Source organism: Ovis aries, chromosome 16, assembly GCF_016772045.2.
Source record: "Ovis aries strain OAR_USU_Benz2616 breed Rambouillet chromosome 16, ARS-UI_Ramb_v3.0, whole genome shotgun sequence".
In the NCBI taxonomy this organism is placed as follows: Eukaryota; Metazoa; Chordata; class Mammalia; order Artiodactyla; family Bovidae; genus Ovis; species Ovis aries.
In genome coordinates this window covers 71100590-71168847 of record NC_056069.1, presented here as the reverse complement: position 1 = coordinate 71168847, position 68258 = coordinate 71100590, and the positions used below count along the sequence as shown (strand labels likewise).

Genomic DNA, 68258 nt, shown 5'->3' with positions numbered 1-68258 from the left:
ACTGACCTTGTAGGTGAAGGCCTTCCAGGGCAGGTGGGCCACTGACTTCATCTGGGGACAAGGAGACGGGGCGCGTCAGGGCGTGGCGGCCCAGGGGCGTGGGGCCCATGGGCGAGGGTGCGCCTCTTACCTTGTAGTTCACAAAGAGCTGGGGCAGCATGAACAGGAAGCCGAACGCGTAGACCCCTGGGGAGACACGGGCATGGAGGAGGCACGGGGCGGGATGCTGCCCGCCCCCACCCCAGGCATCGGGGCTGCCGACTCTGGACGCCCGCCCGGGAGCTCTGCCCGCTGTCACCCACCGCCTCCCGCCCGGGACCGAGACAGGCCCCTCCCACACCCAGCAAACGCGCTGAGCCGGGGCCGGCGGCCTGCGAGCGGCAGCTCAGGGTCTGGACAAGCCGAGCGGGCCGTGCTGCCCCAGGACACGGGGCCGGGGGCTGCGGTGCCCACGGCAGCAGCGTTTGCTGCCTGCACCAACTACCCTATAAGAACATGACGCCCACAGCCAATCCCACAGGCCAGTGAGGGGCACGGGGCACGGCAGGCAGGGCTGGACGGCACGTCTCGCTGCGCCAGGCTAGGTGGCAGCCGCGCGACGCGGCCCGCCACAGATGCCGCCACGGAGATGGGATTCTCACCATTGACGAAGCTGTTGATCAGCCAAGAATACCAGCTGGAAAGCAAGGGCAGGTGTCAGGGGTGCCACTCGGCCTCTGTCGTGACCGAGCCCCCCCGGCCCCTCCGGTGCTGGGGCTGCGGCAGGGGCTGCTCTCGGCGGGCTAGCCCGGGCCACCTGCATGGACGGCGGGCTCCCTGGAGCCCCGACCGAGGAGATGGCGGAGACCGGGCACTGACATGCTGCCTGCGACAACCTCCAGTGGGACGGAACCACGGAGCCCGCGGGCGGCCCTGAGCCCGGCCTGAGCGCCGGTGCCGTCAGGGGTCGCCCGTGCTGGGAGGGTGAGGCCAGGACAGTGCAGGGGCCCCGGCCTCTCTGGACACGGGCTGTGTGGCCAGCAACGAGTCTGCTCCCACGAGCGCTCCCCAGCCCGCCAGGACCAGATGGCCGCGCGGGGCCAGCAACGGGCAGCCAGGACCCCGGCCAAGGGCAAAGCTGCGCTGGACCCACGGCTGTCAGCGGGGTGCCCTCACCTCTTGTATTTGATGTTGAGCAGCGAGTAGACGGCGCCCCCGATGCAGAGCGGGTAGAGCACATAAGACAAGTACTTCATGGCCTGGGGGACAGAAGGCGCCCGGTCAGGGCCCGTCCTCCCAGCCGCCTAGACCCACAGACCAGAGGGCACAGCGGCGGGACGTCTAGGGCAGCGAAGCCGGGCTGCGTGGAGTATACACGCTGGTGAACATCTACCCACAGGACATTCACAAGCGTGTGGCGGATCCACACCGGCCCCTGACAGCCACTCACAGCCTAACCGGGGGCAGATAGGGCACCAGACGTCCAGCAAAGGACTCTGAAGAAAGGCTCCAGGCTCCCTGTTGGGGCCACCTGCCCATTAAGGCAATCCGGGCTTTACCAAAACCCGACGAAGACTGGGATGCGGCCGACGCCCGTGGAACCAGAACACAAAATCCCTGCAGAAGGGACGTGTGAACCAACCCGAAAACCGTGCGGGAGGGGGAACCCCGCGTAGGAACAGGCCTGGCTCACAGCCCCACGGGTACCCACAGGGAGGAAGACGCCTCCCAACAGGACAGGACGTGGCGCAGGCGCCCACAGGACTGGGACCCGGGAGCCCCCAGTGCCCCTCCCGGGTCAGAAGCAGGCAGCTTCCCGGGGTCGCGGCTAAGGCGGGCAGGTCCCACACCCAGGACGGGCCTCCTCCCGGGCGGCCACAGCCAGGCCCGTGCCTGCAGGCGAGCACCCCGCACCGCCGCGCACCTGGGCGTCGTACTCCTCTGTCCTCCGCTCAGACTCGCTGCAAGCGCCAAACTGCAAAGGAGTCCACACAAGCACATCACGCCAGGGGCCAGGCTGGTGCCTGGGCTCAGCCTGGCTGTGCCCAAGAGGGGACCAGGCTGCAGGCTGAGTGGGAGGAGCCCCCAGCCAGGCATGGCAGCTGTGAACGCACCGCCCGGGACGCGGGGCCACAGCAGGCCCATCGACCTGGACGTCACGCAGCACGGCCGCTTCCTGCCCGTCCTGCTAGGCTCTCAGCAAACGCCCTGTTCCACCTCAGCCAGGGCAGACGCACCGGGGTGACGTGGACCACAACAGGCTGCACCCCACCACCGTGTGACCCGCCCTGGACTGCACACCTGGACCCTCACTGTCCCTGGGTCTTCACGTGAGGCCCACCACACAAAGCAGAGCAGCCACCTGGCCGTAATCTCCCACTGCCGCCCCAGGAAGCTTGACACTGGAGAGCCCCTCAAGGTGTGGTCAGGGCGGGACCCCACCCCTGAGGGAGGCTCCACTTGAGATGGGCTAACCGGCATCCTGACTGGTCGTGGGGTAGGGGGTTGCTGCTTCTACAGCTGGGGATGGGGGACCCCAGGGGAGTCAGAGGCCAGGGGGCTTGAGGGCAGAGCTGCCCCGCCCACACCAAGACACCCCTGCGTCTCCCCGAGGGCCTACAACTGACCACAGACAGTTACCTGCCCTCAGGACTGTATGCTGCGGGGACGCAGCCAAGGGATGAGCAGCGGTCAGCCTGCACCAAGGGCGGGCTGCAGCGGGATGGTGATGGGTCCCTGAGAAGACATGGCGGGGGGGGGGGGTCCCCCTACCTGAAACGTGGGCCGTAGGCCTCTCCAGGTGATGGTCATCTTCAAGGCCTTTTTCACTTTCCACAGCTGAGAAGGGAAAACCCACACCTGAGGTTCCAGGACCCAGAAGGAGCCACAGCCTGCTCCTGGGACGGTGACCGATCAGGACACGGGCCGCTCATGCCCCGCTGCACCCCAGCTCAGCCTGACAACTTGGTGGGCCCCTGACCAATGCCCGTCTCCAGTGCAGACCCAGCCTATCCACCCTTGGGGACCAAGTCCCCACCTAATCCACCTGTGCCTGGCCAGCCCCATCCCCTCCAGACTCGCCCCGGCACCTTCTTCCAGCCCCGCAGGCAGCCCAGAGTCTCGTGTCCTGCCACGGCTGGGTGTCTCCCGGTGGCTGCCCCCGAGGTGGGGTCAGCACAACAGTGAAGTCAGTCTCCACAAGACTTGTAGCTGCGGGGGGGCCCGGCCAGCACTTCCCGAGGGGTGCCCACAGGCAAAGGCCTGGACAAAGCCACGCTGAGGGTCCTGGTGAGGGTGGTGCCAGAGGCCCAAGGGGCCCTGGACTCCAGAGAGGGGGTGTCCTGACCCATCACCCCCACACCGCCCATTACACATCCTGCTCCACACGGCCTCAGTTCAGCGACAGCCACAGGGTCCACCCACCGCGTTACCACGTCCCGAAGGCGGAGAGAACGAGGGGTGGAGACACACGGGGCTGTGGGAGCTCCGCTGGAGGAGCCAGGCAGCGGCGCCCTCACCCTAGCCAGGCCAGCCAGTCCCCAGGCAGATGCCGGTCCCGACCCGCGCGGAGCACCTGGGCCCCAGGGGCTTCAAGGCAGCACGCAGACCAGCGCCCAGGCGGGCCACTCACCTCGATGGCGGCTCCGATGCCCGCGGGCACCAGCACCAGGAGGCTCGTCTGCTCGTCCAGCAGGAACAGGAAGATGACCACGGTGCTGAAGCAGCGCCAGAGCACTGGGGGCGGGCGGGCGCGGCTGAGCGGGGGTGGCGCCAGCCGGCGGCGTGCACGCGCGCACACACAGGCGCCCACGCACGCCCACGGGTGCCCACGCACACACACGGGCGCACACGCACACACATGCACACACGCACACACAGGCACACGCGCGTGCACACACCTAACAGGCACACACGCGCACACGCACGCACACGCGTGCACACACCTAACAGGCACACACGCGCACACAGGCACTCGGCCCCAACACCAGCACTTCAAGGGCGTCTCCCCTCTGTCCACGGAAAGGGAGCCGTGGAGAGTGCACACCGTGCGACGACCGTGCAGGGCTGGGACCCAACAGAAAGCCTCAGCCAGGACGTGTGTGAGCCACACTCACTGGCACGACGCACGGACGGGACGCGGGGAACACAGCTCCCGACGGGGACCCTGCGCCGGAGCCGTGCCTGTCTTCCCAGCGGAGGCTCAGGAGCCACAACGGCTGTGGGGATGCCCCCTGCAGGGCACTGCCCGCCGACAACGCAGGCCCCGGGCCCCACAGACCCTGCTCACGCCACCGTGGCAAAGGCCAGTGGAAGGCCGGGGGCTCAGTGCGGCCCTCCCCCCAAGGAAGCCAGAGGTGAGGACAGGAGACCCCTCCCCTCAAGGAAGCCAGAGATGGAGGACAGAAGACCCCGAGACGCGGGACCTGGACGCGGGGCCACCCGAGCACCCCAGGCCCCTCCCTCAGAGTGACTCCACGGGAGCTGAAGAGCCACCTCCTGCTGGGAGGCCAGCCTGGTGGCCCGCAGGACCATGAGCCCATGCAAACAAGCGTCGAGAACCGGCCCCCTTGCCCCCTGCCCCAGGCGCACGGGGTGCTCACCACGGCCAGGAGGCTGCCCTCACCCTCCCAGGCTGCTCCCTCGGGGACCCAAAAGCCCGTCCCAAGCAAGCGCTGCGGGGGTCCCGGGCAAAGACCCCTGAGGGCGTCAGAGTAAGCCTGTGGCCCGCCCGCGGGGCCCTGAGGGGCAGCCCGGAGGACGCGTGCAAGCCCCGACCCGCTACCTGCTTTCGTGGACATGCCGATCATGCTCTTCTTCTTCTTCCAGAAGCTGATGTCGTTTTTAAACGCCAGGAAATCAAAAAGCAGCTGGAAGACGACAGGACAGCGATGAGCCCCCACGCCGTGGGGTGAGCACGGGCTTGATCAGAGACACTGTCCGCTCAGGGAGACCTCAGCCACAGCGCAGCCCTGACAAGCTCCAGCTTCCCTGGCGGCCGGTCCCCCGGCCTGGGGACCCGCTGTCACAGCCAGGAGCCGGGCCTCTCCCCAGCCCTCTGCCCCGAGCACAGCCCCAGGTGGGCTTTCCCGGCAGTCGCCAGCTGCTGCGTCTACCAGGGACCCTCCCCGCAGGACCCTACTGTAACTCTTGGAATCGCCAGACCTCAAACAAGGAAACACCTATTTTGCTAACCTCATTGATTTGTTTCCAAAACGGCTCCAGACAGATGAAACCTAGCCCTACAGCTGGTCGAGCCTGAGTGTAGACCCCTCTCCTGGGGGGTAGGGAGAGAGGAGGCTGCACTGGAAAACCAGGAGCACTCACGTGAAACGCAGCCACAAAGAAGGTCAGCGCCAAGAAATACAAGTTGGTGTCGACAAAGATCCCCTTCACTTCGTCAGCGTCTTTCTCTGAGAACCCTGCAGGGGACCAAGGCCCTGAGTGAGGGGCGACGTGGACCTGCGCTACAGGGCCCCGAGGGGTCACCTCGTCTGCAGAGGAACTCCTCGGACCCCACGGGGCCCAAGGGGGACGGGCCTCACAGGCGGACAGGCACCGAGTTCTGGGCTCCCCGACTCCCTGCTCCCGGGGCGCGCCCGGCGGCCTCACCGAACTGCTGCAGCGAGTAGACGGCGTCCTGCATGTGGATCCAGAACCGCAGCCGCCCCAGCGAGATCTTGTCGTAGGACACGGTGAGTGGCAGCTCGGTGCTGGAGCGGTTGATGACCTGGGCGGGGGGAGCGGCGGTGGTCTGGCCCTGCGCCAGACTGGCCCCGTGGGCCCGGCACCACACCCTCCTCGGGAGACCTGCGGGAGCCTCCTGCAGGAAGCCCTCACTGCCCGGGCTCCTGTCCATCACTCGAACCCTGCGCTCTCTCCTGACTACAGCCCCGGCGCCTTCCGGGCAGGCGCGGGGACCCACGTGGCCAGCTGAGTCGAGCAGAGGCCCATGGAGCCTGCGCCTGCCCAGGGACCAGATGCCAAGGCTGCCCTGAGGAGAACACGGGGTGGGGGGGGCGGCCACACTCATGGGGGCAGCAGGGGCTGCAGGGAGGCATGGCCCCTCAATGCGGCCCTCGAGGACACTTGGAATTGACGTGTGACTGTGTGTGGAGGGGAGGTGTCCCGTAACCCCTGACTCCGCACAGCTGAGCTCTGCCCAGCAGACACCAAGCAGCAGGCCTCCGCAGACAGGTCACCTCCCTGACCCACCGGAGTCCCTGCAGGTTGGAGACACGACTGTTCGGGTGCTGCGAGGCATCCAGCACGGTGCCCGCAGCGGTTAGCAGCCCCAGGTGTCAGCTGTTAGTGCTGCTGCCAGCCCAGCCCGCCCTGGGGGTGCAGGTGACCGGGTGCCAGCCTGGAGGAGGCAGGCTCTGCTCCAGATACCGCCACACCAGAAACCCGGGCTCCCACGGAACCACAGCCACAGCCACTTGAGGGATAAGCAGCCCTCCCAGGGCTCCGTGCTTGTCACGGGTGGGACCCGCCACCGGCGGTGTGCGCGCTGTGCTGGGGCTGGGGGTGGCAGCCGACTCACCATGAGGTCCTTGACGCGGCTGCTCAGCTGGTCGATGAACAGGATGGGCAGGTACTGCACTGTCTTCCCCAGTTGGATCCTGGGGGCAGAGCCGCCTCCAGGTCACCGGGGGCTCCTGCATCCGGGAGGACCGAAGCCCCAGGACGCTGGGTCTACCTCACAGACCGCTCCCCCAGCCACGACTCCAGCGGCTTCTGGTCGCTGGCAGGCGCAGGACTCGCGTTCCCAAGGGGAGTGGAGGGGCCCGTGCGCCACGCTCCCCCTCAGAGCTGCCACTGGAGAACGCGGTGAGGCTGGGCACCGGGCGCTCAGTGGGACGCCATTCAGGACGCAGAGAAGAATGAGGGGCCGTGCGTGCGCCCACACAGGGGTCCGGGGTGCGGCAAGACGTGAGAGCCACAGGCTTGGGAGGAGGCAGGCAGGGGCCTCATGCCCAGTGGCCCACACACTCTCAACTACGAACGCACCCAGCGTTTAAAAATGAGAACTTTACAAAAGGCGAGGGGTCGTGACCACCCCAGAGGAGCTGCTGAGAGTATGAGGGGCAACGGTTCTCAGCGCGTTTCCGGGAGCCACGTGTCGACCTGGGCCGGACCGGGCGTCAGAGGGCTCCCTGCAGCGCAGAGATGCAGGGTGAGCTAAGCTGGTTTCAACGGTTATCCTTCCGATGGCAAGTGACAGTTAAGAGGATGACCTAACGATCAATATTTAAGCTGAGGGAGTGGAGTGCAAGGTCACGGGATGCAGAGAAGGGAGACCTTCGAGGGTGCAGGGTGACACGGCCGAATCAGGTTCCCCACTGTCCCTCTGAGACAAACACCTGCTGTTCCCTTCTTCCCTCCCGGTCATGGTGGCAGGCCTGATCAGCGAGGCAGGACGGCCGGGGCACTCCAGGCAGCCCCCAGCTCCCCAGGGCAGAGGGCTCAGGGGTGGAGGCGCGGCCCACCTGCTCCTCGACTGTGGCCCGACCAGGGGCTCCCCCACCCACAGGATTCCCCCCTCTGCTGTTGGCTCAGGGGGTGCACGAGCGATGCTCAAGCTGAGCGCAGGACCCACAGTGGGCTGTGCACGTCAGGCTGGGCGCGGGACCCAAAGCGGGCTGCGCGAGACTCCCTGGGCATGGGACCTGCAGTGGGCTGCCCACGACTCCCTGGGCACGGGACCCGCAGCAGGCTGTGCACGTCAGGCTGGGCACAGGACCCACACCGGGCTGCGCGCGACTCCCTGGGCGCGGGACCCACAGCGGGCCTGCCCCGGGGCCTCAGTGGCACCTACATTTTCATATAGCGCTGCACGTCTGCAGGCAGGGAGGCTCCGTCAAAGACAAAGTCGTCCACCATCACGTTCAGGGTCAGTCTGGGCCTCCAGTGAGAAACGGGCTCATCCAGGGCACTCGGCCTCTTCTCGGCCTCGATCTGCTGCTGAACATGAGCGATGACTCAGCAGGGAAAGGCCAGGAGGGGTGGGCCCAGCGGGTCTGGGGGGCGGGGTGCGTAACCCTCACCTGGGAGCCTGTGAGCAGAGAGTGCAGCCCCGAGCAGGCCCGAGGGGGACCCCGGCGGCCCTCGCCCAGACCCTCACTCCCCACAGCCTGCTCACAGCAGAAGCCGAAGGCCTGCTGTTCCAGAGCACGTGATCCTGGGTCTCACGGACTTCTATCCCGGGCCCGCAGCCCGAGTGGGGGTCCCAGGAAGGCCGAGCCCTGAACAGTCACAGGAGGCGCGGGCAGTCTGGAGATGAGAGCCCTGCAGCCTGCAAGGAGACTGAACCGAGACGCTTCTAAAGCAGCTCTGCCCAGCCTTCTGGAAGGGGGCGTGTCCGCGCCTGGGCAACAAGCCTAAACCCACTAAATTCAGAACAAACCCTTCCCCGTGGGGAGACCTTAACGGCAGACCTGAGCAGCCCCGTGAACAGTGACGCTCTGTTTATCTCTGTTCTCCAGCTCCAGTTCAGCTCTAGTGGTGACACCAGAACCGTCTTCCCAGAAGCAGCAAGAGCTGATGCTGACTCAGCACCCGCCCGATCCGGAGCCGCCCTCCGCCCTCCACAGGCCTCCTAGGAAGGCCCTGAGGCAGCGCTGTGCAGTCTGCACCGGAAGGGAACCGGGGGCCTTTCCAGGGACACAGAGAAGACGGTGCGGACACCTCCCGGCGAGCTGCCACCCCTGGCCGTGAAGGACTCTCCTTCCAGGGCACATGGCCCCGAACACCAGGCTACCTCTGTTCCGTCCCCGCCACGGTCACGGCCAAGTGCGTGCCCACCAGCCTTCCCTGCGCGTGTGGTTTTTTAGGTGTACGAGACACACTCTGTACTCCTGCCTTTCTCCTAACTTAGGTCACATCCTTAGAATCAACACCCCGGCGCTGCCCTTCCTGCCCCAGCACAGCGTTGCCAGCTCCAAGGCTGACCGTAGCCGAGGCGGGCCACCCTGCACCGACCCTCCGCCCCACACTGACTCTCTGCCCTGCACACACGCTCCCAGGGCTCAGAGGCCCCGTGACCCGAGCAGGAGTCCAGGTAAAGAAAGTCACCGAAAACGCAGACTGCACGCCACTAACTCAACACGTGACCGCACTGCAGACACGTGTGGCCTCTGCCGCCGGCGCCGCTCACCTGTGCCGCGGGCCCCCCGGTGAGCAGGTTGACCTCCTCTGGCTTGGGGACCATGTAGGTGGTTAGCGGGCTCACCACGTGCACCTGCTTCCCATCGTTCCAGGGCAGGATGCCGGCGTGGTGGAGGAAGACGTAGGCATACAGCGTGCCGTTGTTCCTCGTCTTCTTGGGAACGGAGACGTTGACTGTCCTGAAACGACACAGACGAAGACAGTGACACCGTGCGCGTTTTGTTCTGTGGAAGCAGAGGCCACGCACGTGCGTCTATAGAAAATGCCGTTTTGAACCCAAACCGATTACTGTCGGCTGAGAAGTACTAAGAGTAAAACCCACCCGCCTAGATGTTACTGAAGTCCTAAACGTACGTTTACGCAACGTACCCTGAAAGCATGGGCGGCCGCTGCAAAGCCTGCATTCCCGCGGCTGAGGTTGCGGGCCGACCCCAGGCACGCGCGACCCACCCCGTACCCACAGCAGCTCTCCCACGGGACTCGGGCCCTGCACGACGTCACGCACCCCAGTACTCGTCTTGCCGCCTCCCAGACAACAAAGAGGGGAGAGGAGGACTCGCGACGAGCACGTCGCTCTTAAAATCAAGTTTCTTGAAACTTAAAAAACCAGAACCATCGGTAACGTGCAGCTTTAAGAGTTACACTGCATACTTCCATGTCTACACTGCTTGCTCTTTTCTATAAAGATACACTTCACTTAATTTTGATTTTCTGCTAAATTCTTCCATCCATCCTTGTCTTTTCCCTTCTAGATAACAGAACTGAACCACTTCTGTTGGGAAAACACAAGGTTTGCTGTCGGAAGTGTGTAAGCTCTGTTCTCCACGCCGTCTGCACCCATCCCCACCCCTCCGGAAACTCCCCAGGGCCAAGCTGCAACCCACAGCTGTTAGAAGTCGGGTAAGCTACTTCCGAAGCGACACACTGCTCAGCTGTCAGTTTCAAGTGAAACGAAGTTTGCTGCCTGCGCTTCACAGATGTTTGCAGCTGAAACGCTCTGCCGTGCACGAGAGGGTCGGTAACGCCACTTCTCGGAGGCACACTTCTCTCACACTCACTCACTCTCACACACACTGACTCTTCAACAATCTCAGTGTTCACGGGGCTTGCCTGTCACCTTGCCCACATCCGTACCTTTCAAATTTGGACTCCACGTCAAAGTCCTCCACGTTCAAGACCAGATCCACGTTGTTCTCAGCGCCCAGGTTAGAGCGCGTGGTGGTATACACACTGAGCTGGAAAAAGGACCGTCAAGAAAATCAAGCCTGCGAGGGCCCTGGCAGAAAGCGCAGGGCGCCGACAGAGGAAGACCTGAGCGGCCGCTGCAGGGAAGGTGCCTGCCGTTCCTCAGGGGACAGAACTCGGCGGTGACACGATGGCTGAGAGGGGCGGGCCTGCCGCGGAGGGACGCCTGCTGAGGACTGAGGCTGGCCGCCGGGCGGGGCGGGGTACAGGGGCCAGCTGCGGGCCGAGGGTCATCGGGGCTCGCGGCGGGGAGTCTGGCGCCCGGCTCGGCCCGCCCGCCCGAGGGCGGAGGTCGGGCTGGGGGCCCGCGCTCACCTGCAGCTTGGGCCTCTGCGCCAGGTAGGGCTGGATGCAGCGGCCGTGGCCGGAGCAAGGGCGGGTGTAGACGATGCCGTACATGACCCAGCAGGTGTGCACCACGTACACCACGAACACGCCCACGACCAGGCTGGTGAAGGAGCTCCGGCCGCTCCACATGGCGCCGCCGCCGGGCCCGGCCGGGCCGCCTCTCAGACGCGGGCACTCCGCCCGTCGGGCGCCCTGCCGGACGCTCCGGCCGCCGCCGCTCACGCGAGAGCCGCCGCGCGCCGCCGCCACCGCCGGGGAACGAACGCGCCGCGCGCCGCGGGCCGCCGGCTGCCCCGCATGCTCGCCGCCGCCGCCGCCGCCGCCGCCCTGGAGCCGCTGGATTCGCCGCCGCGCCGCTTCCGGGCCTCGCACCGGCCGCCGGAAGTGGGCGCGCCGCGTGGCCCCCTGGGAAGCGTAGTCCCGCCGGCCTCGCGCACGCGCCTGCGTCGGGGGCGCGGTGTGACGTCACCCTCCGCGCCGCCGTCCCGGCGCGCCCCGCGGTTCCGGCGGGTCTGGGGGTGTCTCGCGGAGAGGGGAGGCCGCGGGCGCGGGGCGGGCTGTGCGCCGCCTCCTCCCGAGGAGCGGGCGAGACACCGGGCCCAGGGCTGGCGCCGAGCGGCGTGGGGACGCGAGGGAGCGCGCGGCCCCTCAGCCTGAGTCTGGAGTTGGGTCGACGACGTGAGAGGCGGAGGCGCGAAAAAGTAGGCGCGCGAAGGCGGCGACCGTTCGTGCTGCTGCTCGCTGTCTTTCGGCGGGAGCCCGCAGCTGGGCCGCGGGTGAAGAACGCAGCCTTTCTAGAAGAAGCGGGCGCCGCCGTCACAGCCAGCAGCGACCAGTCTATAATCAGGAAGCGGCTCGATTTGAGCCAAGCTGAGAACCGCGCCGGAGCCCCACTTGCCAGGTTTCTCTGAGAAACCGCCCCGGAGGAGCGTGGTTTTCAGCAGTTTTGTATTTTGTCGAAGCAAAGAACGTTAAACAAGTCAAGGGTACATTTCTTTAAGGTTTAAACAAACAAAAACAGACTAGCACGCAGACGGCGTCAACCCGCCTGGCATCTGGGAAGGGAGTCTTATCACAGAAGGTCCCGCGTCCGGGGCCCAGGAGGAGCGGCTTTTAATCTTAACGTTTAACATGGGCGTCCCTTACTTCTGGCCAGTGTGTCCTTCTCTCTCATAATTAAGGCAGGTGTGCAATGTATGTTTCATAGACCATAGATAGGTCATTTTATTTAGTTAGGATCGAATGCAAGTGAATTGATGTATAAGCCAGAGTGACCTCTTTATATCTCAATATGTGAGCATTGAAGAAATTAACATGATTGTCCAGGGAGTCCTGGGAGCCGCCGTCACCAAGGGCTGAACCTGATCCTCAAGAGCTCCCATTAGAACCCACCGCCTGCCGGAGGGACAGTCTAGCTGGGGCTTCAGGGGGGGAGGGAACTTGTCCGGCAGTCCAGGCTTGATGGTGCTTACGTTTCCTGTTGAGAGCTGCCGTGACGGCCTCTGAAGGGCATGTGTTCTTCCTGTTTCCATCCCAGCGCCTATGGAGTCAGGACCCTTGGTTCGCTGGAGCTGCCCACGCCCAGCTCCCTGTGACAGAGAGCGTTCCATCTGCGTTCCTGTTCACATCTACTTCTCTCTCTTTTCCATCTGTCTTAGACAATCAAACATGTTGCTAAGCATTTACAGAAGTGGTTCAGTTCAGTTCAGGCGCTCAGTCGTGTCTTGACTCTTCGCAACCCCATGAATCGCAGCACGCCAGGCCTCCCTGTCCATCACCAACTCCCAGAGTTTACTTAAACTCATGTCCATCGAGTCGGTGATACCATCCAGCCATCTCATCCCCTGTCGTCCCCTTCTCCTCCTGCCCCCAGTCCCTCCCAGCATCAGGGTCTTTTCCAATGAGTCAACTCTTCACACAAGGTGGCCAAAGTATTGGAGTTTCAGCTTTAGCATCAGTCCCTCCAATGAACACCCAGGACTGGTCTCCTTTAGGATGGACTGGTTGGATCTCCTTGCAGTCCAAGGGACTCTCAAGAGTCTTCTCCAATATCACAGTTCAAAAGCATCAATTCTTTGGCACTCAGGTTTCTTCACAGTCCAACTCTCACATCCATACATGACTACTGGAAAGACCATAGCCTTGACTAGACGGACCTTTGTTGGCAAAGTAATATCTCTGCTTTTGAATATGCTATCTAGGTTGGTCATAACTTTTCTTCCAAGGAGTAAGTGTCTTTTAATTTCATGGCTACAGTCACCACCTGCAGTGATTTTGGAGCCCTAAAAAATAAAGTCAGCCACTGTTTCCACTGTTTCCCCATCTATTTGCCATGAATTGATGGGACCGGATGCCATGATCTTCGTTTTCTGAATGTTGAGCTTTAAGCCAACTTTTTCACTCTCCTCTTTTACTTTCATCAAGAGGCTTCTTAGTTCCTCTTCACTTTCTGCCATAAGGGTGGTGCCATCTGCATATCTGAGGTTATTGATATTTCTCCTGGCAATCTTGATTCCAGCTTGCACTTCTTCCAGCCCAGCGTTTCTCATGATGTACTCTGCATATAAGTTAAATAAGCAGGGTGACAATATACAGCCTTGACGTACTCCTTTTCCTATTTGGAACCAGTCTGTTGTTCCATGTCCAGTTCTAACTGTTGCTTCCTGACCTGTATATAGGTTTCTCAAGAGGCAGGTCAGGTGGTCTGGTATTCCATCTCTTTCAGAATTTTCCACAGTTTGTTGTGATCCACACAGTCAAAGGCTTTGGCATAGTCAATAAAGCAGAAATAGATGTTTTTCTGGAACTCTCTTGCTTTTTCGATGATCCAGCGGATGTTGGCAATTTGATCTCTGGTTCCTCTGCCTTTTCTAAAACCAGATTGAACATCTGAAAGTTCACGGTTCATGTATTGCTGAAGCCTGGCTTGGAGAATTTTGAGCATTACTTTACTAGCGTGTGAGTTGAGTGCAATTGTACTGTAGTTTGAGCATTCTTTGGCATTGTCTTTCTTTGGGATTGGAATCACTTCATGGCAAATAGATGGGGAAACAATGGAAACAGTGATAGACTTTGTTTTCCTGGGCTCCAAAATCACTGCAGATGTTGACTGCAGCCATGAAATTAAAAGATGCTTGCTTCTTAGAAGAAAAGCTATGACCAACCTAGACAGCATATTAAAAAGCAGAGACATTACTTGGTCGACAAAGTTTCATCTAATCAAAGTGTTTTTTTCCAGTAGTCATGTATGGATATGAGAGTTGGACCATAAAGAAAGCTGAGTGGTGAAGAATTGATGCTTTTGAACTGTGGTATTGGAGAAGACTCTTGATAGTCCACTGGACTGCAAGGAGATCAAACCAGTCAATCCTAAGCAATCAGTCCAATGAGGGATATTCACTGGAAGGATTGGTGCTGAAGCTCCAATCCTGATGCGAAGAACTGACTCACTGGAAAAGACCTTGATGCTGGGAAAGACTGAGGGCAGGAGGAGAATGAGACGACAGAGGATGAGACGGTTGGATGGCATCACCGACTTGATGGACATGAGTCTGAGTGAACTCTGGAAGTTGGTGATGGGCAGGGAGGCCTGGCCTGCTGCAGTCCATGGGGTCGCAAAGAGTCAGACATGACTGAGCAATTGAGCTGAACTGAAAGCTATGTGTTTAAGCTTCTTGATAAGCTTCTGAAGTTTCCAAACCGCTGTTAAGGTTATGTTGTGAATTTTCATTTTAGGTGTAATATTTTTCATCTCTAGAGGTCCCACTGAGTTTTTTAAAACTTCATTTTAAATTGAAAGATAGTTGCGTCACAGTGCTGTGTTGGTTTCTGCCATAGATCGACACGAACCAACCAGAGGGACACACACGTCCTCTCCCTCTTGAATCCCCCTCCCCATCCCACGCCAGCGAGTTCACTTTTCCTGCATCTGGAGAAGATGCCCTGCAGCGGATAGTGATAGCCCTTCTATCTCTTCACGGCCACACAGGTCTCCGTTCTGTGGTTTTGAATTCACCACAGTTTACCCAACGGTCTCCACATGTTGATAGACAGTTGGGCTGTCTCCAGCCCTCAGTTATTGAAACAAGGGCTGTAACGTGTACCCTTGAGCACACATTTTCTTATGTTTCCTGACTGTGTCTGAGGCGGGTTGTAGGAGCTGGTGGCGTGGACGTGCCACGGTGTGCTAAATGCTCGGTGTTCTCACCAGGCGCAGCCTTGTCCCCTCCTGGCAGCTCCCTGCCCAGACCCGCAGCACCTGGGTGAGCCTGCCTGCTCTTCTGGAGCGCCGCCTTCAGGGTCCAGTGTCCCCGTGGGATGGGCGAGGTGTGGTCGTGCGATGGGAGTTTTTGTGGCTGTTTCTCTGAAGGGGAGGGATGACGGGCTCGCTGGAGCAGAGCTGTGGCTGTTTTGAGCCCCGTTCTATGCTGACCTTCGGTGTTTCCTGAGCTCAGGGAATGCCCTGCCCTGTACCCACTCAGCTCGGCGACTCAGAGATGAGTGTGCAAGGCCCCTGCAGGAAAAATGAAGAGAGACTCCCAGAAGCGCGGTTGAGGCACTGCCATGGGCAAACGCGGGAGCAGCAGGCACGGTTCCGGGCGACAGGGCGGCGACGGCCTCTGGGCTCCTCCTGCCCTGGCAGCAGGTCGGCTCCTGTTCCTGGGCGCAGTGGCTCCAGAGGGGTGAGGTTGGCCGTTGTCAGGAGAGAGCAGATTAGCCAAGATGGCGGTGGCCAGGCTCTCTTTCCCTGGGCCCTTTCGCTCTGGCCCCATGTTCTGTAAACACACAGTTATGTAATCGCCCAGATCGCTGGGAGCACTGTGCACGCAGGTCACAAGGTACTCGCTCGGCCATGGGCTACCTTTGTTCCGGGAGCATGTGTAAGCTCCACCTGAAAAAGCCCTTGCGGCTACCTCGTGGCTGCATTGTGGCGTTGAGGCTGTTACAGCTGTGTCCGCTGGGTCAGCCACGAGAGGAGAGAATACGGCGTGTCTGCTGGGCTGACGTGCCGGCCTGGAGAGAATGAACGTGTCTGGTTCCTACAGCTCCTCGCAGTTTCTTCCAGCTTCCCCAAGCGTGCCTTGCCTGCCCGGGTGCAGCGGACAGTGAGCACGGTGAGATACACCGAGACAGCTGGCGCAGTGAGCAGGGTCAGTGGGAAGCCGTGCCAGTCAGTCCTGGAAGCTGGGCATCAGGGGAGATGTGGGACCCCTCCTCGTGGTGCCCTTGGTGGGATCGGGGTCATTTACCTGCCTGGGGAGCTGTCAGGGAGAGCGGGTGTTGGACCACAGTGTGTTGGACGGCTGCCCGGGGAATGGTGGCCGGCCCGGAGAGGGGGTCAGGAGGGCCCTGAGTCCCTGTGGCGGCTCCAACATCAGACGCTTCTGGGCTGAGTCCTGGAGGCTGAGGGCCCCGAGGGCCGTCTCTCACTGTTAGCCCGCCCGCCCGGCCTTTGTCCCTGGCGGTGTCCTGCCCCCCCTCCCCTTATGGTGACAGCCCTCCCTGATGACCTGTTCAGCTTGATCACCTTCTCAAAAACCATCCTGAGTCCTGGGGGCTAGGGCGTCCACTTGGGAGTGTGGAAGGAAGCATTTCATCCTGCACAGCCCTCCTCCAACTCCATTGTGCATCCTCGGCCAAACTCTGCTGCTTTGGGGCTTACAGGAGCCAGCGGCGAGGGGCCTGGGGTCAAGGAAGGGTGTGGACCAGCGGGCCGGCCTCTGTCGCCATCTCTTCCTCTGACTGCTGCCTTGGCCCTGGCCCCGGGGGGCTGTCCCCACCCGCCGGCAGCAGGCAGCGTCCTGGCCAGGCGGGGGGCTGGGGAGGGCAGTGCATGTCCTGAGGGGCTCGGGGGGTGGGCTGGTTGACCCCTCTGCCTCCAGGGAGGTGCTGGCTGGCAGTCCACTCTGGCTGAACCCTCATCGAGGCACCAGCTTCCTAGGAGGAAAATCGATGGGAAGACAGACTTCAGCCTCATGCAGTCAGCTCTGTTATTATCGCACAAAAAGCCAGGTGAGCCCCCCCTGGTGAGCGGCTCACATGCCCCGGGTCAGTACTGGAAACCTATTTTTTAAGCAATAATAGATTCTCTTCCCTGGAACGCGAGGGGAGCCCAGCGGCTTTTGAAGGCTGAGAAGTTTGAGAGGGAAGCTGGAAGAGGCCGCCTGGTGCCCTGCCTGCCGCCCCGAGTTCCGGCGTTCTGCCCGAGCTCCAGGCCTGCGCCTGGTTGCTGTTTGATCACCTCCCGGACCGAGGCCAACATCGCAGCCCCGACCTTCCTTGGGGAAAGTCTGCCAGAGGGTGCAGAGCCCGCCCAGGAGAGGCCAGGGCGGCCCCGCAGCGGGCTGCAGGGGCAGATGATACCAGCCCAGTGCGCGGAGAGCCGGGCTCGAGTGCAGAGAGGCAGGAGCCTGGACGGGCGCAGCCCAGGCTGAAATGGCCTAAGTGTGTCCAGCGACGCTGTCCCCGGGACGTGGGTGTACATAAACGAGCTCAACACCCACAACTGCCCCAGACAGAAGCAATGTGCTGACCAGGAAACGGAAGCCGGAAGTTCCTGGGGTGGCAGGCCGAGTGCCTGCCCACCCTGAGCCGCCCACCCTGAGCCGCCTGGTGTGTGAAGGGCTGGACAGCGGATGCCAGGCAGGCCTGCGAGGAAGGCGAAGGTGGGAGGAGGCATCTGAGGACTTGCTGGGGTGCTGGGCCCCTCAGAGCTGGCAGGTGCAGGCCACGGGCCTGCGGGTCTCCCGTCTGCCCACAGCCCTGCAGGGCACAGGAGGGGCCGCACAAGCCGTGTCCCAGGGGTGGAAACAACAGGTCCCAGGTCCCTGGGCGCAGGAGGCCCTGCACACGGGGCGTCAGTGGAGGGGAGCAGCCCCAGCGAGCACGGTTGGGGCAGCGGCATCCCCACGTGTGAGACCCCCGACGGAGGAGGGGGCTGTGTGGGGTTGGGGGCAGGGGCATGCCAGCAGAGGACGGGGGCGGGCACAGCGAGGCCCACCTGGCAGCTGGGGCAGGGCTCCTGGAGCGGGATGGGTGTGGTCCTGCACATATCCCTCCCTGGCCTCTCCGTTGCCCCAGGCCGGGCCGGCTCATGCTGTGCCCGTTAGAGCCGTGAGCAGGGCTCTCCCCCAGGCCTGTCAGGTCGGGTCCATGTCCACACCTTATTACAGAGAGGATGCAGCCCTCGCTCGATGGACTTTGAGTCTCCAGGGACGTCGGAGTTCACGCGTGTGTGTGCGTGTGAGTGCGCGCGAGCGTGTGTGCACATGTGTGAGTGTGTGCAGGGGACAAGACATAAACATTTCCTTCGACCCTTTCATACAACATTCAGAGCTTGGAGCCGGAGACAGTCTGCTCATGAAATAAAAAATTCTCTCTGAATAAACTGCATCTGTGTGGCACTGTCCCCAGACATGTTGCCCAGTCACACCTCCATCCGAGCTGTTGCTCAACCACACAACCTCAGGTGGGCCCAGGCCTCCAGAAGCACCCTGTTCCGTGTTGGGCCTGCAAACAAAGAGAGACCCGGCGACCTGGGGAGCCTCTCACCGCCTCCTCCAGGCAGCCTTCGTGCTGTCTGCAGCCACGCCCCTCCTGCTGGACTTTCCTCGTGGCCAGATGCTCCCCAGCCCCCGACCCAGGCATCTCTAGTGCCCTCCGCTGGCCACCCGGTCATCTCATTCTGAATGGTTAGCTTTCTCTAAGTCTCTCTTTCCAGGCTGAGTTGAGAGTTGAGGCTTGTGCAGTTCTTCCCTGGCGGCCCCCCGTTTTCACCTCTCTCTTAATCTGACCTCAAGTTTTGCTTCCCTGGAAGCTGACTCAAGGCCCCTCCTTGTGTGGAGCCAAATGTCTCAGATTTTGCTGTCTTTCCTCCAGAAGATCAGAAGCCCCAGGGGCCAGTCCCTCGCCCCCACTTGAATTAACGGAGAATCTGACAGGACTGTGTCCACGCCGCAGTCTCTGTGGGGCAGCGTCTCTTGCTCTAGCATGAAGTGGACACTAAGGCGGTCAGCCGGCGTCCGCGGCACAGCCTGTCTGGCCCCGGTGAGGTCTGGCCCTCTGCCTCTGACTCCAAGGCCTGGAATGTCCCCCTGATGAGAGCAAACCCTGGTGTCCGGGGCTCGGCCTGGGCGCCCAGGCACGTCGTCCCCGTGCAGGACTCCTCCTGGTCTCGGGCCCTGGGTCTGTCTCCCCTGCACTGCGAGTTGTCACAGGCCAGCTTTGCTGAGCTGAGCCCCTGAGCTACTGGACCTGAGCGGTGCTGGAACCCTCATGCCTCAGAGCCAACAGCTGCAGGGCGTCACTGGAACCCCTGTCCCCCAGGTGCCTGGGGCCAGGCCGGCTCCCCCCTCCCCACAGGGAGGGTGTCACATGACCCAGGGGCCGGGCTGGGCAGCTGAGGGCCGGGTTGGTGGCCATCGGAGGCGCCACAGCTCAGGGCTCCGCTGCAGGGATTGGTGTTGAGTGGGAGGGGGTGGCCTCGGGGGTCCCTGGGGAGGCCCTCTCTGTCCCTCGGAGGGGGACATGGCCCTGGCAAGGGTTGTGTCCTCCCGGCTGCTGATGACAGGCGGGTGTTCACCCCTGAAGCAGCAGGAGACGGGTGCTGGCGAGTCCTGGGGCCGGCGGCGCGCCCCAGGGAGGACGACTCGGCCCCGGGAACACAGGGGAGGCGCCGTGCGACGCGGCCGCGTCTGATGGACTTTCCCTGAGCAGGGCCCGCTGCGGGACACCGGCGGTGCTCAGCTCTCCGTCTCCCGGGCCCCCTCCCGGGGGACGGCTCCTCATTCTCGGCACGTCTCGGGGACGCCGAGCCTCTCAGCCCGGGCTCGTCGCTGCCGCCCCGCAGCCACACTGAGGATGCGCCCGTCACGCAGGAACCCGCGGGTGCTGCAGGCCCTTCCTGGGCCTCCCTTCTGCGCTTGCACGGAGGGGGAGGGGGGCGCGGGCTGTTCTCCAGGTGGCTCTGCTTCCCTCGAAGCCCCTCCCTCCCCTCAAAGTCCCTCCCTCCCTTCTAAACACGTCTCCACTGAAGCCCCTCCCTCCCTTGAAGCCCCTTCTTCCCCTCGAAGCCCCCCGTCGAAGCCCGTCCCTCCCTCGAAGCCCCTCCCTCCCCGTGAAGCCTCGCCCCCACTTGAAGCCCCGCCCTCCCCTTGAAGCCCCTCCCCTTGAAGCCCCTCCCCCCGTCGAAGCCCCTCCCCCTTTGTAGCCCATCCCATTGAAGCCCCTCCCTCCCCTTGAAGCCCCTCCCTCCCATCGAAGCCCCTCCCTCCCTTTGTAGCCCATCCCCATTGAAGCCCCTCCCTCCCCGTGAAGCCTCGCCCCCACTTGAAGCCCCTTCCTCCCGTCAAAGCTCCTCCCTCCCCGTTGATTGTCTCGTCAGGCCTGCGCCCATCTCACTTTTCAGTGTCATTTTCCCCCAGGCAATTGCTGTGGTGTTTGCCAAGCGGTTGCTCTGCGTCCCTTGGCCCTTCTCTGTGAGCAACAGTTCTGCCGACGGGATGTGGGCTGGGCTTCTCTCTCTTGTCTGGCATGTTTTCCCAGCCGGTGTCTGTGAGCCCCGCACCCGTGGGGTGAGCCCTGACCCGGACGCGGGTGTGAGTCCTGACCCCGTGGGGTAAGGCTCTGACCCCCGAGGGCTGTAGGGGACACGGGCCTGGGCAGGCCTGCTGGGGCAGCCTGGGATGAGTCAGAGGGTCATCATTCCCACCGTCATTACTGTGGTTCTTCGGTCGTCTGCCCCATGTCTGGCCTTCGCGAGCCCTCTGGGGGGCTCTGTCCCTGCCCCAGCCCGCCTCCCCTTTGCAGCCGCACGAGACACTCCCACCCACTGACGCCTCCTGCATCTGGGCTCCGGGACCAGCAGTCTCTCCAGGGAGCCCTGAGGCCTCTCGCAGGACAGGGACCTTTGGATCTGCGGTCTGAGCTCTGGGAGGGCTCAGGGCCCAACCGGGTGCCAAGCCTTTCACGCCAGAGCTCAGCCATGCTTCCCCCACACACAGGGGCCAGGTCTGTCCCGCCTGCGCGTGTGTGGACATGTGTCTGTGTTACAACCCGGGGCACGTGGGGACCCCAGGCGGGGCAGCAGCCTGTCCCCATGCCTCCCCGTGCTTGACTTGTGGCCCCATCCCCAGACTCTCATTATCCAGGGATTATCCAGGGCCGTGCTCGGAGGGGCCTGTTCACAGCTCTGCTGATAACATCCTGAAATTCTTAACGAGTTTTGAACACGGGCCCCGTGTTCTCATTTTGTACAGAACCTGCAAATTACGCAGCCATTCTGATTGCCCCTGCTCGCCCAGGTCTAGAATAAATGCCGGCAATTTCAGGGTTGCTAACTCATCTCTGTGCAAAACAAACAGCCTAACTAGGGCGCAGTTCTACGTCTTCTGGTTCTTGGTCAAAACACCGTCTTGCAGAGACCCGGGCTGGCCAGGGTCCGGTGTCCATCCACCCACCCACCCTTGTGGGCTGCCCGACATGCCCTCAGCCCAGTGGATGGTCAGCCGGCCCTGTAGGAAGGGGCGCTGGGGGGGGCTCAGGCTGGGGTTGGGGGTGCTGGCCCCCATCTGCTGGGGCGGGAGCAGGTGCTGGGCTCCAGGTGGCCTGCACCCGGTCAGCCAGGCCGTTCAGCTTTAACTGAACTGACCTCACCAAGTGGCAGCGGCTCAGTGGACTGAGGGCAGATGGCAGCGTGGCCCCTCCCACACCGGACGAGCGGCCGGCAGCCTGGTTGGGCTCAGAGGTGACCGCCTGGACGCCCCACTGGGCGGCTCTGCGGAGGCCCCCGCGGCCCGTGTGGCCGTGCACCCGGCCTGGTGCCGTGGACGGGATCTGCGGAAGCTTCGGGTCCTCCCTCCTCGTGGGCAGTCCCTGTGCAGGCTCAGGCCTGGGTGGTCTGCGCCGCGTGCACGCTCCTTGCTGGGGGGGCACGTGGGTGTGCGACTGAACCTGGGGTTCCCCATGGGGCGCAGGGCATGGAGGGGAGCCCCTGGGGGCGGCAGAGAGGGGCGCCGAGAGCACAGTCCGGACGCGGCCTCGTTAGGCGCGGGCGGTCGTAGGACGTCCTGGGTCTGGCCCCCGCAGAGACGGCGTGGGAGTGGAGGACAGCGCTTTGGAGCTGAGACGTGGCCCCCGCACGCGCCCACCCTGCACCCAGGGGCCCCGTGTGCTGAGACCTCAGGGGCCGGCCCTGCTTCCCCCAGAGTTCACGCCCAGTGACTGCTGTGCAGCCTCACGGCCCCTCTCTGGCTGCTGTTCTGGGGCCCACGGGGAGGAGGTCCAGCACCTCCCACAGCTAGTCAGCACCTCAGCGGTGCAGGCACACGCCTTGCACACCGGCACACGCTCACGTGCGCACCCTCACTCACAGGAGAGCACACATCCACATACGTGCACACACACCCTGCACACTGAGGCCAGCCCTGCGCCGTTGCTCAGGAGGAAGATGGCCGTGTGGCCCCAGAGCTCCGGCCCCGCCAGCTGTGGAAGGCTTTGGGACCGTCTTGGGGCCCAGGCGCAGCCTCCGTCCCAGGAAGGACGGATGTGTGCCTGAGGCACGTTGGCCTCGTTCCTGGCAGGGCCAGGGCCCGGCGGCGCCTGCCAGGAAGCAGGTTAGTTCTCAGCCTGGTGCACGCAGGACCCGCGTGTGGGTAACTGGACGAAGTCTCCTGAAACGGCCTTACCTCGTGCACGAGCGCACGTGGCGCTTTCTGATTTACTGAAGAAAGAGTCGCTGCCCTCCTGTTGGTTCCTGCACCCGCTGACGGGCACACCCGCGGGCCGGGGCACTCGGCCCCCCACCCCTGCTTCGCAGCCTGCGCGTTCCCGGCGGGGCTCCCAGGGTGGGCAGGAGGGGCTGTGCCGGCCACACCCGCCCCGCGTTGGTGCCCGCGCGTCCTCCACACCCCGGTGTGCCTCTCAGTTCAGCGGGTCACTCCAGCATCCCGTCCTGGGCCCGCCCACTGTCCATGGACGCCCCTGCCACCCCCCAAGGCCGCCGGCCTCTTTGTACGGCAGCGTGAGTGCGTGCCATGACTGTTGTGCTGAGGGTCTTCCTGCTGAGCCCCTGGGGCCTGGCCAGGCCTGTCCACGGCCCCGTTGTCTCTGCAGCCCCTCCCGGGTGCCCGGCGCCTGGCAGGAGGCCATGTATGTTCTCTAGAGAGAAGGATGAGGGGTGTGGGCGTCCTGTCCCAGTGGCTGCAAGTCCGAGGCCACAGTGTTGGTGCGGCAGCTTCCTTCTGCGGCTGAGGGGGACTCCGGCCTGGCCCCCTCCAGCTTCTCAGCTTGGCCGGCGTTGGCTGGTGCCTGGACTCAGGGAAGCGTCACCCTCTCTGAGCCCCTCCCCATGGCATCTCCCTGTGAGTGTGTCTCCAGCCGTCTGGCTTCACAGGACACCACCCTACTGGACGGGGGCCCAGCCCCTGCAGGGCAGCCTCAGCTTCACCACGTCCAGCCACAGACGCCCTGTTTCCAAACAGCCACACACCTCGGTGCCGGGGGTTCGGTCTTCAAGACGAGTTTAGGGGAACAAGCGCAGCCCCAGCGGGAGGACTAGAGGTGGGGGTGGGGTCTTGGAAATCCCGGGAAGCCAGTGTCCAGGCCCCGCCTCTCCACAAGGCCCCTTGTCTTTCTTCAGCCCCAGCTCCATACACCCCACTGCGCGCTGAGTCCTCAGGCCGGGAGCTCACGAGCTCTCAGGACCCAGCCTGCCCCAGAGCCCATGTGCAGGAAGGATCGCGGGCCCCTCCTCTGGGTCCCTTTAAAGGCACGACCCTCCTGCCCTGGAGTCCTTCCCCTGCTGGACTCGGGCACGCCAGCTGGCCTCTCCAGAGCCTGGGGGCCTCACGCTCCTGCCTGCTTAGCCGCTGGTCTGTGGCTTGCCCGCTGCTGTTCAGGAGGGCTGAGGGCTGGGGCAGGAGAGGGCCTCAAGCGGAGGACTGCTGCGGAAGGATCGTGTCTAAGTCCCTGGCTGCCCTCGGAGCAGGGAGCTCAGGACTCGGTTCGCTGGTTGCTGGCTGCTGGCTGCCCGCCAGCCTGTGACCCTGGGCCAGCTCCATCCTCACCGTGGAGGAGATTCCAGGAAAGTGGGCGTTGTGGCCTCAGTGGTCTGTCCCTTCATTTTTGCTGTGTCTGCCAATGCAGGAGACACGGGTTCGAACCCTGGGTCAGGAAGACCCCCTGGAGGAGGAGATGGCAGCCCACTAAGTCTTCTTGCCTGGAGAATCCCACGGACAGAGGAGCCTGGCGGGCTACAGTCCGTGGGGTCCCAAAAGAGTCAGACACGACTTGGCGACTAAACAAACAACATCCAATTTTATGGGGGCAGTGGGTAGAGGGGTCACCCAAGGGCATGAACTCTGGGAGGTGGGGTGTGGGCATCTTGCAGGGAGCACATCACATCGTGACCTTTGGCCTTCAACCTTGAGCCCGGGGCAGCCCGCTGGTCCCAGTGGGTGGGGGATGTGTCCCCCGTCCTGGGGTCGGGCAGCACCTGGGGGCGGCTGACCCCACGGAGCAGAGGGTGGGCGGGCAGCCCTGCCTCTGGGGGTTGTCTGGGAGAGGCTCCTGAGCGCTGGGTCAGTGTTTGGGTCCCGCCCATGGGCCTTGCGGTCCCCATCACCCGCCCTGCCTGGGACAGCTCTGGCTGGGGCTTCTGTGTGGTGGGAAGTCTCCACAAGCTAGAGCGTCAGAGTCTGTGGATCCCCCTGGGGCGGCGGGACCCCTGGGAACAGAGTAGGCCTGCGGTGTGGGGAGGGCTGGGCCTGGCCCGCCTGGCCTAGGAGGGTGAAGACCTCTGCAGGGCTGGGGTGGGGGCTTGGTGGGGCAGCCTGGGCGGTGGGGGGGTGCGGTGGGAGCCACGCCCTCCTGGGGGGACAGTGAAGAGGCCCCTGGCAGGCCAGGTAGATGCACGTCGGGTCTGGTGACGTGAGGAGGAGCCACGCAGGGACCCCAGGGGCTGGACGGTGGTCGGCAGCTTGGAGACAACCAGGGCCTTTCCGGAGGTGTGGGTTCCCGAGCTCCGGCCCCCCACCCTGTGTGCTCCCGGGCCTGGGTGGGAGGCCTGTGCGGGCTGGGGGTCTTGTCCGAGGCTCCAACGTAAAGCCTGTCTCCAGCCCAGCGCCCCCCTGGGACTCCCTAGTTGCTTGCTCTCACTTGGGTCTCATTTTCTGCAGTTTTAATTTGAAAGCCATCCCCCACCCCACCCCCCGCCCCCCCATAAAAGTCTCTTGTTTTTCTAAAACAAGGGTTTCCTGACTTGAGTTCAGACACAGGGACGTTTTCTTTCATCGGAGGACCAGGAAGTCTCAGGTTTTTCCCAGCTGGAGAGTCTCAGCACAGAGAACGGGTGTTTAAACCCGACTTCAGACCTGGGCCCAGAGGCCTTGCAGGGTGCCTCGGGGCTGGAGACCCGGGCTGGGCTCGCTGCGTCCTGCCCCGGGCATCACCTCTGGGCCTTTCCCAGTGCCGGTCACGGGGTGAGGGGCGGGCTCTTGGAGGCGAGGCGGTGAGTGGTCGATCCGCTGAGTGTCCGCATTCTCAGCGCAGGGCAGTCGGGGCCATGCCTTGGACCCGCGAGCGCCTGGCCTTGCCCACTTCCTCCTCCTCAGTCCTGGAAGCTGCTGGGCATGCTCCACGCACGGGCAGGGCCCTCCTGGCCGAGGCCATGCCCTTGCCCCCAAGGCCCCAGCCCTTGCATCCACGTGGGCACCATGGATGCCGCCAGAGTGCCCAGCGTCCCCACGCGCCCACAGGGAGCGATGCAGCGCTAAGAGAGGGGGGAACCGGCAGATACGGGCTGGATCCATTAGAACTTCTGACATCAGACACAGCCATAACAGCGAACTAATGACTGGATGGAAAACACCTTTCTCTGTGCCCGCCACAGCCAGGGAGCAGCCAGAAAGCATCACCTTGCTGCCGGAAACAACGCTGCCCACCAGCCAGGCTCAGGCCGAGCTTCTCAGCACCTCCATTATCCTACTGCGTTAATCCTTTCAGCGGCCGCCCAGCCAGGCAGCAAGTAGGCAGACCGAGGCCTAGGAGGTCAGGGCCCTCACCCAGGCTGCGTGGCGGGGCAGCCCTACCCTCACCTTTGTCTCCAGCTTCCTCCTCACACAGCCACGGTCCCTGCCTGGGAGGTGAAGGGTGAGCTCCCTGGCCCCATCCCTGGAGCTGGAGCCTGGAGCACCCAGGCCAACAGGGTCACCCTCCTGGGGGTTTCGGTGGCTCCGCGGGAGCTGGACCTGCAGGAGGCCTCCGTCTCAGAGGTTTCTCTGGAGTAATAGAACGGTTTACAGCTTTACATTTAGTCTCTCTGTGAACAAAGGATATCGGAGCATGTAATAGCTGCTGAACCGTAACACCGCCTCTGAGTACGCTTCTTGAAAGGCTGCTCCAGATGTTGGCCTTTGACCCAGGAGGTCAAGCCTGCAGCGTGCACTGCTGTGTGGATACAGAAGCAGGTGGCTTTTAGCCCAGAGAAATGTCCCCTCTGACGGAACTCTCGCCTACACAACAAATGACTTGAGGCAAAGAGGAACTTGGGCTTCCCAGGTGGCACTAGTGGTTAAGAACCGCCCGCCAAAGCAGGAAACAATGAGGCAGGAGTTTGGTCCCTGGGTCGGGAAGGTCCCCTGGAGGAGGGCATGGCAACCCACTCCAGTATTCTTGCCTGGAGAATCCCATGGACAGCGGAGCCCGGAGGGCTGCAGTCTGTGGGGTCACAAAGAGTTAGGCATGACTGCAATGCCTTAGCACATACAAGAGGAACTTAGCTCCGGGGATAAGTAAAACGATTCTAACTCTAGATAAGTGTTCGGCGTCCAGTCGACACGGACTCAATTCTTAAGCTCTGTTGTGTACATGGAAGCTGCCCGCCAGCCCTCGAGGAGGGACACAGGGGGGCCCCAGGGGGTTGCACACAGGGTCCTCCTGGAGGGGCAGGTGACTGCGGGGCTCGCTACCCCTGCCCAGGGCGGGGCCCCGACTTTGGGCTCTGACCTCTCTCCCCATCCCATCAGCTCTGTCTCTGGCGTTCCACCTCTCTCTGATGCTCCGTCAGGGAGATAAGGTGCACGCCTGAGACACACTTCACAAAGCAGGACTTGCCCCCTCAGGGGCACTGGCTCTGATATTTTCTATTTTGTTAAAATGAAAAAAAAAAAACAAAACCAAAAACAGTCAAGCCAGACCCACTAAATTGGAGTGGTTCGATGTTTCCCATCCTGTGGAATGGCCGCGGCCCTGTGCAGGGGCAGCCCAGTTGCCGGGCCCTCTCTGTCACCTAAGGTCGGGGGGGGGGTGCGGTGGCCAGAATGACTGTCAGCTCTTGTTTTCCCAGATGTGAATGGACCTCAGTGCGGCCAGCTGGTACCCGTGCGCGGTGAGGGGCTGGTTTGCAGGACCCCGGAGCATCAGGGAGAGATGGAGGAGGGAGGTTCTGGTGCCTCAGGCTCTGCTGGTGGTACTGGGGCCCTGGGGGTCCTCGGAGACGGGGGGAGGTGGGAGGCAGGCAGGTCCCCAAGGCCAGGACACGGCAGCGTCTTCCGAGGAGAACCATGGAGCACGGGGCTTGCTAACTAACCGTCTCAGGAAAGGTGACCTTTCCTGCTCTCCGTGACCAGGAGACGGGTAAAGATGCTGCTCAGGCGCGTCTACAGAGATGAAGCGAGCACCGTGGAGCAAAACCAAGGAAAGCCAGACACGCAGGAATTCGTTTACCCTTCAAATCACCTGTTTCACTGTTGCCAAGCCTTTATTAAAATGCTCCTCTCAAAGGGAAAATCACGTGGCTTTTCTGGGCTGTGACACCTAGACTGTTTCTAAAGGTCATTGGGCAAAGAGCATCTGTCCGACGGCAAAGCACAGTGTGGATGGAGGCTCCGAGGCCCCCATCGACAGAGCTGGGGTGCAGGCAGCCTCTTCCCCGCCAGGAGCTGGTTTCCAGTCAGGGCAGGAAGAGAACACGTACTCAGGTGTCTCAAAATTGACACGCTTCACTTGCATTAAAGAGCGTAACCTCCCCGTGGAGACAGACATCAAACACAGCATTCAGGTGGCTAGCCCCACTTGGGTGTGTGAGGCTGGACCAGAAGGACGGCCTTTAGATGTGACATGAGAACTTCTACTACCTGTTTCCACCCGTCCACCCACCTGTCCACCCACCCACGTGCACAGATTACCCACCCACCCATCCACCCACCTGTCCATCCAATCACCCATCCACCCATCCACCCACCCATCATCCTTCCATCCTTCCATTCACCCATCCACCAATCCATCCACACCTCCATCCATCCATCCACCCACCCATCCACCCACCCACCCTTCCATCCATCCATCCACCCACCCATCCACCCTTCCATCCATCCACCCATCCACTCACCCCTCCACCCACCCTTTCTTTTCCTCTCTTCCTCTTTCTCGCCTCTTCCTCCATTCGCCCACCAGTGCCCCTCCCTGTTCACTTCCTCATCTGTAAATGTAACTTGAGTGCCACTGCCCACTGTGTGCCAGCTGCAAGACACTGGCAGAAATGCACAAGACGAGCTCAGCCCCTGCTCGCGGGGGAGCTCCTGCTCAAACTGGGGAGACAGTGAGCACTCTCCCTTCCATGGGAACCTGCTGGGGAGAGTGGGGGTTCCTGAGCACTGATCAGGGGTGGAACCCAGAAGCAGAGGTCAGAGCAGACTCCCAGAGGTGGCATCCAACCAGAAGGACAAAGCGCAGGGCTCTTCTCTGGGCTGTGGCCAGAGCTGACGGGCGTCTGGAAGGACCTCTTTCTCCAGAGCGGACCGGAGATCCTTAGGGACCAAAGGCAGGGAGCCGCTCAGGACTCTGTTGTCGTGTCTCCAGAAGAGGTGCTCACGCTGGGCAGGAGCCGCGGTCAGCTCAGCCCGCCTAGCCGGGGTCCGGACCCCCGGGGAGCCTGCAGGGGAGCTGGCTGGGCAGAGGAGGGCTTGAGAGAGAGGAAAGACAGACGGGAGGACTTGGGGCCACGGGTGGGTCGGGCTGAGCCTGGCAGACCTGGGAAGGTGGAGCCGCGCACACTCGTGGCAGGCGGAGGTGAGTGAAGGAGGTTCTCAAGGAAGGGGTCTGGGCGCCCAAGGCGCCACCTGGACAAGACGCTGTCAGGCAGGAACGTGGCCATACAGCCCTGGCCGTCTCCCCGCGGGTCTCTTTATTGTTGGGGACAAGCACACGAGAGGCCACTGTGAACACAGACGGACGCGGACACCACTGGCATTCTTCAGGAGTGCTCAGCGCTCCTGGGAAGGATGGGGGGGCCCGACTCCTCTCGGCCACACCCGCCCCCGAGCACCAGTCCACCCGTGGCTCCCCTGAGCAGCCGGTTCCACGGGCCTGGGCTGAGGGCCGCTTCCAGCAAGGGCTCCTCGGGCCTGTCTGGCAGCCTCCCGGTGGCCCTGGGCACGTGGTCAGCAGGGCGTCCCCGGACCATGGCCACGAGCCCTGAGGACGGCAGCGCCAGAGGCTAACATCCTCTCTAGCAACCTTGGCAACGTTGGCCAATGGGCTTCAGAAACCGGCCCCGCCTTCTGAGCACGGGTTTGACTCCCGGGTCAATGCAGCTCTGAAAGCCATTCCCTAAGGAAAGCAGAGCTGCGGCTGCTGAGATAGGCGCCTCCGAGAACTGAGATTCTCCCAAGGTTGGGGAGTCCAGGCTAAGCTGCAGGGGCACCCCTGCTCCTGGCAAGCTCCCCTTCTCTGTGGCTGGGGGTCCGCGGTGAGGTGACCGTGAGCGGACAGGGAGCCACGTCGGGCGAGACCAGTGGCAGTCCACACAGATTTTACCGAGTTTTCCCTCAGCTACAAGGAGATAAACAGCGCTTCTGTCTCCCACCCAGGCCCCCGGCCCTTCGGGGCTCGGGCTGGACCCACTTGAGACGGGGATGCTTTTCCACGTCTCGTGCGGCTTCTCCCATTTCACGGCTGCACAAGACGGGCAAACATGACTCTCGGCTTTTTAATAGGAGCAAAGCAAAGGGTGTAGGGAGCTACTGCGAGCGCCGGGGTTCTCGGCAGAGAAGTGTGACCTATAATTATCGTTATTTCTCCTCCACACGTGCACCGGCGGCGCGGCCCGAGCTCCAGGGGGCCCTGGTGGGCCGGCGGGGGTGGAGGGCAGGTGGCGGCTGTAACGCACGGAACACAGCTCAGTCGATTCTACCTGCGGAACGAGCACAGACTAGGGGAGGTACACGGCGACACGTGGACGGCGGGTCGGCTCCCGGGGCACAGCGGGCACGCCTGTCCAGGGAAAGACGCGTGTGTGTCCGGCGAGGCGCAGGGCCGGGGGTGGGGTGCCCTCCTCGCCCTGGTCTTCGCCGACGGCAGCCAGCAGCTCTTCCTGCTCCATCCGCCTACACCACGAGCCAGTGGCGGAGCTGCAGAGGAAACAGGGTTTGCTGAGACAGGAAGTGAGGAGCCCCTTGGACACAGGCAGCTCCCAGGCCGGGGGCCCTGCTGCAGCCAGGAGGAGGCGGGGGCGGGGGCCAGTGCGGCTCCTGGGCACCACAGACCTGACGCCCCAGTTGCTTCCTGGAGGCAAGTCACCGCTTCACAAAGTCAGAGCACGGCGGCCTCAAGGGGCCAGAATGTGGCCCAGTGGTCTCCTCTCTGGGCAGACACTGGACGCCACAGGCCTGGGAGGGTCCCAGAGTGCACGCCGCCAGCCCACTCGCAACCAGCGGTGCCCCCAGCCCCCGGCAGCCTCACTCCTGGGGCCTCCAATCCCGTCCCGGGGCAGCCCCACAGCCCACGGTGCCGGCTGCTTTGTGCGACCCCGCAGGTGCGGATGCAGCCCGTTCCCGGCTCGGGGGGTGGGCGAGGTGGACAGGTCCCTATTTAGCTGTCCACAGATGCCATCACCTGTGATTACCCGGCTGTTAGCTCAGCCTGTTTCTGAGCACAAGCCATTCGATCGCACTAAATGGCAAGAACCGAGGGTTTGTAAACATTTCCAAACCAAGACGTGCGGGGCTTGTTTCTGATATGGCCGTCCCGGGGTTGGGGGGTGCGGGGGAAGGCGGTCCCCTCGCAGGGCTCTTCCTCACCCCCCGGGGACCTGCCTAGGACACACTCCTCGGCCCCCAAGGGCAGCCGGAGGGCAGGACCTGGCGTGGATGGAGCAGCAGGGGCCGGAGGCTGGGGTGGTGGCTGCGTGGTGACTTCAGGCCAGTGCTGAGGCTGGGGCGGGGGGCACACCGGGGACCCCAGCTGGGACCCAGCCCAGGGTTGAAGCGGCCCTCTGTCCCAGCCACAGATGAGCCCAAGGCAACCTTCTTGGGAGGAAGAAGAGGCCTCTCAGAGGTCCCACAAGGGAAGCTCAAGCCGTGAGCCGGCGACCAGGAGGCCAGAAACAGCAGTGATCAGCAGGAACCTGAAACTCCAGTCCAGGCCCCTGGGCCAGAGGGTGGAGACCTTCAGGTTACTGGGCAGCTGTGTAAGAACTGGCTGAGAAGGGGACATGGCACAGAGCTGCACAGTTCAAAGGTCAAAGGCTGCTTCCTGAGAAGAAGCGGACAAGGTCCCTGTCAGTGAAGGGGGCACAGAAAGGGGGTGGGTGATGGAGCTTTCATAATGGGGGGGAGGGTACGGGGGGATGGGCAGGGCAGTGCCAGAGAGACAAAGAGATTTCTGGGCCAGGGACTCCCCGGCGGTCCAGTGGTTAGGACTCGGGGCTTTCACTGCCGAGAGCCTGGGTTCAATCCCTGGTTGGGGAAGGAAGATCCCGAAAGCTGCACAGTGCAGCCAAAAGCAGGAAAAACAATGATATTTCTGGTCCAGATGGAGTAACGGGGACCTAAGAGGCTCTACCATCCAAAATCACTTAGAATGAACAATATGTACATAACAACGCATTTTCAGACAGCAGCAGATTGGACAACAAAGAACAGAGACCCTGAGAGACCAGGAGGATGAGGCCTCCAGCTGCCCCACTCGCAGCCTCCAGGGACTTTCCAGCAGCAGCGTGGGGCGCGGAGCCCAGGGCAGGTGGTGAACCCCGGGGCTGGCGAGATGGGGTGAGCGTGGGAGAGCCCCAGGGCACGGCAACTCACAGGACGGAGTTCCAGAGGGGGTCGCAGCACCCAGAGCTCTGAGCATGTACATGGGGACCCAGGGTCCAGCTGAGCGGCCAGGCACTCGAGTCCAGAAAGACCCTCCCAGCAGGATGCAAGGAACATTCCCCAAACCTAGACACTGGGAGCTGAGGCTGCCCCACAGCCGGGCAGGAGCACCTCTTGGGTCTTGGGAGCTGCCCCACAGCCAGGCAGGAGCACCTCTTGGGTCTCAGGGGGCTGCCCCACAGCCAGGCAGGAGCGCCTCTTGGGTCTCGGGAGCTGCCCCACAGCCAGGCAGGAGCACCTCTTGGGTCTCGGGAGCTGCCCCACAGCCAGGCAAGAGCACCTCTTGGGTCTCGGGAGCTGCCCCACAGCCAGCAAGGAGCACCTCTTGGGTCTCGGGAGCTGCCCCACAGCCAGGCAAGAGCACCTCTTGGGTCTCGGGAGCTGCCCCACAGCCAGCAAGGAGCACCTCTTGGGTCTCGGGAGCTGCTCCACAGCCAGCAAGGAGCACCTCTTGGGTCTCGGGGGGCTGACCCACAGCCAGGCAGGAGCACCTCTTGGGTCTTGGGAGCTGACTAGAGTGTTCCTCAAGGTCTTGATACAGCATCAGGAGGGCGGGGAGCCCCACGCCCAACGCTGCTGTGGTCCCACTTAACAAGTCTTCACAAGCAAGTCCCCCAGAGATCAAACTGTCTCCAAGTAATTCGATGATGACCCAGAACAGAGCCCCAGAGTATCTGGTGGTGGTTTAGTCACTGAGTCGTGTCTGACTCTTGTGACCCCGTGGACTGCAGCCCGCCAGGCTCCTCTGTCCATGGGATTCTCCAGGCAGGAATAATGGAGTGAGTTGCCATTTCTTTTTCCAGGGGATCTTCCCGACCTGGGGATTGAACCCAAGTCTCCTGCATTGCGGGCAGATTCTTTACCCACTGAGCCACAAGGGAAGCCCCCAGAGTATTTAAAGTAGCACAGATATACCTAGGCTTTAACATGGCAAAACTCACAACACCTAGAATTCAGTTAGAAATGACTAGACATGCGAGGCATCAGCAAATCCAACATCTTATGAGAAAGGTCAGCTGACGCTGACCCAGAACAGACACAGGTGTTAACACTGGCAGATGAGGGCCTGGCTCAGTGCTCGTAACTGCACCACACGACCAGACAGGTAAGCTGAGGTGTGACCGACATAAAACGTCCAGCGTGGACTTCTAGCGGTGAGCACGACGCTGCGTGCAAGGACAGATCCGCTGGGCGAGCTCACCGGCAGATTAGGCTTCGCCGAGGCGAAAAACTAATGACTAAGCGAAGCAGCAGAAAGCTCACGGAGTGAAACACGCAGAGGGAAGAGGCCCAAAGAGCCTGAACCGTGTGACCGGAACCGCTGAAGGTGAGGAGGCAGAGAAAGCGGGAGGAATGACGGCAGACGCTTCCAAACACACTGGGAACTGTAAACTCACAGCTTCAAGAGGCTCAGGGGACTGTGGGTATCAGAAGCAGGAATCCCGGTGCACAACCACACACAGTGGAGAGACGAGCTCAAGGACTCAGCGTGAAGCCCTTTCAATAAAGTTCAAAACGACGGAAACCGAACAGTCCGCTTCTCAGGAATTCAGTGGTACCTATAGATGCCACACATCACTGACTCCTTGGACGTGAGTCTGAGTGAACTCCGGGAGTTGGTGATGGACAGGGAGGCCTGGTGTGCTGCGATTCATGGGGTCGCAAAGAGTCGGACACGATTGAGCGACTGAACTGAACTGAACTGGTAGATGCCACAGGAGAAGGCAATGGCACCCCCCCCCCCCAGTGTTCTTGCCTGGGAAATCCCACGGACGGAGGAGCCGGTGGGCTGCAGCCCATGGCTAAGAGTTGGACACGACTGAGCGACTTCCCTTTCACTTTCACTCTCATGCATTGCAGAAGGAAACGGCACCCCACTCCAGTGTTCTTGCCTGGAGAACCCCAGGGTGGGCTGCCAATCTATGGGGTTGGACACGACTGACGCGACTCAGCAGCAGCAGCAGCGGCATAGATGCCACAAAGCCGTGCAGCAGAAAAGGCCCAGGAGACGACCGGCCAGACCGAGGCGGTGCTGATTCTGGGGGCAGGAGGGAGGTGGACGGGCAGGCGCAGGTGAACTGCTGTCAAGGCGGAACGTGTCTGGTCGTTCACAAGGCTGTATTTCGCCATGCAGTTAGACAGATGAGAAACAGCCATGCGTGGGCCGATGCACAGTGGAGAGCCCGGACACGGAGCCTAAAAAGACCCCTGACAGAGGGTGAGACCCCGAGGGGCCAGGGAGACGGTCACACACAGAGCCCAGGACGGCCACGCAGAGGTGAAGGGCGAGGTTTAACACTCAGCTGCAAAACTCCCGGAACTCACTGAAAACAAGAATTTACAGACCCTGGACACACAAAGTATTCTGGGAAAGATAAGTAAGTAAAACTACTTTTAACAGTTTCATAATAAAACGACAGAAATCTGTGCTCAGACACATCACAGGGAGACTGCAGCCAGCCCCAAAGCTAAAGGGCGCTGGACGCCCCCGGGGACACAGAGACCCTGCCCCACAGGAGACCCCGCCCCCTGGGACCTGCCTGCCCGCAGGAGACCCCGCCCACAGGAAACCGCGCCCACAGGAAACCGCGCCCACAGGAGACCCCGCCCCGCAGGAGACCCCGCCCCGCAGGAGACCCCGCCCCGCAGGAGACCCCGCCCCGCAGGAGACCCCGCCCCACGGGACATGGAGACCCCGCCCCGCGGGACGCAGAGACCCTGCCCGCAGGAGACCCCGCCCGCAGGAGACCCTGCCCCACAGGACCTCCCGTCCCAACAGGACTGTGGGGCGGCAGGTGGAGAAGCCCTGTCCTCAAAATGCCGAGAGACGGTGACCCAATCCAGAACCACGTGCCTGCAGAAACTGTCATAAATGAGGGCAAAGTAAAGACACGCGCAGATACACGACGTTGGTAGAAACCAACACGATACTGTAAAGCAATTATGCTTCAGTTAAAAATAAACAGATTAAAAAAACACCCCCTTAGAGGAATATCTGGAGGATACTTTTTGAGAGGCAAGAAAGTGATCTTTCAAGGAAAGATGTAGGTGAGAAAAAGTACAGTGAACAAACACTGGACGTGCACACTCGTCCAGGGGAGTTTCTGGAGAAAACAGCCAGAGCAACAATAACAACAGTGCCTAACTTGTGGGTTAGAAAAGACATAAATGCAACATTGGCTAATAATAGCTCATTATTATTTAAGAGCTGACTCACTGGAAAAGACCCTGGTGCTGGGAAAGGTTGAAGGCAAAAAGAGAAGAGGGCGGCAGAGGATGAGATGGCTGGATGGCATCACCGACTCAATGGACCTGCGTTTGAGCAAGCTCCAGGAGAGGGTGAAGGACAGGGAAGCCTGGTGTGCTGCAGTCCATGGGGCCACAGAGAGTCAGACACGACTGAGCGACTGAACACCACAATCATTATTAGTATCATTAACCAATAGCAGGAAAAGTTAAGTCCTTGTGATATTCAGGATGGGGGTTCATATAATGCTTAATTTTATACTTGAAGTCCCTGTATGCTTGGTACAGGGACTTCCCTGGAGACCCAGTGGTTAAGAATCTGCCTTGTAAAGCAAGGGACGTGGGTTCAATCCCTGGTCAGGGAACTAAGATCCCACAGGCTGTGGAGCAACTGACCTGGGGGCCACAACTACTGACGAAGCCGTGTCAGCAACTAAAGGCCACGCACAGCCAAGTACATATTTAACAACTTAAAAATGCTTAAAAATGGTCCACATCAAAAAAAAAGTACATAGTACAATTACACATACATAGTACAATTTTAAAAACAAATATAAAGTCAATAAAGCACGTAAGTTCCAAAAAAATAGAAAGAGTAGAATAAGAAAACAAATCCTCCAAAATCAATCAGAAAAGACAACAGACAGGGAAAAATAAACATCAAAAAATGGAACAGAGTTAAAAAGATAGCAGAATCAAGCCCAGCTATACCAGTAATGCCGACGAAGGTAAAACAGATTAATCTGCCCAATTGCCAGACTAAAACATTTCAGTGTACTCGAGGTTTGCAAAAGACACCTAAATCTTAGGATGACTGCAAAGTGGGAAGTTAAAAGATTACAACAGATGTTTCGGGCAAACTCTACAGAAACCTCGTGCAGCTATAGTCCTCTAGACGAAAAGGACTTTAAGAGCAAACACATCTCAAGGGCAAGAGGACAGGCTGGGTTTCGAGGAAGATTGATCACCCGGAACCCGTACCAGTCCCAGAAAACTGGCGCAGGTCAGATAAAACGGAATCCAGTACAACCACAGGGGAAAATGGACAAATATTTGTCATATTCCGTACATGTCTCCGGATTACTGATGGCTGAACAGAGCTGAAACAGGCAAAGTCGTAGAAGATTTGAACAACATAGTTATCAGCGTGATCTTACGGACAGAAGGAGAACTGTGTATCAACAGTTAGAGAAGACATCTCACCTAAAGACACAAGAGACACTTATAAAAGCTGGGTAGGCGCTTGGCCACAAAGGAGCGTCAACAGACTTCAAAGAATGGGTAGCAAGGGGTCTGAACACAATACCATTAATTTAGAAACGGATAACAAAAAGATAGAACATCCTCATGTATTTCGGGATTTCAGACAGAGTTTCAAGCAACTCGTGGCTGGAAGAAGTCACAACGAAAATTAAAACACATTTAAAACTAAATAATAAACAAAAAGCTGTGTTAAAAGCTATGGAATGCAGCCACCAGGGTGTTTTGTGGGAAATTCTTAGCCTTGAATGCTTCTGTGAGAAAAGAAGAAGGGTTAATTAAGGATCCAGGGTCTAAATTAAGACGGTAGTTAAGGTGTGACAGAGCAGACCAATGAAAGTAGAAAAAATAAAGACATCAGAGCTGGAAGGAAGGAGACAGAGGCAAAGCTCCAACAGCGTGTCCTGCAGCCACGTGTCTGAGTCAGTGTCCACCTGCTGGGGGACTCGGCCGGGCAGCTGGGGCGGGAGGAGCCCCCTGCGGCACTCACCGTGAACTGGCGCACCTCCCCGCTGTCCACCCGTTCGTGCTCCGTCTCCGGCGTGATGGCGTAGGCCAGTTTCTAGAAGAGAAGGGGCTGCCGTGGGCGCCGGCCCAGCGTGGTGAGCGGGCCCAGGGTGACCGCCACGCAGGTGGGGGGCTGACGGCCAGGTCTCCTTAGACCCTGGAGAAAGTCCAGGCCGACCGGAGGGAGCAGGATTGGGTGTGGAGTCCCGGTGGCAGGCCCCACAGGCAGAGGAGCCCGCACGCTCCTGCAGTGCTTGCGGCTCCCGCAGGGTAGGGGTCCAGGAGGCCCCGATGTCTTACAGCCGGAGAGGAGGCTGGTTCCCTCCCACTGCCTTCCCCCTACCCAGACAACTCCCCGCCCAGGACCTCTCAGCAGTTGGCCCTTGGACTGTCTGGGGCCAGACGTCCCCCCTGGGTGTCACTGTCCCCCCATCTCACTGCTGAGATTCTAGGGAGTGAGTCTCGGGGGCGGGAGGTCCAGCCCACTGGCCTGCAGACACCCTTCCCCAGCCCACACAGAGGGGTCTCTCCCAGGGCCAGCGGTCGCCTGCTGTCTGCAGGGCTGCTCTCCGGAGGCCAGCAAGGGGGCTGTGAGTGGCGCCTCCTCCGGCTCTGCCGGGGCCGCAGGGGCCTGGCCTGGGCTGGCCCTGCTTGACGCTGAGGGATGGGCTAGGGGCCAGCCTGCGAGGGGCCCCCGCCTTTGCGTCCAAGCCAGAGAGATGCCGCGTGGCCCTCGGGGAACGCTTGGACCTGCTGGGGTACAGCCAGGGGCTTCACTCTCGAGAGACTGGAATCGGGCATCGAGCAGTGTCTGAGGGCTCGGGGAGAGTGTGGAGGGCTACGACCTCCATCTCTTCTTCCAGGAATCCCAGCACTGCGATGGGAGGCGGGGGACCTGTGCTCAGGTCACAGGTCAGCCCCCCACCCTCCGCTTCACAGTGGACACAGCAGTGGGCCTGACTCAGAGGCCCGGAGCCACCTCCGCCCTCACGGGGGTCCTGCCTGAAAGCCCCGCTGCCCCTGCTCAGCCCCGGGGCGGGGGGGCGAGGCGGGAGGGCTTGGTCCCCAGTCCACCCCCACTCTCAGACCAGGGCTGTCCGCATGATGCAGAGCGGGCGCGCTCACACCCAGAGATCCCCGCTGGCAAGCACACACGTGTGCGTGCCCACGTGAGGACACACAGGCTCACACACGCAACACACCCAGACGCACACAGGCACAGCGCCGCCCCCTAGCACGGTCACCGCCCACTCCAGACTCTCCTGCTGGCCGGAGAGGAGCCGCCGGGAGCAGGCCTGGGACCCCCACCTGACCTCGCTGGTGGCCTCGCATCGGGCAGAAGGGCAGGAGAGGGGGGCCCTGTGCAGGCACGCACCTCCCGCGAGGAGCCGGGCAGGCTGCAGAGCTTGTAGGCGGCGTAGATGGGGATCACAGACATGGAGGACGCAGCGATGGCCCAGCCCAGCGCGTTGGCCCACTCGGGGAAGACGTAGGCGCCATAGTGCGGGGGCCGGAAGGTCGCGATGCTGACCACGACTACAAACTGGAACCGAGGGGCAGGGTCAGGGCAGCTGGGGCCAGGGCCTCCCGAGCGGCGACTCTGGGGGCAGGGCCCCCACACGACGGCCTGAGGCTGCGGGGCCCCGGCGGTGGGGGCATATGACCCCGAGGCTCGGGGCTGATGGGAGGGGCTCTCTCACCGGCCTCCGTAAACCCCCGGGGTTACCACGTGGGGAGAAGCAGGACCTCTCACTGACCGGAGGCAGGAGAGGCGACCAGAAGCCCCTGTGCAGGCTCAGGCCGGGAGCCTCACCCCCTCTCCACTTCCTCTCCCGCTGGCCCTCGGGGGTCGGGGCTGCCCGCCCGCACTGAACCCGGGGTGGGGGGGGGCTGGGCTGGCTGGGCGGGGACGGGTGCTGAGGTCTCCTGGGGCGCATCTGCCCGGCCTCTGCACTCAGAGCTGGATGGCCCCAAACAGCCAGCCAGGGCCGCTGGGTAGGGAGGACAGTCAGGGGTCCTGAGCCACTGGAACTTGGCCACGGCCATCCGGCCCTGCAGCCGTAGAGTGGACGCATGGCCAGGTTCCAATGCAGCAGGCCACAGGTGTACTTGCCCACTGGCCCGAGCCTGCCCAGCCCATCCCAGACCACGAGCAGCTCCAGCCCGCGCTGTTGGGTGAACCTTGTCCATTTCCGTCCAGCCTCGGGCGGAGCACCCGCTGACCCCCGAGGCTGACTTCCCTCCGAGGCCTCCAGGCAGAGGGCGGCTGACGACCCCCGACCTCCGGGCAGAAGCGCTGTCAGATAAGGACCACCCTGCCGCCCACGTGGCTGTCTCGGTGGGCCCAGAGTGGGGGCCATGCTTCCAGGAGACCCAAGGATTTGGGGGGCCAGCCTGCCCTCCCAGCAGAGCCAGTGACCTGCTGACTCCCGCCCCTCCCCCAGCATCAGACTCGCAAGCCCCACTCTGGCCCCGGGCGGGTGGTGGGCGGGGCGGGGCGGGGCGGGGCGGGGGGGCAGAGTTGGGGGCAGCGGGAAGGAGGGGGCTGGAGGGAGGGGAGGAGGGGGCCGGAGGGAGGGGAGCAGGGCGCGGCGGAGGGAGGGGAGGAGGGGGCCGGAGGGAGGGGAGGAGGGGGCCGGAGGGAGGCGAGGAGGGGGCCGGAGGGAGGGGAGCAGGGGGCCGGAGGGCGGGGCGGGGGCGCGGCGGGCGGGGCGGGGGACGGGGAGCTTCACCAGGAGGAAGCAGGGGCTGACGAACTTCCAGCACAGGCGCCAGTAGAGGCTGGGCCGCCGCCCGGTCATCTGCTTGATGTCGTCGCTGAACTGCCACACACCTGCAGCAGGGGGCCAGGCAGGGCGTCAGCGCGGCCCGCCTGGAGGTGCGGCCCCCAACCCCCGGTCCCCCAGCTCCCCTGGAGCTCAGGGTGCACGGTGCTGCCTAGGCCGCCGGGCATGGGTCATGCCGACCGGGCCCGTGCACGTCCCCAGGGTGACCCTGGCGTCACTGACTGCAAGGGAGGGCCTGTGGGGCTCCCACCCTCCTCCGCGAGGCCCACGGCCACCCCTGCCTCCCCTCTGTAATGAACATTACTTTCCTTTACAAAAATCATGGTCAAGCATACAGTACGTGAAGCTTTCCATTTTAACCACTGTGAGCACACGGCCCGGCGGCTTGAAGCACAGTGGCACTGCTGTGCAGCCTCGCCAGCCATCCTCCCCAGGCCTTCCTCGCCTTCCCAACGGAGGCCCCGGCCCTCCCCATCCTGCTTGCGGCCTCTGTGACCCTGCTGTCCAGGAACCTGAGGGCCTCCCGCGGGATCTGTCTGCCTGTGCCTGGCTCGCGTCCCCGAGCACAGCGTCCTCCGGCTCAGGCGGGAGCAGGTGTCCGGGTGTCCCACTCTGAGACAGGCATACAGTCGCTATATTGTAGGGAAAGCTCCTGCTAGAAGCTGGATGAGCCAGTTTCTCCAGGTCTCACGCTGATTTCTCCCGCCCCGAGGCAGGCCTCCTGAGTCTCACGTCACATGCGGGGACATCAGAGAGACACCTCCATGCAGGATTCCCTCCTCACACTCAGCCCTCTCTCTAGACCTTGGATCGGAGGGGGACTGAGGGAGCAGGGTGGAGGCTGAACCTAAAGGCCCGAAGAGACGGGGTGTCCCCTGGGGCCCCTCGGGCAGCTCCGGGGCAGGCAGCCCCTCCCACGCTGGCCCATCCGGAGACCACAGGGACCTCAGGGCACTGAGAGGCCGTGCTCTGGTGAGAACTGCTGTCTGCAGGAAGCGCGGTCTCTGTGGTCTCTCTTTGGGGAGCGTGTGGTCGCCGCAAGGCCAGCTCCCCTGGGCCTCCACCAGCTCTGGGATGTTCTTGGCTGCTGGACACACTTGAGGCACTTTCTCTCTTTCTCTGAGGTTTTATTTTCAGATGTTGTTGTTCAGTCGCTCAGTCGTGTCTGACTCTTTGTGACCCCATGGACTGCAGCACATCAGGCCTCCCTGTCCTTCACCATCTCCTAGAGCTTGCTCAAACTCAGGTCCATTGAGTCAGTGATGCCATCCAACCATCTCATCCTCTGTCATCCTCTTCTCCTCCTGCCGTCAATCTTTCCCAGCATCAGGGTCTTTTCCAGTGAGTCAGCTCCTTGCTTCAGATGGCCAAAGTACTGGAGCTTCAGCTTCAGCATCAGTCCTTCCAATGAATATTCAGGGTTGATTTGGGGAGATTACAGTGTAAAACTGTAGACTAGGCATTGATTCCAGGTGCCAATGAAAGTACAAAGAGGCTGATATTTCCCTTTTCTGTAGAAAAGGAAATGTAACTGGAAGAGTGTTTTCGGAATAAGGGCTCTTTGTCGGTTAAGGCTCTCAAAGCTAGAGTGCTTTACAGGTTGTAACTTCAGGGCTGAAGCAGAGGCCATGACCCCTCACGTGGCATCAGGGCTGGCTCGAGACTGCGGTTCTCGAACGGCACAGACCTCTGGCTTTGGCCGGAGGTCTTGCACACACACGTGCAAGAAGTGTGCCTGTTATCTCGGGCCTTTATGGCGAACGTCGTCAAGGACGCCTGGTCAGGTGAGCCAAGTGGCACCAGGGCCCAAGCCCCAGGAGAGAAACGGAGAGCCAGCGTGGGCGGGTACGGCGGCAGGAAGGGCACAGCAGAACTCTGCAGGGCGGCTTCCTGTTGCTGTCAGTCCTGCCTCAGGACATCCTGGGAAACACGGTGGACACGCAGGAGGGGCGGGGGCACACGGCTGCAGGCTGGGCACACCACCTGCCGACCAGCGGGCCCCCCACCCTGAGGGCTCGCAGTCCTAGCGCCCGAGTGCTGGCCCCGCGGGAGGGGGTCAGGAGTCTGGTGGGGCCGTCGTGCGGAGGCGGGAGCTCTGGCCTGAGACTCACTGAGCGTTCCTGTCTCTTCCCTCCCATCAGCTGAGGCCCCAGCGAGGCCCCCCTCGGCCAGCTCCCCTGCCTCCCTGGTGCCGGGACTCTGCTCAGCGGGACGCAGAGACCGCCTCCACCAGAGGGCGGCACCCAGAGCCAGCCCACCCTCCTCCTCCAGGCCCAGCCCAGGATCACGTGGCCACACCGAGCGCCCTGACCACAGGGGCGACTTCAGGGTGCCGTCCAGGCTAACTGCCTGCATGGATCCAAACAAGCCACAGCGGCCAAGCCTCGCTCTGTGGTGCCATAGTGCCCACAACGCAGGGCCACTGGGTGCCTCAGCGACCAGCCCCACAGATGCTAGCTGACCAGTCACAACGCCAGCACAGCAGCTCTGTCCTGCCGGTAGGAGCGCGCCAGCCCAAGGAGGACTCGTTCTTACCGTAGAACCAGGCCACCCCGATGACCTCCATGAGCACCCCGAAGAGGATGGACGTGCCGGCTGCGAAGTGGTCCAGCAGCGTGAAGACGTAGATGCCGCCCTGGGGGGGAAGGAGGGGCGCACCCACTGAGCTCAGGGTGCCCGGCTCTCACGCCTGCCCACGGAACTGCTCTTCCCAAAACATCAGCCTGGCCTGAGGCGCCAGCTTACAGACACCTTCTATTTTACTCTCCATGGAGTGTCACTCAGGAAAGAAACTAAAGCTCAGTCCACGAGCAGCCACTTGGGAACCCGGCTATTACCAAAAAACCAACCTCTCCCCGCCTTTCCAGGGCTCCTGGTACAGTTAGGGATGAAAGCCAGGAGATGCCAACAACGGCAGAACCTCTGTGAGGAGGGGCCCTGAGCCCTGTTCCCCCCCCCCCCCGGACAGACCTCCCACAAACCTGAGTGAAAGTGAGCCCCTCAGTTGTGTCTGACTCTTTGCGACCCCAGGGACTATACAGGCCACGGATTCTCCAGGCCAGAATACTGGAATAGGTAGCTATTCCCTTCTCCAGGGGATCTTCCCAACCAGGGATCAAACCCAGGTCTCCCACACTGGAGGTGGATTTTTTACTGTTTGAGACCCCGGGGAAACCCAAGAATACCAGAGTGGGCAGCCTTGCCCTTCTCCAGGGGATCTTCCCGACTCAGGAATCGAACCGGGGTTTCCTGCATTGCAGGTGGATTCTTTACCAGCTGAGCAACCAGGGAAGCCCCCCAACCCTCTTGCCCCACAAACCCAGAGGCGCCTCACAGGGAGCTGTCCAGGTGCTGAAACGCTGGAGACCAAACTCTCTCACGCCCTGGGACCACATGCGACTGCGGGGACGCTGAGTGACCGTTGGTGCCGCTCTGGCTGACTCAAGGCCACCGTGTGCGTGAGCACGGATGCCCGTGTATCATTACAGGTCACGGGTAGCTTGGGGGGGAGCGCCCCTGCTCCGTCTGCCATGAGACAGCGTCCGGGGCGGCACAGGCACTCACGTTGGTGACGCAGAAGAGGGACAGGAGGAAGGTGGCCAGGACGACGAGCAGCGTGAAGAGCTCCCGGTGCCGGTGCAGCAGCTGGAACTCGTCCGCGAGCCCGGTGATCACGGACTCCATGCCGCCCATCTGCAGCCGGGACAGAAGGGGCGCTGCGGGGTGGCCCTCTGCCCCCCCGGGGACCCACGTGTGTCGTCTCCACCCACATGCTCAGTCGGGAGCCGCATGGGGTCCCGGGGGGCAGAGGGCACCCCCAGCAAGGGCTGCTCCCCGGCACGGCCACTGGAGATGGAGGACCGGGGTGCGTGTCCTGCCCTCTGTTGGGGAGCTGCGTGGCCAGGGTCACGCTGCTCCATGTGGCGCCACAAAGGCTCAGCTCCGCCAGGCTTCTCTAAGCAAGTGTCTGCCCCACCGCACAGCTGAGCTCTGGTCCCAGGAGGCCTGGCCTGGCCACTGGCCGTGTCCCTCAGGGGGTGCAGACACGGGACCTGAGATCTCAGGTGCTGGTCCCCAGCAGGCTGCATGGAGGTGGAGCGTGAGGAAGTCTGCCCTCCCAGGGGCCCACAGGGCCACCACAGGATGGATGTCCAGTGGGCCAGGCAGGAACCTTTGCCCCCCCGCGCCCAAAACAGCACCCACTCCCACCAGAAGGCCGCGGGGCGGGGAAAGCTGGAGTCAGGCCCAGCCTTGCTGGGTGCTGTGTGGCTCCCATTTCCTGCAGCACGCTACTCCCCGCCCCCCCCCCCCCCCCCAGGACTCGCCACGCCCCCAGGGGCAGCAGGGCAGAGCTGGTCTGAAGAGCCCTCCCCAGGAACTGTGGGGCCCCATTGCCCTCCCACTCGGGGGCTCTGCACAGGCACAGGTATGTGCGGGCCCTGGGGCTCTCCAGGCTGGCCAGCCCCTGAGGGCACCAGGTGAGCTGGCTGTCCCTGGCGGGGCCCCAGGGCATGCAGAGACCACTCACGGCGCTGTCGATGCCCAGGGTCAGCAGCATGACAAAGAAGACCACGGCCCAGACGGATGACAGCGGGAGCGTGGCCAGCGCCTCCGGGTAGATGATGAAGATCAGCCCCGGCCCTGGAAGCAGGCCCTCCGGTCACCCAGGGCGGACCTTCCCAGGCCCCTCCCCCGCCCTCCCCCGCCCCCGAAGCCGGCCCTAAGGCAGTGAAAAACTGCTCTCCTTGCAAAGGCCTCCCTCCTTGAGTTCGGGGCCCAGGACTTGGGAGAAGGGAAGCCAGGTCCTGGAGCGAGGGCTCTGCTCCGTACCCCAGCCCTCGGCCGTTCCCACACCCCGTGCCCCCAGAGGAGGGGGCACACCAGCAGGGAGAGGGCAGGACGGGCTTCGGGGGGGGGCACCCTGTGCTTCCTCCCTCCAGACCCTGGGGGCCTCCTGGTTGGTTTCCTGTGCCTGCTGCTCACACACTCACACTCACACACTCACACACTCACACACACACACTCACGCTCGCTGCTGCCGTCAGGCAGCCTACACAGTAGATGCTTTTCTGTGCCAGCTTAAGTGTGATCTTTAAAAGCCATGTGCTGTTACAGAGACGCCACAACTTAGCGCGCCTCTCCACGTGCTCCCTGCAACGCGGTGTGTTTCTGTCCCCTCTGACCGTCTCCCAGACACACTCCTGGGAGTGGGGACACAGGGGGCGAGCCAGCTCCCTCACCCCCAGTAGGTGGGATCTGGGTGGAGGCGGGGAGGGTTGGGAGTGGTCAGGACTCAGGCACTTGACTGCCAGTGACCCCAAAGTAAAGAAGACCCCACAGGAAGCTGCCAGTTGGTCACTTTCAGTGCTAGTTTCACAAGAGCCTCCGAGAGCTTGCTCAGGGACGTACAACTCACCGCTTTCCTGGTTCCCAGTCCTCTGCGGGGCCTGGGTCAGGCACCAGCCGACCGGAACAGGAACGGGGCACCTACTGATGCTTCTAGAGAGCCAAAGGCCAGAGCCAGGCTCCACCTCCAAGATCTGTCAGGGGCCCTGGTGTTGACCTGGGCTCTGGGACTCCCAACACCCCGGGAAGGAGCACGGTTTCTGATGTGGGCAGGAGGGGCAGATGGTTTGAAAAGCCCTAAAGTCTAAGCGCCAGGAGCCTGGAAGATGCCCATCAGCTTGGTTGAACTAAAGCCAGTATCCTCACTTTTCATTTTTGCTCCTGGGTTACTATTTCCCCCTGTTTTCTTGAGAATTAGACCTATAAATGACATTTACTTTGCTTTTCTGGGAAATGCAATGAAGACGGTCAGCTGACTTTCAGGGGTTAATGGGGATTCTTGCAAACTACTGCTATTTATCATAATAAAGGGCAAAACCCAGTGAAAATGCAAAATGCAAAGGTGAGTAAATTCCACTGCTCAGTCCTTATTTGCATCAGGTTCCCTTTCCTGGCCTTATTGGATATTTTTTTTCCAGGAGGAAAGAGTGGATTGGAAGCACGTGGCGATTCATCTGGGTCCCCAGCTTTCCTGCCAGACTTGGAGGGGGTCGTCCGCCCGGCTCCAGACTCTGTTCCCTGCTTTCCAAGTGGGGCTCCCAGCACTCGACGGATAGACTGACGGGCTGACCCACAGAGAGCTCAGGGCGCCGGTGGGGTCCGCCCTCTGCTCTCCTCGATAGCCCTCCTGCTCAAGAGTAAGAAGACCCAGGAGGAGAGGAGCTTGTAGGGGGGAAGCGGGATGGTCTCAGAGGAAGGGGCTCCTCCAGGTGCAGGCACAGGACAACCCTCAGGCCGGCGGGGCCAGCAGCGATCTGGGGCCCAGGTCCTGGACTGGCCCAGCTCCAGACTGCCTCAGCCATGCCTTCCGCCCAGGATCTAGCACCAGCAGACCTCCCCCCGCACGGAATGCCCAGGGGCGCAGCAGTCAGGCCCCCCAGCACCCTGCTCTGGGCCTGGAAGCCCAGTCCTCTCCTGCTGGCCCAGGTTGCTTCCCTACATCACCAGTGCCCACTCCTCCGCTGCCCGCTCCCCTCCGCTGAGCCCTCGTCTGCAGACACTCCTGTCCGCGTCGGCTGGGTGAGCAGGTTGGGAGCGTGGGTCTCTGTTGCCACTGTGTGCCAGAGACCCTGGGGGTTTCTCCGCTATTACCCCACTCCCACGTGTATGCGCCATGGCCCCTGGAGGGCTGGGGGAAAAGCTTCAGAACAAAGTAACTGCTGGCGTCCAAGCCAGCCCAGCCTCTTTCTGGCTGACCACACCGAGGTCCGGCCATCTGTGCCACTTGGAACGACTCTGAGCCCTCAGCTGCATGTCCCCCACCAGGTGAGGGGAACCGGACCCTCGTCCTGCAGCCCGAGTGGCTTCCGTGAGGAGCCCTGGGCCGAGGCCAACCTCGACCCGGCCTTGGCATCCAGCAGGAGGGCCCGAAGGGGCAGGAGCTGGGAGTGCGTGGAGGTGGTGGGCGCAGTGTGCCCAGATACCCTGCTCTCCGCCGTGTCAGCTGCTCCTGGGAAGGGCCCTGGGTGCCCGTGCGCTTCCCTCTCAGCTTGCAGGGTAACACTTCGAGAACTGGGCAGCCTGGGAGCAGGCAAGTGGGGACCTCACCACTCACCGTCCTTGGCCACGTCCCCGATGGGGACACTGTGCTTCTGGGCCATGTACCCCAGGAAGGAGAAGACCACGAAGCCGGAGGAGAAGCTCGTCAGAGAGTTGACGGAGGTGGTGATGATCGCGTCTCTGCAGGAACAAGACACGCTGTGCCAGCCCGGCCGGGCGCCTCTGCAATTTCCCGTCATTATTCGTAATTGGCTGTGTCTGGTGCTGGCGGCTGGGGGTGCTCCCCAGATGGGCAGGCCAGCCCCTCCTGTGACCCTGTCCCGGGCTGCCCTGAGGGAGGGAGGCTGGGACCCCCTGACAGTGGTGAGCTGCCCACCTGCACCCCCTGCTGAGCAGCTCTGGGCGCTGGCCACACCCTGGCCAGGTCAGGCCTCCAGTGACCAGCCATCTGCGCTTGCCTGGGGACCAAGGGGCTCCTGGGACTCTTGACTCAGCACTGATGGTGAGATGATCCCACAGGCAAAGCTGGGCTCCGGTGGGCAGCCCAGGTGACCACGGGGTCCCCACCTTGACCCACAGGGCTGCCAGGCAGGGCTTGGAGATGCCTCCTGGGAACCTTGCTAAGATGCAGGTGCTGCCGGGGTGGGGCTGGTGGGGCCCAGATGCTGTGTTTCCCCTACGTGCCTGGGGGTCAGGGCTGCTGGCCCAGGGACCCCACTCTGAGGGCCGAGAATTCAGAGCAGGGAGGAGGGGCTGCGGGGCCAGCCCTCCCGAGTGCCCGAGGGCAAGGACCCTCACAGACTCGGGAGGGCACAGGGTGGGCTCGGGAGCCGCTGCCTGGCCTGCCGTCTAGACGCCACCCCTGTGTGGGCCTCTGGGTAACGGTCCGCCTGGCCTTCCCGCTGCACACACCGCCTTCGTGTTTTTAACCGCATGTTTATCCTCACGATATGAAAGAAAACAAACGCTGGCTCAAAGGTCAAGGAAAGCAGTCCCGGAGGAAGCCCTTTCTCTGTCTTTAGATCGGTTTCGGGCCGGCAAGTGGCTGTAGGTCGCTCAGGTCCTCCTGGGCCGGGCAGCGCCGGCTGCCGGGCTGCTGGGGCTCTGGGCACGTGGCACGGCCACGCTCCTGCCTGTCCTGGTGCTGAGTCTGTGGGGGGCTCCGCAGGGTCTGGGGCGCGCCTGGGGCCCCCGCTCCCTCAGTGAAGGTCAGGTGGGGACACGCACAGGCCCTTCCTCATGGGAGACGGGTGAGGAGCCTGACCCCGGATGCTGGGAGGACGGGGTGGCCCAGTCGGGCAGAGGAGGGGCCTGGGGGTGCCTGAGAGACCTCCTCCCAGGGAGGGGGCAGCATCTTCCTGCCTTAAAGCCTCCCTTAAGCAGGAATCAGTGTTGGCCTGTGGCTTTCCCATCTCATTTCCACGTGCGGTTAAGGGGCTGTAAGCACGGCTCCTGTCCCCTCCCCTCACCCAGGGGCACACCTGCCCGCCTGACGCCACAGGCCTCTCTCGGGGCGGGACTCACCGGTAGCAATTGTTGGTGAACTTATTGTAACTGGAGAAGGCGATGAGCACCCCAAGGCCCACGCCCAGCGAGAAGCATATCTGGATGGCCGCATCTATCCAGACCTGCAGGAGCGGAGAGACAGAGTGAGCGGCCCCCACCAGGAGAGGCCCCCGAGGGGAGACAGAGCGGGGTGGGCAGCCCCGTGGGGAGAGGTTCCTTTGGGGGCACGGCCAGCCTGGGGAGAGGCAGGGTCATGGATTGGGCCCTCAGTGCCACAGGCTCTGAGGAACAGTCACACTTAAACTTGGCATCACTGTCGGTGAGCAAATGTCACCTCAGGGAATAACCCTGAGAGGGCCTGAGGAGAAGGGGGCTGTGTCCTGGTGCGGGACCTGGGGTTACTTATTGGGCCCACGCCCCGGGGAGAGCAGGGATTCCTGACGGAGCTGTGTGACGCTGGCGCCTCCGTCCGCACTCGCCTCCCACCCTTCCTGCAGCAGCACACGAAGGGCGCATGGGGGGCCCGCTACGGCGCGCGCAGAAAGGCCCGCGGAGCCAGCGGTGGCTCCAAGCTCTGCACTCGCTGGAGGTGGCACAGGTGACATCCCAGGCGCCTGGCACACGTGACAAATGAGGCCGTGTGGTCGATACTGGATCAAGGCGCTATTTCAGACGTCGGACACGACCTGCTCGGGTCAGGGTGGTACAGAGACCATCCTACGACCCGGTGATGATGACGTGGGCGCCCCTGGGCCCCGCAGAGCCTAGGGAGGCGGAGGACAGCGGACACCCGCCCTGGGAGAGCAGCCAGGCCCGCTGCCTGAAAGGTGGGGACGGGAGGGTCCTGGGGGCTGTTCCCAAAGTCCCTCAGCCTGAGATGAGGCCTGTGGGCCGGTTCCCCAGCCGTGACTCCAGAGCCCCCAGCTGGGGGCACAAGGTGGCTGACCTGAGCACAACCCAGTGAGGGGGCTGGACACGGAGCCCGTACACCAGGCCCTGTGGGGCTCAGTCCTTTGGGCAGCACTTCCAGAGCCCTGGGTCAGCCCAGCACCGAGGACAGCACGACCAGGCTTTCCCGAGGCCTGGAGTGGCTGGGCGGGCAGGCTTCTGCAGGCAGGGGCTGGGGGCACAGGGGTGGGGGGCGCTCCTGCCCCCTTGCAGTCTCAGGTCCTCTCAGTGGCCAGTGGTCACTCCAGAGCCTTTGCACATGTGGCCCACCCACCCAGAGGCACCTCCTGGCCATCTGGCCAGGCCTCTGCTCACCGCTGCCCCAGGCCCCAGCCCGGGTCCTGCCCACAGCCCACCCTGGGACCCACTGGGCAGCTTCTTGGGGCTGATCCAGACCGGCCCTTCCTTTACTTCCTGGCCTCATTCCCTGCTGCTAGGATGGAGGCCACCCCCCCACCCCTCGCCCCCATCCCAGGACAGCACAGCGTCTGTCCCAGCCCAGACCTCACCTGCCCGGCAGGGTGGCTCAAGAGCTGCAGATGAATGGCCAAGAGCCTGGACACCACCGAGGGCAGGGATGCTGACCCCAGAGGGGGTCCCCTCATCCCCATGAAGACCTACAAATGGCCCCCAGGAGATGGAGGTCCATCTCTACGTCAGAGCAGCCCAGGGTCTGTGGTGCCAGGGACATGAGGAGGGACAGAGCTGATGGTCCTTCTGCCCTGACCGCTTGCTGGGCAGGCCCCCAGTGGAACCTCCAATCCCACTGGTCTGGGCCAGAAAGGACGCTGAAAGTCCAGAAAGGACTCTCTGCTGTGGCCTCCCCTGGACTGAGCTGCCACCTGTGAACCCCAGGGGACAGACAGTCTGGGAAGGTGTTGAGGGCCTGCACCCCAATCTGAGCCAGCCCCTAACCACATCCCAGGGAAGTTAATGGGACCTACCCTCACACTTCCCAGCCCCCAGGAAGATGCCAGGGATGCTCAGCCTCTGAGGGAGGCTACCCTGAGCCTGGGGAGAGGTGCCCAGGGGACAGCCCAGGATGGCCACCAAGCTGGTGAGCCCAGCTCCTGCCTTGTCATGGAGGTGATGGTGCGAAGGTCAGCCAGGACCCTGTAGGGGGGACAAGAATGGCTCTGCCCTCTGAGCTGGGGATGCAGGGGCCCGGCCTCTGGGCCCAAGGGCTCGCAGGAACCCAGCGGTTGTGCATGCTCTGTCCTGACTTTGTCCCTTCCTGAGCAAGCTGATGGGACGTTAGAGGAGGGGACACAGGGCAGCCCCACCCCTCACTGCCTGCCACCGACGTCTGTCACCCACCGCCCACTGTCTGCCTGTCTGCCGCCTGTCATCCATCCACCTGAACTCTGCTGTCTGTCTCACCCATCTGCCTAGCAACCTCACCTGTGCCAACCTCTGGTCTCCACTCCCTTCTGCTTCACAGATGCAGCTGTTCACACGGCTGATAGCTGTTCTGCACGGTCTTCCGCCCGACGCCTGACTCTTCTCTGATTTCCGGGTCATGCCCCACCTGGCCTTTGATGCCACGGCCACCTCCTCCCACCAGCACACCTCACCCACCGCGGGCTTTCCTGAGGACGACACTCCGCTGACCCACCGGCGCCCTGGGCCCGGCCGTGCGGTGGGGCCCCGGGATCCCCACTGACCTCACGCTCCCCTAGCCGTCCGTGTCCGTCTCCCTTGGCTCCGTGGAGACACGTGTGTGGCTCTCACAGTCTCACGGGTCCTCCGTGAGCTGCCTGGCGGGCTCTACAGCTGCCCTCCCCTGTGAGCTTGTGGGCCCGTGGCCATGGCGCCTTCCTCTCTCTGCTGCTCAGTGTCTGCTCGGCAACTCCCCCTCCCCTGGGGCTCCTGGGGGCTCGGAGCCTTGCCGACTTGCCCTTCTTCCGCTCCCACTGCCCACCCTCTCCCCACCGTGGAACCTCCTCCTGCCCCATAAGCGCTGCCCCCGACTCAGAAGCTGGCAGCGTCGGGGCCCCCATACCCGGCCAAGACTGCTGCACCCAGTGACCCAGCCTCCCCGGGCGGCTGTTGGGGCCCCAGGTCTAAAGAGCTGCTCCAGTGTGGTCCACCTGGATTTCCAGTGGCCCCTGCTCCTGCCAGTGACCACCCCACCCCTGCCCTGCCGCCTTCTCCTTTCTCTCTTCCTCCCCGCCCAGCCCTCCTCCATTGCCCTGCCAAGTCCTGGTATTTAAACCCAGACAATGTCGTCCTTTGCTGAGGAACCCTGCAGCCAGACAGTGGACTTCATTTGTCCACAAGATGGTCACATCGCCACCTTGTGTGGGCACCGGGGTTTCTGACCACAAAGTCTGGCGCCCCGAGGTGGGCCTGGTTCATGCAAGCCAGCATCTCAGCCCAGCTCTGAAGATATGCTGTGGCCAGAGCTCGGGCTTCGGTCCAGCTAGGCGCCCACACCCTTGGGCACAGACTGGCGCCCCCACCCCCAGGTGCTCGTCTGAGGACCCAGGAGGGCTTCTCCAGGGAGTGGACAGCCCAGGTGAGGAGGTCAAGGGGCAGCTGCCCTGGCTTCACCCTGCAGAGGCCGGGGTGACTCCTCCTCCTAATCCTCTTACCCTGGTCCCTTCAGCCCCATGCTGTGCCCGCATGGTCCCTGCGCACCTGGACAGTGAACTCTGCTGGGCAGGGCAGGTCACCCCACGTGAAGCGTTTCCTGCCCAAGATGCAGAGAGAACAACGGCCCGACCTGCCAGCCCCGGAGGATGGGCCGTGAGCGGAGGGCGGACTCACCGAGGCCTCGCAGAGCCGATGGAAGTCCACGCTCAGGTACGCTCTGATGCCGTCCACGGCCCCCGGGAGAGTGATGCCTCGCAGGAGCAGCGCAAAGAGGACCACGTACGGCATGGTGGCCGTGATCCACACGACCTGGGGAGAGCACACGCTGTCCAACCACACCAGCCACTGTGGGCAGGGCTGGGCTCAGGGCCACTGATGGCTTGTGCTCAGACAGAGGGCCTTGGATTGGTAAGCCCAGTGTCCCGAACAGTCCCAGGATGTCAGCTCGGCAAATGCCCCCTGGAGCAGGCCCGCCCAGGACCCTCTTTCCTGTCTCTCCCAGGGATTGAAACAAGACAGCCTGGCAGGGAAGGGGCCTTCTGTCTGCATCTGGGCCACGGCTGTAGGCACGAGTGGCGGGATTTCCGATGCGTAAAATTCGAGTGATTTGCATCTCACTGATTGTGCAAATGTGTACCTGGGTCATGTGTGAAAGATGGACCCTGGGTCACGGGCGAGGCAGAGGGTAGCGCCACTGGCAGGCTTCCGGGGGCTGGGTCGTGACTGTGAGTGCTGGCCCAGGTGATGGCTGCGTTTGGGCCGTCGTTGCTTTGGGCACCCAGGCAGTGACCGAAATATCTTCATCGGCACAAATCTTTTGTTGTGATTCCCCTTGTGCTGAAACCATTCCTCAACCACAGCCCCCTGCCCACTCCCCAGCTGGTGAGCCCTGCCCCTCACCTTCCCGGAAGTCTTCACCCCCTTCCACAGGCTGAAGTAGAGCAGGGCGATGACCAGCACCAGGCAGGAGGTGAGCTGCCAGCGGGGGGGGCCCAGGTCGTCGAGGCCGTGGCTCTCGTGGAGGTGCAGCACACCGCGCCTGCAGAGGAAGGGGCTGCGGTCCCAGGGGCTGCCTCTCCACCCAGGAGCCGGCCGGCCCAGAGGACTGCTCCCTCCGCTAGGCACGGCAGCAAGGACCTGGCCTCACAGCCTGGGGACCCCCGTCCCCCACTCCAGAAAGGCCAGGCCCCAGCCGTAGTGGAGACACAGGCCTACCCTCTCTGTGAAGAGAAACAGGGAAATCCACAGCTACAGTTTAGAGTTCAACACGCCTTTCACTGTGGCGGGCAGAGCAAGGCGAGGGTAAGGGTGTAGGGGCAGACATGACCTAGTTGACACGTCCACTCATCAACGGCATGTATGCATGCGTGCTAAGTCGCTTCAGTCGTGTCCGACTCTGTGTGACCCCATGGACAGCAGCCCACCAGGCTCCTCCGTCCATGGGATTCTCTAGGCAAGAGTCTTGGGGTGGGGTGCCATTTCCTTCTCCAACCCGTCAACACTCCTTTTACGTGCATGTGGCACACACAGGGATAAACCATATACTGGGCAACGAGACAAACCTCAGGGTGTTTAGAAACAATGATGCTTTAAAATAGACTAGTTCAGCAAGTCAGAATTAAGTTAGATGTCAATAACAGAAATATATCTAGAAAACCTCCCACTATTTCAAAATCAAAGAACAAACTTCCAAGCATCTCCTGTGAGTTAAAGAAGAGATCACAAGGCAGACAAGGGGATACTTTAAACGAGTGAAAATGAAAACATGATGTATCAAACATGAGGGAGGCAGTTAAAGTGGTCTCTTGGAGGCTGGTCTGCAGCTTTAAATACATAGCTTTCTAACCAGTCAACCCTAAAGGAGATCAGTCCTGAATATTCACGGGAAGGACCGATGCTGAAGCTGAAGCTCCAATACTTTGGCCCCCTGATGTGAAGAGCTGACTCGCTGGAAAAGACCCTGAAGCTGGGAGAGCCTGAAGGCAGAGGAGAAGGGGACGACAGAGGGTGAGACGGTTGGACGGCATCCCCGGCTCAATGGACGTGAGTTTGAGCAGGCTCTGGGAGCTGCTGGTGGACAGGGAGGCCTGGCGTGCTGCAGTCCATGGGGCTGCAAAGAGCTGGACACGACTGAGCGGCTGAGCTGCGATAAGTGCATATTGGAAAGCAGGCGAAGGCGGTTTTACACTGAAGTGTTTATGGAGCTGGAGTCACATGCAGTTACCTTGGGGTTTCTGGAGTCAGCTTGCACTTTGTAGGACTCACAGCTTTACAACTTCGTGACTGTATTAATAGCTATCTTGGCCTCTATGGTGGCCCACCAGGCTTTATACAGTGAGTTTAAATTCCAGAAAACTTTTCCAGACCTGACAGTCACTGGAGCTTGTCTCAGGGAAACCCAGTCTTCGCTGCTAGTGGAATCACATGGGGGTGTTCCTGGCGCAGTTTAATAATTGATTGTGTCGTTACCGATCTTTGACTGCGTTGTAAACCTTCAAAGGCTGCACCTTTGTCCCGGGGTCACCTCCAGCTATGGTTGGACATCTGCTCCTGCTGACAGCCCTTCCCAGGAAGGGGCGGGCAGCTTTCCATCTCAACCCTTCTCTTCCAGATGGGAGTTCCAAGCAGACTGCCCTAGTCAGCTCTTTTTTAAAAAAAAATCCATTTATCACATATATTCTTTCCTTTTAGCATTCTTAATAATAAATCACTGACTAGTCAGTTTTTTCCCCTCTATTTTTCTTATCTGAAAATCACTTACATAAATCAACTTTTTCCAGACCTCCCAAACAAAATGTGAAAGTGAAGAAAGTGTCAGTCACTCAGTCGTGTCCGGCTCTTTGCAACACCATGGACTACAGCCCGCTGGGCTCCTCTGTCCACGGAGTTCTCCAGAAAGAATACTAGGGTGGGTAGCCGTGCCCTTCTCCTAAGTGTCCCCAGATAGCCTCACCCCGCACATTCCACACCTGACAGCTTCCTGAACGTTCTGAACGGCACCAAAATCCATCTTAGAACTGTAGAAAACAACCCAGCTTGGAAGCTTTGCTGCCGTTTTGTTGGTGAAATGACAAACCCAGCTCTAGTGAGAGCTCCCTCTAGACATCCGTGAGTGGTGGGATGGGGTGGGGGGCGAGGCCATCCCCAGGCACTAGGCCGTAGCTACGTCTGCTCTCCCCCTTCTGGCGCAGAGCCCCCTCCCTCTCTCCTTCTGGCCCCTTCTCTCCCATCACAGGCTAACACTGAGGTCAAGGCTGGGCCAGGTCTGGGCTCAGCGGGACGGTGGGGGAGCACACAGGAGCCCAGGCCTTGCCCTGTGGATGAGAAGCTCCTAAGTTTGGGACCCGCGGCAATGAGCCGGCGGGGTGGAGCAAGCTCCTCAAGGGCGGAGCGACTGACGAGAAGCTCTGCGTCCTTTCCTGGATGAATCTGCCGCCTCTTGCTTGCTTGTCGCTCTGAGTCCTGACCGCACTCAGGTGACAGGGTACTGGGTCTGCGTCTCCCACGGGGATGCCCGCCCCGGCCTCTCTCAGGTGGATCTGATGCGGCTGACCCCAAGCGGACCCCCATTTCCAGCCCTGCCCTGAAACCCACTGGCTGCTGCTGAGAGCTCCCAAGACCAGGCCCTCACCTTCGGAGCCCCTCCCCCAAGCAGGCGGGCGTTCAGTGGCCCTTTGACCTCCCCATCAGAGACACCCCTCCCCTCCTTGCAGGTGCCTCCACCCCCTAACCCCAAACCGCCAAAAGCAGTCTCTTTTGAAAACCTTAAACAGGCCTCACCGCACACCACCTGCCCGCTAGCCACGCTGTTCCTGGCACCTCCTGAGGAAGGCCCTGGTCCCCTCTGGCAGCCCCCCAGTGCCCCCCACCCAAACCCTTGGCACTGTGTCCCTGCCCATCACTGTGGCCTTCTGCAGCAGCTGGTCCTAGAGATACCTTCCCCACGTGGGGCCCCCAGAGCTGAGGACGAGACTCCGACTATCTGGACACACAACCTCAGACTCTAGACGTCCGCAGGTTCTGTGGACTCACTTGTCCCCTGGGCGGGGTCGTTCTGACACCCGCACGACAGATGCTCCCGGCTCCCGAGGGCTTGGTCCCGCCCTGCACACCTGGGGTCTCGCCCAGCTCCGCTGGCCCTGTGGGACAGAGCCTGCCCCTCACGGACCACCCCGGGCCGCCGGCTGCTGATTAAAGGGGTCCTCTGAAGCCCCTCTGCCAGCCGGGGCCAGGCAGCGGCTCTGCTCACACCCCCAGGCGTATGATCACCTCCTCCAGGACGGAGTTTATAACTTTCACAGTGAGATGGCCCTCGTGTTTACGCTCATGGTTTCCTACCTCAAAGCAAGTTTTGAAATTGTGCCCACCTGAGATTAAGACCAGAATCATATTTTGGGCTGAGGCTCACTTTTCTGAATTGTTGGTGGACTCATTTCCACCTAGAAACATGAGCAGACTGTGCCCAGCCGGGATTTCAGTCCCAAAGGAAGACCGCAGCCACCAGGAGCTTCAGGAGTCTGCGGCAGGCCCTGCGAACGTGCTTCTCAGGAGAAGTGGCCTCTGTCAGGACGTGGGGAAGGGCAGCTGGCCCGGGTCGGGGGGAGCCTGTCCGGTTCCCCTTCCTGCGAGGTCTTCCCCCAGGAGCGGAGCTGAGCTGCTGGAGGTGGGGTCAGAAAGAAGCCCCTCGAGAGCCCCGGGGAGCGGAACGAGACACAAGCCAGGGAGGCGCCTCCCCAGAGCCCGGGGGCAGCACAGGCCGGCGGGTGACCCCGGGCCGGCGCCCTCCCCTCCCAGGGATGGTTGGCCCCGAGGAGACCCCACTCACTCGAAGTACTCGGCGGCGGGCGTGGTCCTCGAGGTGCTGTTGGCGCCTGAGCTGGCGTTGGGGGCGCGGGCGTCCGAGCAGCGGGGGCTGTTCCAGGTGTGGTTGCAGTGCGTCCAGGGCAGCTCGGTGGTGAAGGAGGAGAAGAGGTAGTGCAGCGCCCAGGCGATGATGACGTTGTAGAAGAAGCCGATGTACAGCGAGATGAGGATGACCGCGTAGCCCACGCCTGGGGAGAGCGGCCCGTCAGCGCCGCCCTGCCCCCACCCCCACCCCCGGGACGCAGCTGCCCGGGGGCTTCCTGAAGCCAGGCAGCGCCTCTAAGCACGCCGGGAGACGAGGCCCAGGGTGGGTCCCGCCGTCGTCACGGAGGAGGGGCCACCCGCTCCCGGCACCGTCTGAGGCCTACCAGACCTGCATGGCCGGAAGGGGACACCCCGGTACAGCCAGGTCGCCTGCAGACACACGGGGGAACCAAGGGCCACCTAGCTGCCCACCACCACTCTCAGCCAGTCAGGGTCGCCCAGGCTCAAGTCACCTCGGACCACCCTGGGTCACCAGGGCAATCTGACCCAGGGGTATCCAGGGCCACCAGCCAAATAAAACCATCAGAAAAATCCGCCGCTACCCAGGGCCATCGAGGAAGACCCAAGGATACAGAACACCAAGTCCACGAAGGCCACCCCAAGCCACTCAGGGTCCCCCAGGGACATCCCAGGCCACCCTGCCAACAGGGCCCTGAAGGCTGCCCCAGGGTCGCCCAGGAATACCCCGTGTCTCCCAGAGCCAAACAAGACCACTAACAGTCACGAAAGGATGGCCAGGGTCTCCACGGCTGCCCCCAGCCTCCCGGGCTCATCTAGGACCAGCCAGGCCTCCAAGACAAGCCCCACCCAGCTGGGCTGCCTACAGCCACCTAAGGCCACTCACAGCCACCTCACTAACCATCCCTCTCCCAGGCCAGTCAGGGCAGACAGAGGCATCTGGGTCCACCCAGCATCACCCAGGTCCATGCATGACCACCCAGAATCTCCCGGGGTCGTGCTTGACCACGCAGAGCCCCCTGGGCCTGTCAGAGTGCCCTGGGCAGGGTCACAAGACCTGGAATTTGGGAGAGTCGCTGAGGGGCTCCTGACCGCTGGAGCAGAACGGAGGGGCGAGCAGTCTTTGGAGCCATGTCATCCTGACCGTGGTGGACGGCTGGTCTGCGGTAAGACCTCTGTCCTGTTCGGTGCTGGACAAGCACTGCTGCGTCCCGCTACTGTGGTTCAGCTTACCCAGCTCCACACAGACTTCTCTCATTTCCACATTCTTTCCCGGCTTTGCTGCTGGGACTGGCTTGGGCATCAGTATCCTGGAACCTCGTAGGCACGGCCCGGTCCTGCCTGCCTGTGGCCAGGAGGAGCTTATCTTCACAGTGACTTTTGCAGGGAGCGCGTTGGCTTGTTTTCTGTGGGTCTAACCCTCCTTGTTTGTTGTTGTTCAATTATTAAGTCATGTCTGACTCTCTGAGACCCCATGGTTGAGCACGCCAGGCTCCTCTGTCCTTCACCATCTCCCAGAGTTTGCTCAGGTTCATGTCCGCTGAGTCGGTGATGCCATCCAACCATCTCTGCTGCACCCTTCTCCTCCTGCCTTCAATCTTTCCCAGCATCAGGGTCTTTTCCAATGAGTACATTCTTCGCATCAGGTGGCCAAAGTACCGGAGCTTCAGCTTTAGCATCAGTCCTTCCAATGAACGTTCAGGACGGATTTCCTTTAGGATGGACTGGTTTGATCTCCTTCCTGTCCAAGGGGCTCTCAAGCATCAATTCTTTGGTGCTCAGCCTTCTTTATGGTCCAATTCTCACATCCGTACACGAATAGAAAAGCCATAGGTTTGACTATAGGGACTTTTTCGGCAAAGTGATGTCTTTGCTTTTCAATACGCTGTCTTGGTTTGTCATAGCTTTTCTGACCCTTAGGAGAAGCTATTTTCCTGCTCAGGACACTTCATTAAAACTCTCTTCCTACCCTGAAAGCAGAAAGAGTGACTCCAGTTTGCTTATGGGCAGACATTAAACAGATCCAGTACCAGGAGTGATTCCCCCGGTGCCTCAGTGGTAAAGAATCTGCCTGCAATGCAGGAGCGACAGGAGATCTGGGTTCAGACCCTGGGTCAGGAAGATCCCTGGAGAAGGAAACGGAGACCCACTCCAGTGTTCTTGAGTGGCAAGTCCCACGGACAGGGGAGCCTGGCGGGCTATATACAGTCCATGGGGTCACAAAGAGTCAGACACGACTGGAGTGACTCGTACACAGCACAGACAGGCCCTGGTGCACGGTCCCTCTCGGGAGACATGCTCAGTAGCAGCGATGACAAGATCTATGCTGTCCCTACCAAAGCCCTCCTCTGGGGTGGACCCCGTCCTTGGGGAATAATTTCTCACTGCACTTCTGTCCCCTGTGCTCCCCGGGAGAAGCTGGCTCACAGTGGACTCGCCTGGCAGCCTCAGAATCAGGAAGCCACGCGGCTTCCGAGCACCTCTCAGAAGCTTCCTGGCCATGAGCTAGCTGTCGGTGGCTGCTGAAAATCTCCAGAAGGTGACGACTCTGTTCACCAAACCCTCCGCTTGTGGCCTGGGGGACTCGGAGCTGCCTTTGGCCAAACGCCAGAGCAGATCCAGCCCCGTGTCCCAGGGAGAGTGGCCTGAGCCTCTGGTCCTTCTGCCCCAGGGCTGCGTGCACAGCCAACCCCCGGGACGGCCAGGTTGCTCACGGTCACAGCAGAGTGATGAGGGCACCTGGGGCTGACGCGGCTCCCCGGGGACGTGCGCTTTGCCCCTCAGCAGCAGCACAGCTGCCCGGAGGCAGAAGGGCGGCAGACATGGAAACAGAAGATGGATCGGTAGACGCGCTAAGTCAGATAAGCGGGCGGATGATAGACAGCTGATACGTGACAGATGGACAAGGCAGACCCACGGAGAGCGATGGCCGGGCGCACAGGTGGGAGGCAGAGGGCGCTGCAGGTTGGACTGTGGCCTCCAACGTGGAAGAGTTTTGTAACCCCCAGTACTTCAGAATGTGATCTTACTGAAGGCAGGGTCTTCACAGAGGAAAATCAAGTCAGGGTGGGCCCTAGTTCACTGCGAATGATGTCCCCATAAACAGGGAAGCCTGGGCGAAGAGACACCCGTGAAGACGCAGGGAGAAGACGGCCCCCGAGACCCCAGGAGCGAGGCTGGGAGCAGGCCCGGCCCCCTCTCCCCAGCCGCAGAAGGAACCAACCAGCACCCTTGAGTTCAGACCTTGGAGCTTCGACACAACAAACGTCTGTCATTTAAGCCACTTGGCTTGCGGCGCTCTGTATGGCAGCCCCAGCAAACCAGCGCAGATGACAGACAGTCGATCACAGAACTGCAGACAGGAGGCTGTGTTACCGTTTCTACCGTGTTAGCACTTTGACAAAACACCACCGCCCAGGAACTGCAGGCTGGCTTCGCCTGGGAGCAAGGACACACGCTCGCAAACCCTCGGTCATTAAAAGGATGTGTCCAAGTGCCTAGACACCCAGCAAAGCAGCACAGAATACACACAGCTGTGGCTGACCGGCTATGCGATCACCCAAGCCGGGCCCCGGCCGCGCCCCGCCCCCCCGTCCCTGGCCCACGCCCCTGCCCCCCGCCCCCGGCCCACGCCAGCCCACCGCGCACCCTGGCCCACACTCTGCCAGGCACGTGGGGCGTCCCCGCCGTGCCCCGCCATGCCCCGCCGTGCCCCCAGCCACGCCCCTGCCCCATATCCCGCCCCGGCCCCGCCCCCTCCCTGGCCCACGCCCAGCTGCGCCCTGGCCACGCCCAGCCGCGCCCTGGCCACGCCCCTGCCCCATATCCCGCCCCGCCCCGCCCCCCCCGTCCCTGGCCCACGCCCAGCCGCGCCCCGGCCACGCCCCTGCCCCATATCCGGCCCCGCCCCCCGTCCCTGGCCCACGCCCGGCCCCGCCCCGGCCCCGCCCAGCCGCGCCCTGGCCACGCCCCTGCCCCATATCCCGCCCCGGCCCCGCCCCCAGTCCCTGGCCCACGCCCCCGCCCCCCGCCCCCGGCCCACGCCAGGCCACCGCGCACCCTGGCCCGCACTCCGCCGTTACCTCTCAGGATGGGGCAGATCTTCCAGACGCCCGCCGCCCCCTCTCTGTTGAACTGCCCGAGGGCCAGCTCCATGAAGAACAGCGGCACGCCGGCGACGACCATGAAGAAGAGGTAGGGCACCAGGAAGGCACCTGGGGACGCGACAGCGCGCTCAGCCTGGACCGAGGACGCGCCAGCCCGGTGCCACCCCAGCAGGTGCGCCGCCGTCCACGCGCGTCCCGGGCACGACCGCTGTCAGCCTTCTTCGAAGCTCCCTGCAGGCTGGGCCTCCTGCATCTGTGCCTGGCTCCCGCTGTCACCGCACCCTGACACATCCCTCTGGGGACCGCCGCCCCCAGGCACGCGCAGCAACCGAGAGCAGAGCGGGCCAGCTGGGCCCGGGGCAGCTCTGCTCCTCACTGCTCTCTGCTCTCCACCTGCCCAGCCCTGGGTCCCCTCTCCTCAGTGGGGATGTCTGTCCTCGTGAGCCGTGGACCCTTGGGGTCCAACGCAGCCTGGCCCCCAGGACACCAGCCTGCCTCCGTCAGGGCTGTGGCAGCGCTCTCTGTTGGCAGGAGCCACCCCCAGCTGGGATCTCTCTGGGCGCCGGCACTCTGAGCACAGAGATTGGGGCCCCACCGGCTCAGCCGTCTTCAGCCGACTCGCTCTGCCCACGGGAGAGTGGTTCTGCCACGGCTCTTCCAGGGAGGGGTGGGGGAGGCAGGGAGACCCCACAGGGCTGCCTGTCTTGGGTCGACTTCTGTGCCTGCTCAGAAATGCCCAGCTGCTCACGGGTGCCCTGGCAGGCCCTCCCCAAGGAAGTTTCCTGAAGCCCCGAGTGCGAGGCGTGGAGTGACCCGATGGGGTGGCAGTGTCTAGGAGACTCACGGGAAATGAGCACTGATCTAACCGGCTCCTCAGCTTGGACTCTGAGGGTGACCGGGCCCATTTCTTAGTCTTCTGCCTTGAACGCAGATGGAGCAGTTCCAGGGCTGGGTGTGCAGGGGAGGTGGGGCCGGGGAGGGGGGGAGACACATTCCCTGGGCATCCTGGAGCTCCAAGCACAAGGGCTGCCGCACACTTTGTGAGCACTGGGCGGGTCGGTCAAAGAGGCCGTTCTCCAGGCCTTGGAGAATTTTCTTTTCCAAAGTGAAGGCCACTTTGGGAAACAGGAGGCAGAGTCACAGTGCCGCCAGCCACGCCCCTGCTTTCCTGGCCTCAGCGTCCTCGAATGGACAGAACCGGTGGGGGATGAGACCGTTCTGAGCGCTACCGTGCAAGGTCCATGCACCCCACTCCGCCACGTCCCCCCGGAGCCCGGCCTCCAGCGCCCTCGGGGCCCGAGGCAGGAGGGCAGGAGGCAGGTGGACAGACTCACCCCCGCCGTTTTTGTAGCACAGGTATGGGAACCGCCAGACGTTGGCCAGGTCCACGGCAAAGCCGATCACCGAGAGGAGGAAGTCAGCCTTCTTGCTCCAGGTCTCCCGATCCTGGGCCTCCGTGGGGCTCTGCGGGGGGTTGAGGAGGGTGGAGTTCGTGAGCTGCACCCCGTTTTGCTCCTTGACCAGGACGAGCTCCATCGCCTTTGGGCCCGTGGCGTTGGCCTCCTTGGCCGGAGCCGCTGCGGAAGACATCAGGGCCACGGAGCACCTGCCCTCACTCATGGCCTCCTGGACTCCGGGACCCTGTGCTGCTGCCCTCTCGGTCTTCAGCCAGTGTGAAAGAGAAACACACACAGGGATGCACGGGCTTAGCAGCCTGAAGTGTGGTGCACCAGGCGGCGTGAGCAGGGAGGCGTGGCGCTCCAGATGCTTCTTCGGGGGCAGAACGCAAGCTGTCCCAGCACCTAAGGAGACGGAGCTGGGATGAGCAGATGACCTCCACTCCTTGTGGGGCTGGGAGCCAGGCCATGGGGACCTCAGACCCCTGCCCTGTTCCCCTCCCCCAGCCCATTCCATGACGGGCAGGGTGATGGCACCTCTAATGTGGTTTCAGTGATAACGCAAGAGGCTACCTCCACGCTCCCCCCACTGCCCCCATAAGGTGATGATCTTCAAGTGGTTTTGCAGAGTCACTCTTCACAACAGTGCACATGCAGTCTTTACACTCAGCAACCAAAGTCAGAAGCAAGATTTTAAAACCAGGGTCACCCACAGGACGTCAAAGTTTCAAAGCAGCGATTACAAAAGTCTCCGTCAAGGAACGGCTGCATGTCCACATCCACCGTGGCCCCGGGACGGCCCAGGCAGGGATGGGAGCTCACGGGACTAGTTCCCGCATGGAGCGGCTTCATTTGGGAAATCACCTCCCAGTCACCTTCATGACAGTCTGGGTAGCGCAATCAGGGGGGATGGAAGAAGTCACATAGTCATGCCGGAGAGCAAGGTGGGCCCTCAAGGCCGTGGGCAGCTTCAAACATGACTTCTTCTGGCGTCTGGATGTTTCAACTGCACACGCTCGCAGGTGTGTGTGCGCGCGTGCACACACACACACACACACACTGAAGAAGGCAGCAGGAGGCAGCGGAAACGGGGTGACTTTCCTCTGCATCCGAGTTTGAACAGAAACTCACAGCACAACTCATCACAGCACATTCCTGAGACGAATGAAAAGGCACAGAAGGGACCTGGGGGGAGGAGCAGAGGAACTGGCCTCGGCAGGGTCCAGGGGAGCAGGCAGGGCTCGAGCAGACCCCAGCGGCTGCTCTGACAGCCGCCCTCACAGTCGAGCCAGAGATCACCTGCTGGGGACTGCCTGGCTCGGCATGTGGGGTGAGCCCACCTCACGCCTGAAGCCACGGCCTCACAGGCCAGCTTTGGGTACAGAAAGCAGAACGTGCTGCTTGGGCAGCGTGGTTCTGAGCCCAGGACAGAAGCAGAGCTGCAGTCTGCCCCTACAGCCAGCCTGGATGCCCAGAGCCTGCACACACCCCCACCTTCCTGGGCATCCCTGCCCCATCTTAGACTGCAAAGGCTAAGCCCTGCGAGGAGAAGCCACGCTGAAAGTCGCCCGGGTTGGATCTGGGGGCGGCCCCCACCAGGCCCAGGTCTAGTTCAACAGGGAGCAAGCAGCCCCGGCCTCACAGGGCCAGCCGCCCCCTGCCCAGTGCCCGCTCCTAGCCTGGGGCAGGGCAGGGGCAGGGGACACGGCGGGGCGGGGGGGCACACACGAAAGCCCCGCGCCCTTCTCGGGCTCACACCTCTCGGCCACCTCACCTTCAGATGGCCAGTTGCCCTGCTGCAGCGCTCTGTGCATCCCAGCTGTCGGCTACTTTTACCTGTGGCCTCCCCCGCACCCCGCCCCGACGGTTCCCGCCCGGCCCCGCGCCCTCGGCCTCAGGCTTCAGGGGACGCCGGTGCGCGGCGCAGCCCACGGGGGTGGCCCGGACTCACCTGCGCGCCCGGCCTCTGCGCCGCTGGAGACCCGCCAGCCGGCGTCCGAGAAAGCTCCAGCTCCGGGCCCGCGGCGCTCGCGGCTCTTATCTTGTCGCCGGGGACCCGCCCCGCCGGCCGACGGGGGCGCCCGCCCGCCCTGGCTCCGCCTCCGTGCCGCCCCGGGTGGGCGGAGGGTGAGCGTGGCCGCGCCCCGCGCCCCGGCACCCCGCCCCGGGAGCCCACCGCCGTGTCAGGACGGCGGCGCCGGTCCCCCGCCCGCAGCGCGTTGTGCCCGCGGCCTGGCGCGTCCTGGGGCCTGGGGCGCGTGGGACCCGGGACGCCTCTGGTCCCAGGCCTCGCAAGACCAAGTGTGAAAGTCGCTCACTGTCTGTGTCCGACTCTTTGCGACGCCACGGACTATACAGTCCTCGGAATTCTCCAGGCCGAAATACTGAAGTGGGTGGCCATCTCCTTCTCCAGGAAGGGCTCTTTTCCGTGGCCTTCCCACCCCAGCTTGCGCCCCAGAGCTGCCCCGCGCACCGGCATCTGCTTGGAGCTCGGGGCTCCCTCGGCCCACCCGCTGCTCCGCCCCAGTGAAGCCGGGAAGGGCGGTCGCCACGGGGAAGGAGGTGGGCGGCGGGCGGGGATCAGGCGGGTCTTGCCTCCCTCCGCTTCCTCTCCTCCACGCCGCCGCTGCACCGACCTCCACCCTGACGCTGTACCCACCCCGCTCCCCAGACCAGCAGTCTGGAACTTTCTTGTCGCTTCCGTCGCCTCCTCCCCCGGCAGCGGCCCCTCCCGAGGTCTGTCTGGGCCTCTGGGGACATCTCCCTGACCAGTCGTCCCTGGCTTGGGAGCGGGGGTCCTGCTGCGACCCCGGCTTCGCCCTGGTGGGCAGTCTCAGACCCCTCCCGGTCTCCGCCCTCTCTCCTCCGGCTGTACGCCCGGACAGCGAGGTACCCGATCCTCGCCTGGGTTCGGGCTGCAGAGACGCGCGTCTTTCTGTGGCCCGAGAGACGCCTGCGCAGGACCCAGGGTCCGCGCGTCGGGCAAGGAGCGAAGCGTCCCGGCGCTTTGCCGACCTGGAGCGCGAATCGATTGGAACCAAAGGGCTTGAATCACACTCGCATTGGAAAAACGATTTCCCCGGATGGCCGGAAACCTCAGCGGTCAATACCCGCTCCCTGACCCGGCGGACTGGGGTCTTTGCAGAGATGACCCCCGCAAGACTGTACATTCGGAACGCGGAGGAAAGCAGGCCCGGGACCCTCAGGTACAGGACGGCTTACAGGTAGGTGGCACCCTGGCTCCGCACAAGGAGGAGCCCGCGGGACCGAGTCCCGGCTGGCAACCCTCCCCCTACCCCTCCGTGTAAGCTTCGGTTTTCTCACCTTGCGTCCCCTGCATGGGCGGCCACACCGCTCTCTGCTCTGAGCCACAGGGTTGGCCGTGTCTCTCTGCCAGGGCCTGCAGCCCACCCTGGCTCCTCAATGCCACCGCGCTCAGGGCTCCAGCTTCATTCCAGAGACCACGTCTCCCTGCCTCTCCCGTAGCCTCCCCTCCAGGGGCGGGTACCTGGCGTCTGGCGGGAACCACCCTCCCAGGCAGAACTGGGGTCCAGGGAAGAGCCCAGCACTCAATGTCCCAGCCTCTCTGCTGCTGTAACAAAGATGTCTCCGGCTGGATGGCTCACAAAGTCGAGTGCCCACAAGACAGAAGGGCCCAGCCTCACTCCGGAGCCACCTTTAAAAGAGCACTGGCCCCATTCCTGAGGGCTCAGCCCCTGTCTGGGCCTCATCACCTGCCAGACCCACCCTCCAGGACCATCCCGGGGTGGAGGGGAGGGGTGAGGGCGTCAGCATGGATTTGAGAACGTGCACCCAGGGAGGTGACAGGGATTGCACGAGATGGTGACGCACCGCCTCGAACCCGTGAGGACCAGCGGCCACCCCAGCAGGCTGTCTGCCCACAGCCGCTCCACGTCCTGAGTTTCGAGAAAGAAGAGGCATCCTAGGTTGGGGCTTGATGGACAGGGTCGTAGGAACGCGGGCTGGAAGCAGCCAGCTCAGACGTGTGGGTCTGCAGGCACACACTAGGCCTGGGAAGGCGGGCGGTCCCCGCGGGGGCCAGTGAGGCACAAGCCCACCCCGACGGGGCTGCCGCCTCCGGGCCAGGCAGACCCAGACAGGAGCGGCCTGTCGCGGCATCGCTCACCTGCGCGAGGAGAAGGGTGTTGTGGGCATGCAGGGGTGCTGCCGCCCGCCCGGCCTCAAGATGAGGGGCCCAGGAGTGCTGGAGGGCAGTGACCGCGGGAGCTGGGCCCGCGGCCGGGCTGCAGAGGCCCGAGAAGCCTGGCTGCCTGATGCTGGTGTGCCTGCATCGTCCTGGGCGGGGCTCCCCCCGGCCCCCCAGCCTGCACCTGTGCAGGTAGGACCTGTGGGGTTCAGAGCTGATCAAACAGCCAGGCTTCACGGGCTTGGAACTCGGCCCAGGGTTTCTCTTCAGAGTGGCTGCTGTTGGCTTGGAGGCTTCCACAGGTGACGGTGACTGAGTCCCATCCTGCTAACCTCAAGCAGTCGCTCAGCGTCTGCTGTGGACCAGCTGCGGCCGCAGGGCCCGGGGCGGGGGGCCGGGGGAGCCTGTGGCCAGGCCGCTGTCCCCACTGCGGCTCTGCCCCACTGAAGGTCGCTGCCAGGTGTGGCCCTGTCTCAGCACCCCGCCCCACTCACAACAGGATGAAGGCCCCGCGCTGACATCAGGGTCGTGCCTTTGAGGTTCCCGACAGGCTGGAGCCCTGGTGGGTGAATGCAGGATTCTATGTGAACATCAGAAGGCCGCCTGGAGGGAAGGGTGGCGGAGTGGGGTGGGATGGAGCAGAGCAGGTCAGCAGCGCGGGACGTGCTGGTCCGTCCCCAGTCCACACAGGCCGGCAGGTGCCTGGCTGGAGGGACACGTCGTCCTCAAGCTCAGTAGAAGAGCTGGAATGCTCAGGACTCACCACGCAGGGTTGCTCTGGCCTCCAGGGCTGACTGTGGAGCCAGAAGTCTGAGATCAAGGTCCCGGAGGGGCTGCGTCCTTCTGAGAGTTGAGGGGGTCTGGTCCAGACCTGCAGCTCCTGAGGGTTTGCTGGTATCCTGGGCTTGAAGAAGCGCCACCCCTTCTCCGCTTGTGTGCTCACAGATATAATGTGTGTGTGTGTCTCTGTGTGGGTGTTCATATATCTGTGTGCTCATGTGTGTGTGTGATGTTGGATCAGGGCTGCCCCAATGCCTCCTTTTACCTTGGCAACCCCTGTAAAGAACTCATCTCCAATTAAGGCCACATTCTGAAGTCTTGGGGCTTAGAATTTTGACATCTGAATTTGGGGGCACAGTTCAACCCACAACAAATGGGAACCTTAACAGGCCCTGGCCTGCTGCGCCCATGGAGGGGCAAAGAGTCAGACAGGACTTAGCGACTGAACAACAGCAGCAAGCCCGTTCTCCAGGGGAGCAGCTCAGAGCTGGTCAGAGCCTCCTACATCCCATGGGGCTGCAAAGACCGGACTTGGCCGAGCGACTAAGCATGCGCACGTGCACACACACACGCACACTCACGCACACACATGCACACACACGCGCGAGCACAGACTCACACTCACACACACGCGTGCGCACACACACACGCGCGAGCACACTCATGACGTGCACACACACTCACACGGGGAAGATCGGACTTGACTGAGCAACTAAGCATGCGCCTGCACACACACACATGCACTCACACATACACTCACATGCACACTCATACACACGCACACTCACACACACATACACACAGGCACACACACGCACACACACACACGCACTCACACATATACTCACACACACTCATACACACGCACACACACACACATACACACAGGCACACACACACGCACACACACATGCACTCACACACTCCCACACACACACACACGCACACACATGCACTCAGACACGCACACATGCACGCACACGCACACTCACACACACATGCACTCACGCGTGCAACACATGCACACACACATGCACTCACACATACACTCACACACACACTCATACACACGCACACTCACACACACATACACACAGGCACACACACACACATGCACTCACACATACACTCACACACACACT

The 68258-nt window shown here is 62.4% G+C and overlaps 2 protein-coding genes across 5 annotated transcripts in view; both read right to left on the bottom strand.

Annotated features, from left to right (window-relative positions):
- The window catches only part of CLPTM1L (CLPTM1 like), a 12757-nt gene extending 1659 nt beyond the window's left edge, over positions 1-11098 (bottom strand). Inside the window, exons 1-15 of one of the 4 annotated variants that reach the window (XM_027980189.2) lie at positions 10705-11098; positions 10279-10379; positions 9134-9323; positions 7796-7941; positions 6521-6599; positions 5590-5707; positions 5305-5399; positions 4763-4847; positions 3611-3714; positions 2752-2817; positions 1904-1954; positions 1156-1238; positions 642-676; positions 131-186; positions 7-51 (exon numbers count right to left, since the gene is read on the bottom strand). In XM_027980189.2, coding sequence (XP_027835990.1) covers positions 7-51; positions 131-186; positions 642-676; positions 1156-1238; positions 1904-1954; positions 2752-2817; positions 3611-3714; positions 4763-4847; positions 5305-5399; positions 5590-5707; positions 6521-6599; positions 7796-7941; positions 9134-9323; positions 10279-10379; positions 10705-10866 — 1416 coding nt within the window. In that variant the 5' untranslated portion in view covers positions 10867-11098. Of the gene's footprint in view, positions 1-6; positions 52-130; positions 187-641; positions 677-1155; positions 1239-1903; positions 1955-2751; positions 2818-3610; positions 3715-3739; positions 4848-5304; positions 5400-5589; positions 5708-6520; positions 6600-7795; positions 7942-9133; positions 9324-10278; positions 10380-10704 lie in introns of those variants that run through there. The other 3 variants (XM_027980190.2, XM_042233967.2, XM_042233968.2) reach the window with 3 other exon arrangements.
- An 18610-nt stretch (positions 11099-29708) lies between these two features.
- On the bottom strand, positions 29709-64183 carry SLC6A3 (solute carrier family 6 member 3). The gene is made up of 15 exons (XM_027979952.3): positions 64120-64183; positions 62106-62573; positions 60748-60879; positions 56625-56850; positions 52700-52838; positions 51974-52108; positions 48275-48378; positions 46806-46930; positions 44214-44326; positions 43250-43378; positions 42221-42320; positions 39632-39732; positions 38275-38442; positions 36883-36954; positions 29709-30143 (listed from the first exon to the last, which is right to left on the bottom strand). Exons 2-15 carry the CDS (start codon positions 62389-62391, stop codon positions 30120-30122), a joined length of 1854 nt encoding a protein of 617 aa, XP_027835753.3. The 5' UTR covers positions 62392-62573; positions 64120-64183; the 3' UTR covers positions 29709-30119.
- Between the last annotated feature and the right edge of the window lie 4075 nt (positions 64184-68258).

Bases quoted from the DNA above. Each gene is read 5' to 3' on its own strand.
- SLC6A3 (XM_027979952.3), bottom strand. From the start codon at position 62,391: ATGAGTGAGGGCAGGTGCTCCGTGGCCCTGATGTCTTCCGCAGCGGCT. The intron at 52,109-52,699 runs GTGAGGGGCAGG...TGCTCTCCCCAG, and splicing joins GGGTGAAGACTTCCGGGAAG to GTCGTGTGGATCACGGCCAC. The intron at 38,443-39,631 runs GTGAAGCTCCCC...CCTCGGTTCCAG, and splicing joins TCAGCCCCTGCTTCCTCCTG to TTTGTAGTCGTGGTCAGCAT.